Below are 72,089 nucleotides of genomic sequence, written 5' to 3'. Positions count from 1 at the left end.
CCTGACTTATGCCTGAAGGAACATTTAAATATGTGTGCTACATGTCTATGACTTTTGCAAAAGTAAATTAAAATGCCTATACATTGAAGTAACACTCCTACATTTTTCCTCCCTCTTCTATTTTTTAGATCAGAGGCCATGCTTTCACTTTTAGACGCATAATGTATCACTGAAGATGACACGTTTCATGAGCCACAAAACACTCCAACAGTTCAAAAAATGTGAATTGCTGAGGATATGATTTGATGATTAACTTGAAGATGCCTTTATAAAATTTCTCACAAGCAAAATGTAGACCTGCTTTGGTATTGATTTTTGCACTGCTCCAAATCATCCCCTCATAACCCCTATGATACAGTCTCCTCACAGAAGTAGAAAAAGACATGCATCTTAGTATTCCTAACTGACAGAACAGTGGGATGCAGTTAAACTGTAAAAGATGAAATAGCATCAAAGACATATTGATAGACTGGTCAGTTTATGTTTAACCCCACAATGTGAATTTATGGCTTTAGTATCTTGACAACAATCATCAAACTCATGGAAAACATCATATGTTTTGTTAAATGCAGTAAGGCAGCCGTACAGACTTTTTGAATAAATCTAGTATCTAGTCCAAACTATCAAACCGAATGATACTCAGTCTTCACTGTGCTTTATTAACACAATGTTGTCTGGTGATTAAAAGCCCTTTTGAGATCTTGGGATATCCATTTTGGGGACATTATGAAACCAGAGAATTAAATCCCAAGTATGTTCAGGTTGAGCAAGGGGATTAAGAAACAGTAATTATAATGCTTGGCAGATTGGATGATATATGACTCCTTTTCTATGTTAACAGGATAGCTCTTGGCTGTAAGCCCCCCATCTCTTTTTTATAACCATGCCACCTGAATTCCTGATAATGGAATACAACTGCTACAGTATTGGTTATCGATAAATTCTAAAAGAATAAAGAAAAGCCTTACCCTCATCTACATGAAAATGCTATTTACAATGCATCCATAGACAAACAGATGCCCAAGTGCAAAGCAGAATGAGATGGGGAAGATTTTGTATGGGGAAGATTATATTTGTAGGCATGTGGAGTTACAGCTCCAGTTCCTGACAAAGATGTACGAGGGATTCCCATGATGTTGGGATACTTTTGCAGGGATCAGTCAAGGATTACCCACATGAGTATATTGGGGTTGCACAGGTGCACAGGTCTTAGAAGAGTTTGGAAGCAAATTAGTGCCTAACCATGCTGAAAAACCCATTACACGGTTACACGGTGTACCCTACTGAAAGAAATGAAAAGACATTTTTTGGGAATATGTGATTCATATGGGAAGACAAAATAGCTGCATGGAACAACCCCAAAAAGACTATCTGAAACAAGAAAAAAAAGGACCAAAATAACTGACTATGACTATTTCAGTGTTTCTACTACCCATGTGTATAGTTATTCCCCTGCTTTCCTAGACTGGAGTGCAGAATAATGAAGTATATATCAAGCAGCCAAGTAACTTGATTATGCATTAGCTACACAAAACAGACAGCAAAAACGATAGCATGAGTCTGTATCTTATATTTTGATTACCTAAACAGCTACAGTAGCTGTATATGTGATGTCTAATGTGATGGTACATCCAATGTATAAAAAACAGTTAATGAATAGATAGAGATCTAAACAGGAACCGGTGAGGGGAATATAGAATTATATTATACTGAAGTTTACAAGACATTCTTAGAAAAACATTTCTGTCCACAAGGCTTCAAAGATTGCTTGGAGAAGTGAAAGGTTGTTCAATGCTGATTGGAGAATAAATAGCTTTTGTCAACGCAGTCACTCTGCCTTTCTAATGATTATTAAAATAGTGCAACAGAGTAGAAGAACTGCAGTCCAGATAAGAATCAGACACGATTTACACACCAAACCTATACTATGGGCCCTGAGATTATGTGGATAAGCCATTCAGCTTGGACCTACGAGTCATTACCCTGCATTGTGGTTTGTCTTTCAGGAGTGACATCAACTAGCTATGGCACGTTATATCACAGAAATCATTTGATGAAGGGGAAAAAAAATTAATATGACAATGAAAAAGAAAAGTTCAATGTGTATGAAAAAAATAGCTTCAAAAACAGTAAGTGAAAAATACTTATCATTTTGACCTTAGTGTCAACCATTTTTCTGATTCAGCTGCACAAAACACCGTTTATGATTAAAGTAGTAGTAGTAGTAGTAGTAAACCTAGTCAAATTATTATTGTTATTATTAATAATAATAATTAATATGATGCATAGAAGATGTTGAATAGCATAATTTTAATTTCAAATAATAATAATAATAATAATAAGAAGAAGAAGAAGAAGAAGAAGAAGAAGAAGAAGAAGAAGAAGAAGAAGAAGAAGAAGGCTACAGAAGAGATAAGTTATGCATCAGTTATGTATTCCATTCAAATTAATATTTTTGACTCCATCAGTGTAACAAAACTACATATGGAAAATACCAGATCTGCAAAGGCCCTGGATAATCTGATATAGATATTTGGTGAATGTCAGACAACAGATGTGTGGGATGCAATGGCGAAACATTCCTCTGTTAAGTACTAACCACAGACATTTCCTACTAGCTTCCTCTCTTCCTTCCTCTAATGGCCCATCTGTCAAAGGAGGGGATTTTGGATGGTTTCTCGCCACACTCTATCAGTGTGTTTTGTTTGTGGTCGATTACATGATTAGAAAGACTATATTTTTCAAGATAATGACCTGTAACCCAACTCTTCAGATGTTTCATTGTTTAGAATGGCACACCAGTAGATAGAAGAATTATATTTACAGTGGAATTGAATGACATGGCGTGTACAGTTGTTCACATGATACATTTTCACAATTTTAAAGTCACTGGTAAAAGGTAGGTTTCTGTCGAACTGAACCATTTTTTTCATTTTTCAGACGTTAGAGTCCCAGTTTTTTTAATGAAATGCAGGAATCTGTGACATTTCGGAAAAGATCGGCAAAGTTGTCTAAAACAAGACATTCACATTATCCAGAAGCTGGGCCTCACTTTGTGAAGCAAATTTTGTCACTGAAGAAGCAAGGAATCATGTTGCGTGTAAGAGATCTGAAGCAAGACTGGGAAGAGAGCTCTGTAATGGACACCTGTGTCTTTATTGCAGCTGTGATCGTTTTATAGTATTGCTTTTGTTGTATGATTGAAAGCGAGGCAGCACATTCAGACACTTTCAGAACAAATATTGAAATCCCAGCCGATGAGAAGGGTTGAGGGGAGCACAGGTCTGGCTGGGGTCAGGGTCTCACTTCCAGGGCATCTCAGTTCAGATTTCCCACTGCTTGAACTAAATTGGGGTTTGGGTGTCAAATGGCAAAGGTTGCTATTAAATCCTGGGATTACTCTGTTTACCCTGGCATTCATTGTGACAGCAAGGGCCTGGATACCCTCACATTAACGTTTTATTGTACATGCCCTTTCAGATTGGCGTGGCACTCTGTCTTTTGAACCGTGCATTACTTTCCCAGCCCCGTTCTTCAGCTTCCATCAGTCTGAGATTCCTCTCACTCGAGGAGTAATACACTAAGTGTTCTTTGATATTCCAGAATCTGAATTTAAGTCGATTTTAATCTAGATTCTAATGCGCAAATAATGTTTCATCTTCTGAAACTTTGTATGGTTTTATTTGACTGGAGAAATTGTAGATTATGCTAATCTTTAACATTTGTAAGACTTAAAGAACAGGTCCAAAATACTGCAGTCCTCATGGATAACCCATCATAATTCTGTGTTTGATGAAAGGTTTGTTTTTTTTAAATATTAGTTTCATGAAACTGCACATATGCTCTGGTGACACATATATACATATATTTACTTGTTTTCAAAAGCACTTTCCCATAGCCAACAAAGAGAGATGTACTGTAACTGTGTAGAAATTACACAATATAGAAATCTATATTCCTGAAATAAAATGGGAGCTTATGATCTTTCCTTCACTTGCCACTGCCTTTTTTAGACTTTTTTTTTTGTCCTTGGTGGAAACGACTACAAATCAGTGAGAGCACTGCATGACATCTTAATGAACCTCCGCTGACCTAAGCCACGATAGACTCGGTGGATGCTGACATGAAGCCTCAAAGACATGAAACAGCAGGGACTTAAGTTACGGCTTCTTAAAGATAATGAAAGCACGGTGGATTTGCATTTTCTTATGCAAGACTTACAAGCCACACCTTCTTTTTTCCCACGTTAATCCACCTACACATTCATGTCATTCATGTCAGGGGGGATATTACACTGAACTCAATATTAAAGAATGAGAAAGGGAATAATTTAAACGCATCTATTGAAATCCAACCACATTCGATGTCATGCATGTGAATACTGAGAATGTGCAAGGTTTTTGTTGGATATAGCCTTGACTTAATGAGTGCCAATTTAAAGAGTGTAGGCCCTGATCACATTAGAGCTGAAGATTATACTCTTTTATGCCGCTGACACTGAGAAACATGTGGACTGTATACATTACAATGGCAGGGCTCAGAAATCACACCTCCGTTACTTTCCACCCACGGACATGTGATACCAGACTGAGGAATACAACTTGGGAGGTTTTTTAAACATTTCTTACAGCTTCAAACTGTCTCCCAACAGCATGTGTATCAATGGAAAACAAAATACTTCAAAATACTTCACATGCTGAAACTGTGTTTTTTTTCTCACAAACAGGAATAAGCTGTATAGTGGGTCACTCTCTGTGATATAAAATGTAAAATCAGAATTTGATGCTTGGGAGTGATTTCCAGCTCAGAGGTGAAAATTGACTTTCAGTAGGACATGCACAGTGCTGTACAACTAACAGACAAAAAGCATGATCATTATTTATTCTAGCTCAGACACACAGTCTGTTTTTCACACCTGGATATTACGTATGCTGGTAAATAACTTTCACATGATTTTGAATGAGCAAAATTACAGAACAGGTGTTGTCCCCCTCTGTGCCAGAAAGTCTTGCATAGCTCATCCCTGATAAAGAAAAAGAAGTACCAATGATGGCTAATGATGCCATCATTGGCATCACTGGGTCTGGGTCCTGTGTACAGCTGTTGTTTGCTTTACACACCGGATGACTGTACCAGTTAAGAAGAAAACTTGTAATGACCTTAAAATAACCACACCTGCTTCAGGGATGGGTGGCAGGCTGCTGAAGGGGGAAATAAATTCCTGACCTATATATGAGGGTTAGAGGCAAGGAGCTGGCACTATGCCCAGCCACTACGAGTCAGCCATTGTCTGGCACTGTTAAATGACTCTCAACATATTTGTGTGTGTTTGTTTTCAGTTCTCTTGCATACTCCAGTCATAAAAATGCCTTTGTGCCATAGTTCACTCCCTTTAGATACTGATCGGGAAAGTTGTTAAAATGTTTCAATGCATTCAAAATGTGCTTGTGTAATCATTAATAACATGTATTAAATGAGGCGTGTATGTAGAAGAATCTCTTTTTCAGATTCTTACTATGTCATGTGAAGTCATGCTAAAAATAATTGAGTTAATTAATGAATTAATTAAATGTTTTTGCACATCAGAAGCTTAATTGCAGTGTCAATAATACAATATATCCAAGTGGGTACAATTACAGATGAACTAACATGATAATAATAATAATAATAATAATAATAATAATAATAATTAAATATAGTATAATTGTTGGTTCAGACTGTCTAATTACCTGGAATCATTATGGTTTATGTTATAAATTGTTAACTTCATGATGTTTCTCAGTGTTAAAAGATGGAAACACAGCAGTTTGTTCTTCACCTGCACCTATTACATTCTGTTGTTGTCCTTATCTGTCATGTTTTCTTTATTCTGATGCCAAGTATTTCAACTGTAGAAAAACATCACATAATTGGTTAGAACAGCTTTGTACGAAATGTGAAGTAATCAGTTTTGACAAGACCTTGGTCTTGCCGGAATGTGGAAATCGGAATGGACAGAATATATTCAGCATTCAGCAAATACCAATTCCAGACATACTTACGAAAGTTTTTTACTGGTCTGTTGAAAACAATAAATATATATATATCTTAAATCTTGACGGGTGCTGGACACCGCATAATAAATCAGAAGTTTCCAATCAAATAGTTGTACACAAATTACTTAAATTAACATGGACTTCATAAATATTTTTCAATTCAAGTTTTCTTATAATTTAAAATAAATGTGTTAACGACTCTCCAAACATATTTAGCTTATGAAACAGTACATAGTGAGGCAACTTGAAAAAGTGCTGCCATAGTATTCAATCTAGTTTATTGCATCATATATTGCAATAAAATGTAGTGACTTCAGTAGCTGAAAACTTGCAAGCTCTGATTTAAACCAATAAGATCATCCACAACCATGAAAACATAATCATACTTTGACTAAATCAAAACTTTGACCCACCCGAGAATTGCAAATTATGAAGTTGTACCCTATCATATATTGATTTATAAATAATATAAAAAAGCTTCTAACAATGAATTAAACCACAAAAGGATACAGATCTGTACTTTGCTATTCATGGCTAGATCAGAGTTTTGATTTGGTCTAGACCTATGGTATCTAAACATGCGTGCAAGTATATAATATACTGTGACAAAGATAGAACTTTATATATAAGTATATAAGTATACATAAATAATGATTTATGCCCAAATTAATGCTGCCTATCATTAGAGATTTTTTGACTTGCATTAAACAAAATACAATAAAGCTTTGTGAAGAAAGCTAAGCTCTTCCCATGAGGACAGTAAGTGTTTGTGTTAATCTGTTGCCCACCCCCCTCTCTTGATTCCCTACAAGTGTTATTGCTTTGAAATAGCCTTTAACTCAGTATGTGGTTGTGTCACAAGTAATGTAAATCAATACACCAGCAAGGAACATAAATCAGTTCTCCAGCTGAGCAAACAAAATGATGAGTGCTGTGATTTTGTTCTTCTCTCTCCCTCTCAGTCTACTCCCGGTAGATGAACAAAAAACTAAAATCAGTCACATGGAAATAAAAGTGTCATCTTAAAATTAACACTTGTTGATTACAGTTTTGGTGTGAGGCATGTGTTTTTCTGGAATATTCAGAATTGAAATCACAAGAGTTAATTGTGAATGTGTGCCACGTACCTTGGAATTACTGAGATGCCAATCTTCCAAAGGTTATATTGTCTTATTTTGTAGATTTTTCTTGATTTTGCATTTCTTTTTTTTAGATATTCATCTTCTTTGTAAAACTCTAAGCTATCGTTAGACTAATGTTAGACCTCTGAAAGTTTCTGTGTCTGCCGTTTATACTGTTTATCAATACAGATGGGTACATAGATCATTTGGAATGACAGATTGTTCTACAGAGATTTATCTGCAAACATATGTCTGTAACTGGCTTCAGGGTGACTGTTATAAGGACTCGAATCACTTATACCAGGCTATAGAACCTACATTTATGTATGTTGTATTTTATAAAATGGGGTAATACAATCTAGTCATTTGCCTATGCTGTGGAAGTTATATTAGCTGCCTGTAGGGCAATGACTGTATATGACTCATTACCCAGTATCAAAAGTGACTTTTAACTGTAGACTCATCTTCATAGGTCTTTATGTATGTTTAAAAGATTGGCCCCATCATATTACTGTGAGTGTTTTATGTAACAAACATAAACATCTGGAAAAGAAGACCCTAATGAGTCAAACTGCCGGAAATGGTGCAGTCTCTTGTCCAGTTACTTAAGGCTGTCAGAGAAGGTTTTATTCCAGGTTTCTGAGTCGCCAGCTGTTTACTCCTCCAAGCCCAGGGAAAATCGCAGCCTGTAATTGATTCAGAGGCTCTTCATTTCCTTGAATTTACTTGACAAGCTATTAGTGTTTAATAGCAGTCTAAGCTGACGGCCTCAATTAGACACAGGTGACTGCCTCAATGTTCCTTTGCAACCTGGGCACATCGCAAATTGCCATAGAAAAGTCATGTCTCATCTGCAGAGCCAGACCATTTCAACGGCAGAGTGATGTGAGGTGTAAAGGATCGCAGGATCAGGGATGGAAAATGGTATGAAAAGTTGGACATTTTTTAAGAGTTTTGCCATTAACTGTTATCCGCACCAACATTTCTGAGGCAATGGTAACAGTAAAAAAAAGAAAAAGAAAAAAGGTCTTTGATAGTTGGTTCTTTGTCAGTGGAGATTGGCTTTAAACTACATTAGGTCTCAGTGACTGACTACTCCTGTCATCATTTCTCTTCTGAGATGGAATGAGTTATTAGTCACAGATGAGGATTCAAGTAGGTTACACATCAGAAATGAAAGAGATGGCGGGGGGGGGCAGGGAACTGGGGATTGAGATTAAAATAAAGATTTACACACACACACACACAAATCATATTGGTATTATAAAAGAAACATGTTTGAACTTAGGGGGTCCTTTAAATTCTAATAGATGTTATTGATATGTCTGTCTTTGTTCAGATATTTCACAGGATCTTACCTTACCTGCAAATTTTAACAACCTTGTCAAAAGGGAAAACAAATGTGCAGAAAAGACTGAACTGTTCCAGTGGGCATATCCAGACAAGTCTAGTGGTGTCTGTGTTAAGGCCGTCAGAAAGATGTTGTTTAAACATACAGGGATTGATTATAGAAAGTAAAACATAATGTAATACATTCCATGGCACTGACTCATACATAAGTTACCTATTTAAGTTAATCTATTTTTGAGAAAATATTTAACCAGGTAGTCTTTGACCTTCAGTGGTGAAATCTCCCCCTTTAATTGATTGATCTGCAACAATTTCATGTATTTTGATATTGAACTTAACTGCCCAATCTATTCAACTGAAAGACTGTTCAACTACAAAACTGTAAATTGAGATATTTGTACTTTCTCTCCCTACTTGGCCCTAGCAAGTTCACTTCAAGGGGTATTTTAATATACAATCCCAATTGTATATGAGTACATCTGCTAACAAATAAATATGAGTGGTTTTCAGCTTTGTTTGCGTAGTAGACCGCTCAGTGTTTGTGTTTTGTGGTTATGGTTCATGTTAAGGCTTATTCCAAGATGCATTTTTCATTGCGCCTTCTTCTATGTACATATGAAAGTGTAAAATGTTGATACTTATATTCTCAGTTCCATTGTGTTAGGACAAAAAAAAAATGGATCCTCTAAAATTTGACACAATTTAGGACCTTAGTATGTCATAATCCAGCCCTGACTACATAGTTAGATAGATATAGATAAATAGATGTGTACATAGAAGTAGAGATTCTTTTCATTATTGGCCTTTGTAAAGCTTTAGAAATACCTAGCTGTATGTTCCTATGAATTCTGCCTTTTGTGGAAGTCGACTTCATTGACCTTGTCCATTTTGTAGCAACGAGTACAATCCCCTGGGAGTATTGTCAAGCTTGGGTGAATCTAATTGGAATTCTTGCCTGTTAACCCTTTTTTGTATTAAAGAAGAAGATTAGTTAAAGACTGTCTAAGGTGGCCCAACAAATCATGTTCACAGAGTTGGCTTTTATTTATTTGTTTCCCTTTCAGAACCCTAGCTGTAGAAGGGCTTAGAACAAAAACAACTGTTGTGATTATGGCACTGTTCTACTAGTTTAAGAAGAAGACAAACGTCCAAGCCACTTTCCAATTAAATGAAATGCATTACCACTAAATATGAAATGGCGGAGTGTGTGTGTGTGTGTGTGTGTGTGTAAATGTCTGCCACACTGGGGGTCCCATCTCTGTCTGCAGGAGGTCTGTCATCAAAGGGCAGTGCCATGTCAACAGATCAGAATTAAATTTATTTTTTTGTAAGCTGGTATATAGGATCAGTCCCTCATGAGGTGACAGTCGGGTTCTGAATTCAGCTGTGAAATAATGTCACAGATCATTATCTCTCCTCACTCAGCCAGTGCTATTGTAATGAGTTTTCATTTACTGCCACTTTAAGGATTTGATTGTGGTGGAGATGAACAGTTTGGGTGATTGAATGCTTTCGGTGCTTCCTAATGTTCAAGGGTGATAATAGGTGGAAATGGGTCTCTTACAGGAGTGATTCAATATAATTTGGTTTCTCTCATAGTGCAGTGTAATCGATTACATAATGGCCTTATTTTGGTTATATCATGATAATTTGATGCACTGTGGAGAGATTAAGATACAGTATAGCAGGTTTTTAGGGCTAGGTGGAACACAGGAAAAATATGAAAAATGCTCTTTGGATTTGCATTTATTTGGATTGCTTGAAATCCTAGAAAAACAGCTAATTAAAATGCTTACTCTTACTTAAGTTTGGAGATTAGTTTGCATAATTACCCCAAAATATTATATAATTAGTCTACATTTGAGTAGTGTTTATGAGGGTGCAAAAACAAATGACCAGCCATAGTCTTGGAACATTTCCTTATGCAACATACAACGATATAGAAGGATTTAGTTACTATTTAGTTAGTTAATAAGTTGGTTGATTGTTTGGTTGGTCAGTTGGTAAGTTATTATGTAGGCAACTGGTTTTGAAACTCAGCCTGTAACACAGTGATTAAAAGAGAAATAAAAGTTATCACTGATACACTGTAACTTGTATGCGGTCTTGTTGGGGTCTAAGCTATTTTTGTTTTGTGTAATACTATACCAGCCAGGAATGTTTCCCAGGTGATATAATCCTGTGAAGAAAATTAGGTCATACAGCCACATCATTGTTTACCTGAATGAATGCGGTAATTGTCCTTTTTTGTGGTTTGAGATTTTTTTGAAATGTAATTAAAAAATTAAAAACTATACATAAACCATATCATAGAAATGTTAAAGCTACAAGAATGGCTTATTAATATTATAAAAGCAGCTTCACATTTTCATTGTGAATTGAATTAATCTGTACTTCAGTTCTTTGCATTCAGATTGCTTCAAGTAACAATTAAATAAGCCAAGCAGTAAAAAAACCTAGGTTAACTTTGGCAATTGAATAATTTTGTACCCCCCCCCCCCTTCTTCAGATTTTTCGCAGAATCCAAGGGTATTGTGTAAGGGATATTGGTAACACTTTACAATAAGGTACTGTGATCCTCATGAACATCATCTGAGTTGAGCACATTAACCCGCACTTACCCTAACCCTGTTATACATGTGATTAACATAATAACTCAGATGAAGTGCATGAGATATTAATGTGTTTATCCTGTGGTATTCATACATTAATTCATGAGGAATCACTGTACCTTATTGACCAGGATTTTGTATGCAAAACAAGGAGTTGGGTGCTTTCTGTGGACTACTGATTTTTACAACAACCTGGGGGAAATGTTTCCCAAGTTATTTGGCCCTGTGATGGTCTTTGTTTAATTCTTCTGACAGCTTAGCAATAATATCACCCAGCGACATGAAACTAATGCAAATATTTACAGAGCTTAGAAACAAATAACTTATTAAAGGTTTTGTTTAAACAGTTGCCGAATGATGAGAGCTCATTAAAAGCTTAGTGTTTGATTGCAAGGTGCCCACACTAAGGTAGGGCTGAGACAGTCCGGCATTCAGTTCCTGAAGTGAAGGCCAACAGCAACTAGAAACAAAATCGACTGCTGTTTTTTCACGGCTTATCCTGTGTTGAGGCTTGGTGATAATGTGCAAATGCTTTATTGATCACAGTAACTACTTCAAGAGTGCCAGGGATCCTGGAGGCATCAGCTATCTATTTGGATTAACTGGAAATTAACACCAACTCCAACAAATCCCATTCTAAATCTGTGCCACGTCAACCTCAAATCCTCCACCTACATGATACAAATTTACTACCCTCACTAACAAGGCACTGACACTGCAAGGTGAGTCATGAATATAATCTCCAGGCCAAATTTTGTTTCTACCTCTGACTAGCTATCATGAATGAGATATAACTCATTTCGGGGGGGTGTCTACAAAGTATGACTCTACAAAGTAGGTGTGTGAAGACAGGCCACTGAGTTGTGGAGCTCATGTGTAATACTACATGAGAAATAACAGGATGTTACGAAATCAAGGTGTACACACAGAAGTTATTTTCATCATTAATGTGAGCATTCCCAGCTTGCTGCGATGTCCTTAAGATTGAAACTCGGTAGAAAGTACTGACTAAGACTAAGAGACTGAGCTTCGGGTACATGGCACAGCTTTGTATGATCAAGGATGGAGGATGTTTCTATAAGCCAGTACAATAATGCCAGAGAATCTATACATTAACAATATTTCTATATTGAGATGATCATAAAGTCATGTGCTGTGTGTTTTAGACATGGCTTGCAGCTTCCGAAAGTAGTATACCGGTAAGACTTGGCAAATATGTGCCCCTATTGCTGTTTAAAATTCATTTAAAACCATTGCAGAGATTGCAGACTACATGTAATTTGCATTCTTATATATTGTGTATATTAATGTATGGAATGGTTAATACATAATTTAAAATCTGAATTCTGAAGGTAGTTTGTGTGCATGTGAGAGTACTTCTTGCATGATACAGTTTATTGTTATGGTTTTGTATAAAGGGTAATATTGATAGTATTTGAAGAAGTAGAAGTAGAATTAGGGTTACGAAGTAGTGTGTATCACTATAGTATAGTATGCAAAAGTAAGCATGTTAGTAGCTGATGTATAATAGCATGTATCCTAAGGTTACAAAGTTGTACCCTATCACATTTTGATTTGTAAAAATTATAAAATCACTTATAACAATCAATTAAACAGCAATAGGGATAGATTTGTACTTTGCGATTCCCATTGCTTGTGTGGCACTAATTATACCCATCAACAGTTATTGATACTGTAATTTGAGATCGCCAGGGCCCATGCCTTTCTATCTGCTCTTCCATCCTGCAGCCATTAACCCAGGTCCTGTCAGGCTAATTAACTGATACAGACAAATCTCCTTAACAAAAGAACCTGGAGCGATTCACTGCGGTGCTTCCAAGGTAATTATTCTTTGAAGTTTGGAGCGTTGCCTCTGATAGCAGCTCGGAGAGTTCAGCGACGGAAGGGTTCAGCGTATGATTACTCTACAGATTGTGCCTTCTCGTGGAGTTAAGGAACAATATCTCTTGTGTGGAAGTGCTGGCGGGGACACGAGGAATTCAGTCAGTTCCTGAAAAATAAAAACAATTTAAGTTAGGGTTCTTATTTCTTCCTGTTCACAGGAAGGACCACGGAGTAGATAAAGGAGGCTGCTGGCTAATCAATATATTACATTCCCTCTGTAGATTTACAACAGTGGAGATGAGTGTTCGGTAAACATTTGAAACATTGTATCATACCTTTAACAATAACAACAAGTGCACGCTTCTAAATAACTGTTTTTCATGTCTGTACCTTGGGCTTCCTACTCAAGCTGCTTGCTCCAACACATTACTTGAAACACCTACCCATTACCAGGAAGAAAATATAGACAACTCAGTGATGTGAGACCTGTAATGTCGGGTCTTGATTTATTTATTCAGAGATTTCTCGGTTAATTTCCCTGTTGCTGGTGTGATGCTTTTCGGGAGTGTCAGCTCAATGCTGTGCTTGTTCTAAAGATGAGCTCATCCCGTTGAACTCCTGTGAACCACTGCTTCCCTGAAAGACTACGTCTGAAGATCAAAGCTGTGGTCTAAGCACAGTGAGAGTTGGAGAAATAGGTAAATAAATATTAAAAATAATAGTAATAGTAATAACAACCTGGGAGGGCTGTTTGTCTCCTCCTACTGCCTAAATAACTTCTAAACAAGGGTACTAGTAATGCATTTAGTTTATTTGACTAGCCGACAAACATATACTGAAGAAAAGCCACAATACTACAGTGTCAGCTTGAGGTGAACTACTGAAAGAAACTCCCAGACTACATGAAAGGAAATTAATCACCGAACACCTTTCTCTAGGTTCTGTGTGACTCAGTCGTCTCGTCCCAGGCTCATTAAAGCAATTTTACTTTTTCAGTCTCCATCATTTACATCACAAACACTGTGTCAGTTCCTCATGGTTTACCTCTAAAATACTGTCTGTGCTATACTTTTAGACTCACATAAAACATAATGACATCAAAATATATTGCAATATAAGTTAATAGCTGGTACTCGACAGGTTTTGATTAGTAGTTTTTCCCAATATTCAATGCTTATCAATTAATGAATACCTACAGCCTAAATGCTGTACAAAAGAAGATGTCTTATGAATATAGATTACTGTCTATCATCCTGTCTTTCTGTTTCAAAACTGACGACACTGTGAAGATAACGACTGATGCAGTGCGGTTGTCTGATTAGATTCATTTGTAGGTTAATGTGAGAAAGCGGAAAAGTGTTTAGAAGACAGATGGATGCCACTCTGTTAGATATGTAATTCAATATGCATTCATTTTTAATCTGAAAAAATCAAATGCAAATTAAGTTTTAAATAGTGGCTTTTTCATTCCTTGATTAAGGCTGGATGGTTTTGAAGATCATGTTCCCGAGATAATGTACTGGAGTAAAGGCTTTGTGAAATAGAATTGAGATAAATAGGAATCCATGCCCACATAAATCTGAACCTCTAATTCTAATATTACTAGACTGATTACAAAGCCCTGCAGTCCTTGTATCCTGAAGTATGAGCCTTTAGTTGAAAAAAAAGTATGATTCTACCACATTTGTATATTTATTCAGCGTATGAGAAGAATTGAGAGGTTTGATCTTTACATAACACAATATTGGGTTGGGTTTAATATGGGAAATAGATTAATCAAGGCTTTGGAAATGTGCCTTGAGGGTAATTAATCCATTATATAGCACTGAATGTGTTAATCTTATTTCTACAATCCACACAAATGCATTACAATCCGTGCACATTGTTGTTTTCATTTCAAAGCCCAGCCCAGTAATATGTGTTAAACTAGACAGGTTAGTTTGCTTAGCGCAGGTAAAGTGGTGCTGAAAAAAGCATGAGTATATGCTTGTTATATAACATGACAAGTATTTAGGTTATTATACACCGATCAGCCATAACATTATGACCACTGACAGGTGAAGTGAATAACACTGATCATCTCGTTATCATGGCACCTGTCAGTGGGTGGGATATACACTCACCTAAAGGATTATTAGGAACACCATACTAATACTGTGTTTGACCCCCTTTCGCCTTCAGAACTGCCTTAATTCTACGTGGCATTGATTCAACAAGGTGCTGAAAGCATTCTTTAGAAATGTTGGCCCATATTGATAGGATAGCATCTTGCAGTTGATGGAGATTTGTGGGATGCACATCCAGGGCACGAAGCTCCCGTTCCACCACATCCCAAAGATGCTCTATTGGCTTGAGATCTGGTGACTGTGGGGGCCAGTTTAGTACAGTGAACTCATTGTCATGTTCAAGAAACCAATTTGAAATGATTCGACCTTTGTGACATGGTGCATTATCCTGCTGCAAGTAGCCATCAGAGGATGGGTACATGGTGGTCATAAAGGGATGGACATGGTCAGAAACAATGCTCAGGTAGGCCGTGGCATTTAAACCATGCCCAATTGGCACTAAGGGGCCTAAAGTGTGCCAAGAAAACATCCCCCACACCATTACACCACCACCACCAGCCTGCACAGTGGTAACAAGGCATGATGGATCCATGTTCTCATTCTGTTTACGCCAAATTCTGACTCTACCATCTGAATGTCTCAACAGAAATCGAGACTCATCAGACCAAGCAACATTTTTCCAGTCTTCAACTGTCCAATTTTGGTGAGCTTGTGCAAATTGTAGCCTCTTTTTCCTATTTGTAGTGGAGATGAGTGGTACCCGGTGGGGTCTTCTGCTGTTGTAGCCCATCTGCCTCAAGGTTGTACGTGTTGTGGCTTCACAAATGCTTTGCTGCATACCTCGGTTGTAACGAGTGGTTATTTCAGTCAAAGTTGCTCTTCTATCAGCTTGAATCAGTCGGCCCATTCTCCTCTGACCTCTAGCATCAACAAGGCATTTTCGCCCACAGGACTGCCGCATACTGGATGTTTTTCCCTTTTCACACCATTCTTTGTAAACCCTAGAAATGGTTGTGCGTGAAAATCCCAGTAACTGAGCAGATTGTGAAATACTCAGACCGGCCCGTCTGGCACCAACAACCATGCCACGCTCAAAATTGCTTAAATCACCTTTCTTTCCCATTCAGACATTCAGTTCGGAGTTCAGGAGATTATCTTGACCAGGACCACACCCCTAAATGCATTGAAGCAACTGTCATGTGATTGGTTGGTTAGATAATTGCATTAATGAGAAATTGAACAGGTGTTCCTAATAATCCTTTAGGTGAGTGTATTAGGCAACAAGTGAACATTTTGTCCTCAGAGTTGATGTGTTTGAAGCAGGAAAAATGGGCGTAAGGATCTGAGCAACTTTGACAAGGGCCAAATTGTGATGGCTAGACGACTGGGTCAGAGCATCTCCAAAACTGCAGCTCTTGTGGGGTGTTCCTGGTCTGCAGTGGTCAGTATCTATCAAAAGTGGTCCAAGGAAGGAAAAGTGGTGAACCGGCGACAGGGTCATGGGCGGCCAAGGCTCATTGATGCACGTGGGGAGCGAAGGCTGGCCCATGTGGTCCGATCCAACAGACGAGATACTGCAGCTCAAATTGCTGAAAAAGTGAATGCTGGTTCTGATAGAAAGGTGTCAGAGCACACAGTGCATCGCAGTTTGTTGCGTATGGGGCTGCGTAGCCACAGACCAGTCAGGGTGCCCATGCTGACCCCTGTCCACTGCCGAAAGCGCCTACAATGGGCACGTGTGCATCAGAACTGGACCACGGAGCAATGGAAGAAGGTGGCCTGGTCTGATTAATCACGAGTTCAAGGTGTTGACTTGGCCTCCAAATTCCCCAGATCTCAATCCAATCGAGCATCTGTGGGATGTGCTGGACAATCAAGTCCGAACCATGGAGGCCCCACCTCGCAGCTTACAGGACTGCTGCCAACGTCTTGGTGCCAGATACCACAGCACACCTTCAGAGGTCTAGTGGAGTCCATGCCTCGACGGGTCAGGGCTGTTTTGGTGGCAAAAGGGGGACCTACACAATATTAGGCAGGTGGTCATAATGTTATGGCTGATACCATGCTTGGTGAATGAAGTATGTATTCTTTAACTTTGACACCAGTACCTGTCCTGGTTCCTGCATTGCAACACCAGATATTATCTTGTTAGCAAACCACTCCTTTTGATTTACAAGATCATTTGAAAAGCACTTGTTTCTTATCTGAACAGAGCACATTTTGTTTGCTCTAAATTCATTCTTTTTTTTCTTTAGCCCCTGTTTCTGTTTCACACTTGAAGTGAAAATTTACTTAAAAGCTGACATTCACGTATCTGTAAGCAGTGAGAGAGAGAGAGAGAGAGAGAGAGAGAGAGAGAGAGAGAGAGAGAGATGTGAAAAGAGACATGTAAAGAGAGGTTTTGCATTTCCTTCTGCTTTAGGGACAATAAATACAAGGAAAATGCTCCCTTTTGGGATTTTTAGTTTATTTTTGTTTTGCAAGAAATACATTTTGAAATGTTAAATCATACTTCAAAGAAGAGAAGGTTTGATAGCCGTTGCTGCTGCCTGCATAAACCTCTAAACCCACATTAATGTAGCCAGTCTTTTTACTCCAGGAGTTTCAACTCCAATTTGTTAATGAATTTTCACAGTGTGGCAGTTAATCTAAAGCAATTGTGTCAAGGGAGTAAAATGAAATTCACCACTCTCTCTCTTCCTCTCTCACTCTCTTTCTTGCCCTATGTACATTTCTTTTTTCTACTTCACTTGGGCTGCAACCCAAGAACCTTGATAAGAAAAGGTTTGATTATAGACACAGAAGAACAAGTCCAAATGTATTCATTATTACCATCTGACAACCCAAGAGGAGATGCCCCAGGGAGCTGATCTACTCAAGGTAGAGGATGAGATGGGTCTTGGTGGGAAATTCAGATATTCTCATCATTGGGGAGCTTTTAAAATTAAACATGGACGTTGGCTATGGGATGCAACAAAACCAATACATTTACATTCAATAAAGAGAAGAAAGCGGGTTCAACAGAAAACATCCTGATCTCAGTTGGCCCTAGTAAATTAATATGATTATTCTATACGTTTTATTTGTTACTCAAACTAATCCAGCCTAGGTGGATGGATACATTACTTGCCAGTGTTTATAGTACATTAGGCATAATTCAGTGTTACATTAATTTGTTTTCACAATTTAAGTAAATAAAGACTACATCAAAATAAAATTAAAATAAAAGCCCTCTGCCAGTTGACAAGTATAACTGAAAACATGTACAATGGTACAATACCATTTTCACATGTCAGTGCATCAGTGCCATCTGATGAGAAACACTTGGTTTGCCTTGTAAATGTGGACTTACGTGCCCACTAGTATGATTTACCCTTAAACTCTTCTTTCTGGTCACTACAGTACTTCATGGCCAGTGAAGGTAACTACATCCTGCTTGCATATTTACTTCATATACACTTTTATACTGGGGTTGTCCATCTTGTAAGAAAGTCAAGCATATAGCACCCTGTAGCGAATTACACGTGGAAGGACAGAATGAGACCTTCCCCATGAAAGAAAGGTTATGGATAAAAATTGATGGCCCATTATACAAGTGCTTCTATATTGATGTCTGGGTGAATTATGTGTCCAGGGTGCTGTGAATTGGGATCATGCCACACTTCATTTTGTGCCCATGTCACGTTTATGTAGTGACAAAATGGCTTTTTTCTTTTCTCTTCTTTTCTTTTTTTAAAACACCCTTGACATGGACCTCATTGAGACCAGAAGAAAAAGCAAACCAAACCGATAAGGATAACCTGTGATCTAATCGTCTTAACATCATTCAAGCTGTAAGAATGATAAATTAATAATTTGGAAATGCAAAGTAGATGCTACATACAGCGGGTATAAATATTAGTTGATATTACTGCTCTGTGGGAGACTTGAAGTAAACGAGGGATATGTTCTACTTTACCACTTTACTTTAAAATCACTAGCAATACTTTGTCAATCACGTTGAAATTAATTATTTTCAAAGACATAATAAAAAAGGTGGAACCCAATCACAGGCAGTGCTTCACAGCTGGTGAACTGTCTCTGTTCTCCACACTAGAGTACATCGCACGGGCCCATTAAATATTTAAACCATCACATTTGTTTCCAAAATTAATCAGGAGCCAGTAAAAGAGATTAAATGTACAGGGAAATGCGAGCAATTCGTTTACTTAATATATTAGAAATGGTCTTGTAACATAGCTGTTATTAAGACAGGTGGCTGAAATGGATAGCACAGAATATTTAAGTACACAGAGCAGTTTAATCACAGGCAGAATTACAAGGTGACTCCTGACTCCATTAACCAGTGGACCCAGAGGCAGAACAGCTCAAATGCCAGACTTGTTTCCACTGAACGTCAGGGAGGGGGGATTATTAATAATAATAATAATAATAATAATAATAATAATAATAAATTATTATTATTATTATTATTATTATTATTAAGTCTGTAACTTAATAATTTAAATTGGTGAAATTACTATGACCCAGTTTCTCAGTTTCTTTATCATATTGTTTCAGAAAACCAGGTGCAGCCAGTCTATAAGGTGACAGTTATATAGAGTCCTGATTCACTTAACATTGTTATACTGTCTGCCGTGAAACCTTTCTAAAATAAATAATAAACTGTCACGAAATCTCATAAACAAGTTGGGCAGCTACTATGCATACTAAGTAAAAGCATTATTACCTGAATTGAACCAGAACAGTGTCAGATTATATCCAAACACATCAGTGTATTCCTATTTCACCTAGTCTTCTGATACAATATTTCTGTGCCCAGAATTTCAACAAGGTTAAAAAATAAATAACAAAAATTTAATTATTCCACTCAGAGGGATAGCATCAAGTCATAAATTGGCCATTCGGTACATCCATGATTTAGAAGAGTAAGCAGGCCTCTTGCAATTATGCGAGGGGTGGTAGTTCTCTGAACCACAAGCCTTTCAGTTTGGCTGCTTCATTTAGTGTTCCTCCAAAATATCTCTATTGTGAGATTAGGCAGCAGATTCACAGTTCCTGTCCGATGTCGTACAGTGTTGCTGAATTAAAATTGCATTATCTGAATGCTTCATTTAGGTTGCTTCCCCCAGACCTAAAATACTTTTTCCAGGTTTCGCTTTCAAAAAATTAAAATTTGAAATAAATGTAAATAAAAAAAGGGCTGCTGAAGGAGTTTGTGCTATAATAATGAAACACAGTCTTGATATTGTCATGAGTTTTTTTTTTATCAGAACATGAATTATGCATATCTTTACTCATAAAAACATGCTTTCTTATTACAAGAGAAGTTCACACTCATAGGCGATAGTACTGTTTGTTAAGATTTCAGAGCAGTATGAGATTGTAAAAGTTGAATCATAGTTTTTACAGAAGGGAAATATCACTCCAAGCACAAAGGTCCTTTTGGGGGGGAAGAGGGACAGAAATCAGAGGGGACCTAACACTTCTCTAGTGATGTTTTTAAAGGGTAAACCTAATTTTATTGTGAGTTCATCTTAAGACGAACAGACCTTTGATCGCATATAAAAGAAATGGGGGGCCGATGCCCTGTTGAAAGTGTATCAAAAGGTTTAACATGGCATGTGGAAAATGTATATCCCTCTAACATGATGTTGAACACAAAAGTAGGACATATAAAGTCAATTTTATCGACAGTAAGACAGATCCTGGGGGATGAATTCTGAGATGTGCTGGAAATGAAAATGTGGACAGCTTTACAGTATGTACTGTACTCTACTTCAAAACTCAACAAGGTCGTTGGGGGCGGAACCAAGGAGGCTATAATGCATGATTGGTTTAAAGAGGCTCCTGCTTCTTTGTAATTTGATTGGTTGGCTTCAACGTCTAACTGAAGGTGTTGTACAAGCTTCAGACTCTGGATGCTCAGACATGGAGCATATCGATCCACTGCTGGATGAAAGTCTCCCCAAGATGTTTCCACTTCCCTCGATCTATAGCATCCCTTTTCCATATCATACCTGCACATTTTATTTTGTAATCTTCCCATCTTTTATATATATATTCTTTCTCATTTTTAATCTAAGGACACTATAGACTCACTGCGGACAATCAGTGTCTTGAGCAAACTCCCATCTGAGCTTCATAAACCCACAACAGGTCTGTCTCTCAGCACTTTCAGAAGGACCTCTGTCTCTTCTAGTTTCTGTCTTGTTCTACTTCGGTTACTTAACCGACACCTTCATGTATAAACTCACACCCCTTTATTGTTGTTTAACGCTTAACATAATTTAAAATGTGTGGCTAAGCACATTATTTTGCAATTGTCTGGTTAATTGGATAATTAAGAGCTCAGCTGGAATGAAAACCAGGTGACACAGCAGTCCTCTAGGTCCACAGTTGAGTCCCCTGTGTTATATGCATTAAAACTGAATCTTGACAAGCACAAATAAGACCCAGATTATTTTATGTATTTTGTTATCTTTCTGAATTGTGACTTTAGATTTATTTGGAGGTAAAAGAATGTCGAATCAGCGACAACAGTGAGGCTTGGTGCCAGATTTGGGATATATTTCAACTCTCCCCTGAACCGCTCTGTTGTTATTCAGTACAGGGACTCTGACAGGGAACAAAGTGTTGACTGTTCTGACAAATGACACTGAACTGCCTAGACCAGGCCAACTGCTGTGGCGTTAGACTTTCTGTTTGCGGTGTCCCACTATTTGACTCGTTTAGCCGTACGAAAGCTACCTGTATGGAATAATTGAGTGCTTTCACTGTCAAAGATGGTAAAGCATCAGCCTCATTATTAAAGAGCTGTCCCTGAAAAAGCTCAGTAAAATGTCAGTTTGATATACCCTACCAAAGTACACTAATTACATTATAGAGCAACCTTCATGAAAAAACATTTAAGGGTAGCTCACAGAACTAAAAGGACTGAACATAAAAAGCTGACATATAAGCATTAATCATCAACCTGTTTTTAAAAAGACAGATTGTTTTGGCATGCTGCAAGGTATAAAGGGATTCAGTTCCCGGCTGAAGGATATGCAATCTGAAGGCCACACTGCATCACTGCAATGTAAAAAAATTATTAAAAAAGCAAGTGCTGGAGGTGCAGTTAATACGAATTTGCAGCCAGGATGCTTTAAGATTCAACAACTGAGATAGAAATTTAGAGAACGGAGAAAGTTACCTGACAAAATGAGTACCTTGTGTAAGGAGCTGTGGGTATATATATTCCATATTATCTATTAATACATCATTACGTCATTATTATGGAATCTTTTTTTGTGTGGAAAACTAGAGTGTTAAAGGGATCCCTAGATGATTATGTTAGGTTTTTATGGGCTGTCGGATTTCAAATTAGCTTTCATTATTAAAGCCAGGAGAATATTGTCGATATCCACCAAGGGTTTGTTTCAGGTTCGTGGGAGTTTTGATCGATGGTGACTGTGTGGTCATGCTGTTCCACTCTGCAGGTCAAACTAAGATATAGTGGAGTTGAATTTTCGACTCACAGGTGAAGGATAAGGTATTTAAATATTTACCTTCCAACAAGAAAGAGTTAGATTAGATCCCTGTCTTGAATATAAAATACGAGGGAATGTTCCAAAATTAATAAAGCTGTTCTGCTGAGTCAGAAGGTGAACACATGTCTTTGTATATGATAGTGTGCATTGAATAATAATTGCTTTGGCATCTCATGTAAATTACCTTGCAGAGTGAGGCTGAATTTTAGGACTTTGCTTGCATGCCAGTATGTTTTTTTTTTTGTGTATGTGGGTTTGTATTTTACATGTAAATATTTTAGTAAGGTAACTTATTTATTTTTAGAAAGATGACTTTTACTTTACTGACATAAACACTAGATTTATACATAGCATTCAGTGTATATTTTTCCTATATTTTATTTTAGATATGCATATTTTATTTTATTAGTTGTGCTGCACCTAATTGGCATGATTTTATGAAAGTCTGCATACTTCCTGCATAACACGAGTGGTTCTCTAATATATTTCATAATCTTGATATTCCACCATTACTTTCAGTTTTATACCATTTTATACCAGTTTTATACCATTATTCAGTATTTGTCTGGATAACTGGCAAACTGAAACTGTCCTCTTAAGTTGTATAAATCCAGATTTGAGGGGAGGAAAAAATAATGTCTGCTTTTGCTGCTTTGCACTAGTTCAGTATCCTATTTTTCACATACCAATTCAGACAAAATAAGACTTGACATATCTGTTTAACTTTGTTTGATATATTTCTATTTTTAAATGCATTTTCACAACAAAGGCATTCTACATAGCATACAAATATGTGTCACGCAAAAGAAGATGCATCAAATTGATTAACCAAGTGATGTAAAGACGTTTGAAACCCAGACAGCAGTAAATAATGATGCACAGCCTGCATGGCTCATCGAACTGACTGAGCAGTGATTCTGACTGTAAACAATGCATAGCTGTGTACTAACATGAACCCCTTTTAGCTGTGGTTTACAGATTCAAGTAAACAAGGCATTTCAAAAATCATATTACACTCAATGCAAACCTCAAGGGACAACAGTTTCATGTAGGAAATTGCATATATAGGTCGTATTGTCTACAATGTTTTATTTCCAAATCGTTCGTTTTCATGGATAACATCATTAAAATGTATTTTTACAGTAAAAGTTTAAATTGTATCTATTTGTCTTTCACTCTAGTTCACTTGTATACTGTTTTAAATGCACAAATACACATAAAATGAGAGAAAATATGAACAAATTAATTAATTTATGAGAGAGTAACCACACACTGGTTAAATGTCTTGTGTTTGAAGTTTGTTTTAGTACATTTCTGCTTTAACCTTACAGAATCTCCTAGTCATAAACAGTGATAGAAAGTCACTTTCTGGGTTTTCTGTTAAATTCTTGAATTAAAGGCAGGCTTTTCTATACTCTCCCTATTTAAAACTATTGTAGCATATATGGGGACAAGAGGTCAAGACACAGAAGACTGCCCTTCCATGAAGAAGAGTAGGCTGTTGTCAGCTCTGTCTTCCACAGAATAGAAATTGAGTGCAAATGAGTCATCGGCTGGACTGAGAAATTGTAGACTTTGTTTCCCATTTGCAGTAAAAAGAAATTCCAGAGTACAAGTCTCCACAGTGTAGGAGGTCATCACTGGGGTCTTTAAAGGAAATGAAGGGAGTCACAAAATTGGAAAAAGAAGTATTTTCCAGATGAAGCTGGACTCCGACAGTAAATTCACAAACTGGCGTCCTTTGTTCATTGGGATTACGGGAAGCATCATGTTTTTCTCAGAGCGTTCAACAAGCTCTTTGTCTGGGAAAGAACTTAGTGGTGAGGAAAATATCCTTCCACAATAACCCCTCTCCCCTTTGGAGCTTCACAGTGCAAGAACTGCAATAAAGAGGAGGTTGGTTGCCAATATCCGAGACACCAAGTGGAACACAATTAGCCTGCTCCAAACTTTCTGGAGGCTGAGCATTAATATATATATATATATAAAGATATAATATATACCTGCTGTATTACTATAATAGTCTAGGAACAACTGATTCAGTAGTTCAGTGTTTAAATACAATTCCAGTTGTTAAATTAAATTTCTCTTTCAGTTTTATTCTAGCTCATACATGGTGTTCAGCTTTCCACTTGTAGAATATTATTTCTAGTGTATCCGTCTTCTTTTTGTTCTAATAAAACTGATTTTTAAATATATTTTAAATAAAAAATGTGTTCTCTCACTTCCTATGCTATTGAAATGAGAATGAACACAAAGAGAATCAGCGCTACTGAAACCAGCTCTTACACTTCATTAAAATTACTTACAGCTATGCCAGATTTTGTAATTAGAAGGTGTTCATTTAGATTGTATGCCTTTTCACACCCCACTTATGACTATTAACATTTTTTAGGAGCAAAAACATTTTTCATAGTTCACATATTTTGGGAATTTTGATTTAGAAACAGCTGCCTCAAGAGATATCAATTTACACCTTACTAAGTGTGAAGCCACCAAAACAGATAACTCTTAATGAGGTTTATTTGGAAGAAAATGGTCTAGGACACTATGGGTGATCTCAGATTGCTGAATCACTGACAGAGAAAGAAACTTCACACTTAGAGCAAGGATGTCAAAAGTGTGGAAGACTGAAACAAATTTAATATTCATGGTTATTCAAAGGTATTTTAAGAAAAATGTGTGTAAATTCTTAAAGTGTTTGCATTTGTCATGCATTGTTATATTATTTTATTATGAGAGCATTTTTCTGACATGTTACAGATGTGTTTTTCTTGCTAGGTATTAATTCCTATTTGACCATTGGAACAACCCAAACACAATAATTGCCATAATTGTAACTTTCTAGAAGTGCTCTGGGTCTATTATGTTGCATTCTGGTTGTGCATAATCAGGGTGAAACATTTTGCCGCAACAGGCTGTGATGTGACAATTGCATTATACACCATCAAACTGGTGTGCCATCCCATGTAGAGCTGTAGATAGATATTGGTTATATAGTACAGCAAAGGTTCATTTTCAGTGCAAAACAAAAAAATCACTTTAGCTTATTTACCTAATACCTCAGGCCTGCACCCACTGCCTCTGATAACGAGAATGGGAAGCACAAAGCTAATCTTTGTTCTTAATTAAAACCTCACCTAATCTCCTAAGGTATTATTAGTATTATTGAAGCTTGAACACCACAGTGGCTGAAGACAAATCAGCAGAGATCCGCTGCTCCTCCAAAGTCTTCCACTGTCACTGTTTAATTGTTTGCTGTCTGTGCAGACTTGTTTTCAGAAGCAATCTGTGATATTTTAATGAAGCTGGTGAACCCTAATAAAATGCTGCAAATTGATATCCCTAACCATGCTTTCTGAATTTGAATTTGAATTTCTGCTTCAGTTTATGGAACTAAGAAAGAAACAAACACAGGTGCTTTATTTAAGTAATTATACTTTATACAAATATAAAAATGCCATCCTGTACAATCACCCAGTTTTATTTTCAAACTAGAGAATAGGCCTCCAAGCAATTGAGTACAGGTGTCTCTGGTGCAGGCATTTTAGCTTTGACTCCACATCTTAACAATAAATAAGAAAATAACTAATTATATTTGTATTTCTACATTAAAAATACAATAAACAAAAACAAAAAGTGGCATCACTGAAAGCATAAAATTGCAATGGCAAATCAATACTGTACTGAGCAGGTTTAATTACAAATCAGCTGTGAAATTCTATCATTAATCCCCCACATTTTGAATGAATGGAAAATCAATCTGCAGCTTATTGCACGCCAAATAGGAAAGGCGTAGAATAATACATTAATCAGCCCAGAAAAGGAGTTTTGACCCACCTTGTGACAGAGGAAGAATTTTGTGTTTCAGTCATCAATATTGTTAGAGTAGAATAACTTACGGTGAGATTTTCTTTTTCCAAATCACTGCTTCAGTGGCTGCTTTGTTTATTAGTGAATGCATCTCAAAAAGAGATGATTTAATATTTTCTTATACAAACAGATTAGTGAAATTGCAGATTAAGTACACGCATTCGTTTACAGAAATCAAATTAGTTTTAAATCGAAACATTGCAATCCTCTTTTTAATGTCATGAATTATTATATATTTTTGTGTGTGTTCTTAGGCAGGCAAAAACCACTAACCAGTCCACATGACCAAATCTTCTCTCAAGTCTCCAGATATAATTATATGTATAATTTTAAAATGTATTTGGACTCATTCAGCACTTTCAAGAGATCATATAACACATAAGGGTATAAAAAACTAAAAAAAAGACCACATGTGTCATTTGATAGAAGAATTTAAATTATTTAATACATACAGGTCAGGTGTGATTTGCAGATTGTGTTATTGTTCTCCTTCCAAGGTCTTTACTCTTTTTTTGTTGTAGTCCATCTGAGATTTCTTTGATCTTCATGTATTGACCTGCAATACTTAAGACTACAACATCTGAAGAACAAGTTTTTATGGATGGCATGAAATCCCATCACAGTTAGAAAGCTTGTTCCCTTCAAGTCCAGACAATGTAAATGTTGGTCTCAGTTGTAGTAGGGTTAATTATATTAATTAACTTTTGCCTTCACATATTGTGTTTTGTTCCAGCATAAAAGTCACATTAACATATTAAAAAGATCAATCACAGGGTTTGGGATAAAGGGATTATTTGTCTCCATTGTATTACAAACACTACTGCTTCCTATGATAAAGAATATATATATATATATATATATATATATATATATATATATATATATATATATATATATATATATATATATATATATATATGTTATTTCATGAAATAAAAATTAGAAAGCAGAACAGTTTATAGTAAGATTGTTATTGTATTGCATTACAAACACTACTGCTTCCTATGATGCAGACTATATCTATTTCATGAAATACAAATGAGAAAGCTGAACAGTTTACAGTTTTTGTATGCACTGCTTGGACACAATTTATCCACACATGTCTTTGGAAAACCTTAGTATTTGACTTCCCTACAGTCAGTTCACAAGCTCAAATCTTGTCATATAAATTAGAAGCTTAAATGTTCTGTGCTGCTGGCACCAGGCCCAGTTGTACTGAACCTCCTGACAATAATCAGTGCTGTCAGTTAATCGTTGCTATACTTCATTAAAATAATTTAATTAATTAATTTGTCACAGTGTGTGACTTTATGATGAGAACATCCCTTCAGTGTTCCGTGTTTTTAAGAGATTCGACACTGATTTCACAGAAGTCTGAAGATACAGTTATTTGCATTAATTTAGTGGTCAACAAGCTAAGCTGCTTTAAAAGTGGAAGTGTGACTGGAGATTGTGACCATTGGTGTCTTTGCTGTATAGTTGTAGTTATTACATTGTGTTTAGCCCTTATCCATTGCAATTTACAATTGTTGAAATATATCACATTATTTCTACACATAATTACCCATTTATAGAGCTGGGTTTTTAGTGGAGTAATCCAGGTATCTTGCTGAAGGGTACAACAGCAGTGTCCCCCACCTGGAATTGAACCCACAATCCTCTGGTGTACAGTGCAGAGCCCTGACCACTCCTCCATAATGCAGAGTAATACATAACTACATTTAAGTAGAACTGCTTTCCACATTCAGAATCTGTGTATCTTACAGACACAGTCCTGGGGGGTATTTTATGAGGAGAACCCTTTTATAATCTCATCTTTTCAGAAGATGATTTAGCAGAACATAGCAGCTGGTTGGAGAAAAGAGGAAATTCTGTCTTGGTATTTAAACAGTGAGCAATTGTGTAAAACTGAAATGAAAAGGGAAGCTTTGTAATTATTATTTTTAGCCATTGCTGAATTGTAAAGTTTTGAAATAGTTGGAGGATGGAAGACTGGCAATGTAGTCATGATGCTGCTGCTTTTAATCTATTCCTTTTGGGTATTAATGCTGTTGAATACTGGCATTATTATCCTGTATAATGTTACAATAACTAAAGAGGTTATGATTGACAGGAGCCTGTGTGGTTCATCCTGCTCGTCTGCTTGTGATCTCCAATGACTGCATGGCTGATTGTGAACAATAAAACCCCATTGTGCTTTCACTTATCCCTTCCCTCTGCTTAATTCTTGTCATTTTAAAGGATGCAGAAGGATGTTGCTTGTGCCGCTTACAGTAAAATAAAATAACACACCTTTCAAAAAAGACATGCATGATCAATGCAAATTTCCATTTTGTATGTTTGTCTACATCCTGTGGAGAAGGATGAGCTACATTTCAAACAGTACAGTCAGATGTGCCGAAGCCAAATTATGTGGATTCTAATTCTCCTCTACTGTCCAACGTTAATCTAGCACAAAAGCGGGAAAAGCTATTTAAAACAGTCCCTTTTTAAAAGCCTTTTAACTGTGAAACTTTACAAAGCATGTATTATTTAGGCTACATTTAATACTTATATTGAATCAACCTTATTGACATGTATCTAATTAAATGTGTATATTTCTTTGCCTGGCTGTCTCAGAGGAAAGAGCACCCCCTACTGAACAGAAACAAACACTGTTGGCACTGCTGTTCCAGCTGATTAGTAGTGCAACATGAAAAGAAAAACGTAGTTAAAAGTGAAGTGGGGGTGATTTGTTTAGATGAATAATTTACAAAATGCGCAAAATGTAACCATGTGTGTAATGAATAAACAACATTCACAGGAGGACCCGAATCAAGACATATCTATATTGTGTGTGTGTGTGTGTGTGTGTGTGTGTGTGTGTGTGTGTGCGCGCGTGTGTGTACATATGACACAGATTCTGACAGGTCTTTGAAAATCTGTTTGAGTCAGTCCAGCTAGACAAGCAGCTGCCCAGATACAGTCTTTTTCCATCAATGTAGCCCTGTTATTTTATTAACACTGGTGTCTGTGTATTTGTTGTTTTCACTAATATGACAATAATATAATGCATCTGGCAAATAATTATCTGAGCAGTTTGGTAGTTGTCCTAGTTTTAAAATGCTGTTGAGGGTCAGATTGCACACAAACCAGATTCCCTACAATTTTATAACAATAAACACACATAATAAATAATTGTTTAATATGGGCCATTCAGAAGATACGGGAATAGCAAGAGCAGTGTATTTATTTATTTATGTATACATTTATGTTAACCAGATGGAAAGTAATGATCAATTCAAACATCAGAAATTCAGACCGTGAAGATTATTGTGAGTAGTGATCCTGTCTAGCAGTTGAATGCAGTGTAACTGTCCAAAAGAAGATGAATGCTACAATCTAAACAGCCATCTCTTTACATCAAACAAAATCAGACAAGAACAAGAGTTGGAAGCCAGTGTATAAGAGTAGATTCACCTGATGAAGACAGAAAATCTGCTAAATTTAGAAAGGGTTCTGATGTAGCTCCAATATTGCACGATCAGACTTGCAATTCATAAATCCACATACTTGTATATAAAAAATATTACATGATATGACAGGATAACCATTGCTTGTTGTATGGAATGTAAAATGCAGATGTGCTGTATTGCTTGTGTTTATTTCCCCCCTTTGTTGTAAGCAGTGCAGCATGGTCACTCACAGATGTACCAGTACATTTTACTGTATGGTTTTAAAAACCCAGTTAATTATTAACCATAACCTTCCTGCTTGACAGTCTGTTCATGGAAACTGTCTTCATATCCAATCAGTGGTAGTGAGAAGCATAAAGTACTATGGAACCAAATAAATATAGAATAAATCTTCACCTGAAACCCTATGCAAGCAACAGGCATTTTACCTGTTATTCGGTCATCTGTAGCTTGTCCTTGTATTGAATAATTACACTGAATTATGTGTTGAATCAAATCCCACCAATAGTAAGCTGAGAAATAGTAATACATTACAGAAATAAAACGTTAACACACAAAACAGGTATGTGGCTGAGCGTTTGGCACTCATGAGTTCAGAGGCGCCAGTAATAATGAAAGTCCGGCCACAGTGGCGGTTTCAGGCACTCACATGCGGTCAGCTGTCTTTTGTTTCCTTTCCAAATGCCGTTTTCTCGGCCTGTCTTTTGCGGGGGGGTTTGCCTAGCAGCCATGTGCTGCTGTGAACGCCGGCTCCGACACGGAGAGCCGGGGATGAGCGCACACCCGTGAGGGAGTCTGGCCGTCCAGCGGTGCGGGTCTGTGCGGGGAGGCAGCGCTGCACCATGTTTAGACACTACCGATGTTTCTCACCCGCACCAGCTGTCTTTTGCTCGGGTTTTTTCCCCACTGAAGACAGGAGTGGTTTGTTTCCCAGCCCCCCCCGCAGTCCTACCCACAGCCACCGCTGCCGTGTGGTGGAGGTGTGCCTGCGCAGCGCAGAGGCTCCGCCGGGGACACGGGGCTGAGAGGCGCTGCACTCGGGCACGTTAGCGCCTTGTTCTGGGACGACAGCCTCCGTTTCATTGGATCCCTGTTTTACTGATTGGAGCAGCGCTGCTCTGAGAGCAGACAGTTGCATCTCCTTGTGGATGCTCCTGCCGAAAGTCTTGGCAAGGTCCGTTCAGTCAAGAGACACATTTGGGGATTTTTCTTTGAAAGAGTATCTTCTTGTCTGAAGGCATATGGGTGGATTATTTTCATTCTTCGCAAAAATACAAGGAGCTCGTTTAACAGGAAGCTGCAAAACAGGAACTATGTGTGTATAGAATTGGTAAGTAGAGCTATCCCTGTATGCCTTTAGATAGATAGATAGATAGATAGATAGATAGATAGATACACACACTGTCTCACACACGCATCTTACTGGGAAACTTGTTTTATCACAGGTTTGGAGCATGGAAATGTAATTAAGCAGTCGATGAATTATTTCACTGTAGTGTGTGTATGCGTGCATGTTGGGATTATAATGCTCAGTTGTTGGTTTGATTTTGTGTCATTTCCCCATTTATTTATTTATCTCCGAGCTCATTCAATAAATGATTGGTCTACTAAATGGCTGTACTATTATTCCCCTCATAATTGTTGATGGCATGCCAACTAATCCGCTTCTGTGTGAAGCACCTCTATCGACAAATACGCTTTTGAAATAGACCATAAGATCAGCCAATGACTGAAGAAATAACCTCTCCTATGGCTTTATAACACAGTGTCCTATCAGCAGTGTTTTGCATGGCCACATCCAGAGTAACTGGAAATAAATACCAGTTTTTTTACACATGGGTTCAACTGCATGATTTACAGTATTGTCAACAATCGCATATTATAATGCTCAATGCAAAAGGGCTGTGGTGGGGATCTGGACCTCAAAGTTAGGCGTAAGCAATGCGAATTCAATAGGAGCTTAGTAGGTCTATCAAATGCAATGACTGGATCACAACGGATATGAAATGGATGCTATTATTATAGAGCTGATCCCCCCCCCCCATTAAACAACAAAAAAAAGCTTTCACCATGAGTCATCTTACAATTGTTTGTTGACAGCCTTTAGCAAAGAAACCTGGGGAGGGGTGATCTTGGGAAAAACCTCCGCTCGATGACTAACTTGGTTCATGTATTACTTACAGTTGTCTTTCTAATTAGGAAGTGCATTTCAGCCTAGGAAGAGGATAATACAGACCACCTGATACACACGCACTTTACACCATTGGTTTAAGGTCTTTTCCAGTCTTTGCAGTGGTTGGAACTGAGTGGCAATAGGATTAAAGCTGCCCGCAGAGAAATGCTATTGCTAAGCTTCAAGTGTGTTGGTGTTACTAACTCATTCGTTGATGGTAGCTTTTTCATGTCTTCAGTATAGACTAAATCAAATGTGAACCACGCTGTTTACTGTATGTTTTAACCTTCTCATGTCATTTAGGAGTACATGAAGCATAATTTTTGCTTAGTAGTTGAGAGTTGTTATACAGAGTAATTTGACCAGATGGAAAAAATATAACAAATACAGCACATTGTTATTTACATGTAACACATTATTATTATTATTATTATTATTATTATTATTATTATTATTATTATTATTATTAATGGTAGTAATAGTAGTAGTAGTAGTAGTAGTACCCTGTAGGAGTAATGTTTCAGGGATGAGTTTATTAGTATGGAGCCAACAGTACCTTAACTGACCAGACATTTGTAAGATGAAACGAAACCCTGGAAGGAGATGGGGGGGTGGAGATGGGGGGTGGAAAAGACATTCAATGGGTCACCATGGCAATTCAGGTCAAAGGCTACCAGGATTTACGGGAGGATTTTTCCAGTCGGTTGTGACCCTGTTGACAAGCCGCTAGTGTGTTTTTCCCGGCCTGCACAGTGACACTTAATCCATTGCTGCCATAGTTAAGTGACATTCCAGGGCACCAAGGTCACAAGAAAATGGCATGATGTTCTTTTGTCATTAATTAGGATGAGGGCCCTGGTATCCCCCAGGGGAGATGGGGGTGGGGGGCTGCTGTTAGCTGCACCAATGACACTGTTAACAGTATAGTGAAAATGTATTCTAAGCATGTTTCTTGGCTCTATACATGCATATTTCCACCGCATAAGCAGCCACCGCCACTACATTGCTGAACTCTTTAAAAGCTTCCGCCCAAAAAAGCCCTCTAGCCATATAGCTAATTAGTCTTTTAGATTGTTTATTAGTCGGATGGCATCAGTTGAATCAGTCCTTCGTTTGAGGAGAACTCTGTGAAGAGAGTAATTAGATAATGTTAGGGCTCTCTTAATATAATTGAAACGATTACATTTCTATTGGAAAGAGCTCTCTTGGTTGGTATTTTATATAGAGGGCTCTTATATATATGAAAGGGTGATTTGTATATCATATACATATCAATAGGATTTGAAAGCCTTGGGATGTCATTTATATTTCACTTATCAGCTGATATCAATGATTCTTTGAACATGCATTGCAGTGTTCTGGAGCAGATACTTGAATTCTGTTTTCTCTAAAGATTTTGCTGCAGTGGAAAGATTTACTGCACTATGAAATGTAAAAGGCATCAGCTAAATCCTGTTCAAAGAAACTTGGTTGTAATGGCTAATAATGCATTGATACAGTGTTTAACAGTTAACCAATCTCACCAAAGTTTCCAGATGGTGTCATGTTTTATTGTGGAGAAATAAATTGGACTAATCAGCCTGTGGTGTGAAAAACTAGGAGACCTATTTTTGCAGCATTCCAAAATAAGCATTTTGTGATATATATGAAACCGCAACAGAATCAGCACTACACTTGTAATTGCAGTACGCAATGGGTGTAAGATTTAATATGCTCGTATATACAGTGTTTTTTTCATTCTTTTAAATCAGTATGATGTTTGCAATACTTGATAGCCTCTGAGTGTACAGTGTAGTTCTAAGAGCCTCGGTTTCTTTCTCAACGGGGTTAGACTGAGGTGGGGGTTGGCTCTCCATTCCCCTGACAAAGAATTCCCAGATACAAGCTTGGAAGAGGAAGTGTCCTGAGATAAAGTCCCGTCCTCTCAATTTGCCAAACTTAACTACTGAGATGCAAAAGTGCCTCTTAAGAATGACTGAATAAACGTCACAGCATCATTGTTCCAGAACTGACTGGCATTCAGCAACCTGTCACAGTGAGGAATAGGAAACACAGCTTCACTTCCCACTCCTGGCTCCTGAGGCACATGTAGAAGCCACCGCTTATAGATTTAGATTTTTACCTTCATCAATAATTGTGTGGTTTACTTGTCCTTTACCCTGTGTATGTATTGTTGGAGTTTTTTTGTCTGACTTTCCAACCTTTATCTTACAGCCTTGTCCTTACTCAAGGGTTCAAAGTCTTTTCTTTGAGTTTACTTTATTACAGTTAAGTCACATATGCAATGATTAACAGATAATTGGTTAATTTGTATTTAATGGATAATGGTAATTTTAATAAACAATTAATAAATTCAGGCCTTTGGTGTATCCCCTTTATTTAATAACTTTGATATGAAATATATTCCAAAGATTGTTATGATTGGGAAATATATTTAATAAAATACTGGTAACTCACTGACCTCCATACAACTATACTAGACTAGTCTGCATACCTGTGTCCTGAGGTAATCAAAATTGTCTAGATCTTATCTTTTGATAATGTAACATGAAACATTTATAATTTTCTTTGTGGTAAAATAGTATTTTTGTTTTCTGTACAATCCACCAGCAAAAAACCTTGTGTGATTTTGAAAGTAGAGGTGTGAGAGGTTAAATATAGACTCATGTTAACTAAACTAAATGTGAAAGTTGATAAAGTTTTGCTTTGATATCAGCAGTAAGATAACACAACAAGCTGCAGTAAAGCCATTCTGATACAGTTCACAACAACAGTAACCAAAATACACCTGGGCAAACAGAGGCTGGGTGCAGTTTTGTTCTTGTCCCAGATGCCAACATTAAGTGAAGGCCTTCATAATGGTAAAGAAATGAGCACTTTCCTTTACATATTCATTTCTGTTTGAACAATTAAATTCCATATACTATATATTTAATTAGTGGTATACACTTGGAAACTCATATATCCTCTCTCACCACTTGGTGAAAATGTGAATTAGTTCTAAATTTGTAGCTTAATCAAATCAGATAATGGTCCACCTTGACAACATCACATTCACAACATGGACAACTCCTTATTTATAACCAAGAAAAGACAAATGTCATTCAAATTCTGCTCCAGGGTGCTGATCATACTGTTCAGTGGTGCGGTTGATGGGTAGAGGAGTTTGTATTCAGTGCTGACTATCCATCACCTTCTGCAGGCTATGAAAGGAAGGTTTCTAGTCTTTGTTTAAAATATTTTTTATGAGGTTTATGTTTTTTTTCATAACCTTTCTAAAAGGGTCCATACATTTCAGTCCACTCATTTATTTATTTTTCCTCTTAGGGGTCAAGTCATTCTTTTTGAAAATGGTGTTGAGGGCATTCGTGGAGTAGAGAGACGCACTGTTTTTAATAGCAGTTTTATTGCCTGGCAGTTGTTGTCTGAGATGTTGGAAATAAAAAGGCAGTGGAGCCCTGTGTTCCTGTGCTCACAGTTGTAAAAATGTTAGGTTTCATTGTCACAGTAGCTGACTCACTGCATGTGTGCTCATTTCTGTTATTCAGATTAAACCGTGAAGAGAACATTATTAGCTTGCCTGTAATGAAGCTTATGTATAACAGACTCAGGTACAACAAGCTCTGTTTCAGACAATGTCTTCAGAATTACAAACTATGCATTCACACTCCTTTATGTGCGATTTTTCCCTTTTGGCAAGTATCTTTATAATATATGTGTATATTTGGGATTGTGATACACTTGCTACACTTCAGTATCAAACATATTTCTTGAAAGAATTCTGCATTTCTCTAGGTATAGTTTTTGTGATGCCCACTCCAAAATGTGTCTAACACGTACCCAGTATTGTAGATAGTATGGCTGGTGCTGAGCCAACTAGAAGCTTGCCTGTTGCATGCTGATGTGTTTCTGTGAGTTACAGTTTCCTGGCAATGTTGAAACATGCTCAGGTGACGTGTGAATTGATCCTCATCACAATGGAGGTGATGCTGACTTCTTGCTGCTTTTGCTCAGACCCCCAGTGTATTTCAGATACCAGTTGTGTACACTGTGTATTCATTATTATACCATTCGTGTGTTTACTTATTCATGATGCATTTTGTTTTATTGCCCTTTGTTAGGATTTATATATATATATACACTCACCTAAAGGTTTATTAGGAACACCATACTAATACTGTGTTTGACCCCCTTTCGCCTTCAGAAATGCCTTAATTCTACGTGGCATTGATTCAACAAGGTGCTGAAAGCATTCTTTAGAAATGTTGGCCCATATTGATAGGATAGCATCTTGCAGTTGATGGAGATTTGTGGGATGCACATCCAGGGCACGAAGCTCCCGTTCCACCACATCCCAAAGATGCTCTATTGGGTTGAGATCTGGTGACTGTGGCGGCCAGTTTAGTACAGTGAACTCATTGTCATGTTCAAGAAACCAATTTGAAATGATTCGACCTTTGTGACATGGTGCATTATCCTGCTGGAAGTAGCCATCAGAGGATGGGTAAATGGTGGTCATAAAGGGATGGACATGGTCAGAAACAATGCTCAGGTAGGCCGTGGCATTTAAATGATGCCCAATTGGCACTAAGGGGCCTAAAGTGTGCCAAGAAAACATCCCCCACACCATTACACCACCACCACCAGCCTGCACAGTGGTAACAAGGCATGATGGATCCATGTTCTCATTCTGTTTACGCCAAATTCTGACTCTACCATCTGAATGTCTCAACAGAAATCGAGACTCATCAGACCAGGCAATATTTTTCCAGTCTTCAACTGTCCAATTTTGGTGAGCTTGTGCAAATTGTAGCCTCTTTTTCCTATTTGTAGTGGAGATGAGTGGTACCCGGTGGGGTCTTCTGCTGTTGTAGCCCATCCGCCTCAAGGTTGTACGTGTTGTGGCTTCACAAATGCTTTGCTGCATACCTCGGTTGTAACGAGTGCTTATTTCAGTCAAAGTTGCTCTTCTATCAGCTTGAATCAGTCGGCCCATTCTCCTCTGACCTCTAGCATCAACAAGGCATTTTCGCCCACAGGACTGCCGCATACTGGATGTTTTTCCCTTTTCACACCATTCTTTGTAAACCCTAGAAATGGTTGTGCATGAAAATCCCAGTAACTGAGCAGATTGTGAAATACTCAGACCGGCCCGTCTGGCACCAACAACCATGCCACGCTCAAAATTCCTTAAATCACCTTTCTTTCCCATTCAGACATTCAGTTTGGAGTTCAGGAGATTGTCTTGACCAGGACCACACCCCTAAATGCATTGAAGCAACTGCCATGTGATTAGTTGATTAGATAATTGCATTAATGAGAAATTGAACAGGTGTTCCTAATAATCCTTTAGGTGAGTGTATATATATATATATATATATATATATATATATATATATATATATATATATAATTATAATTATATTTTTGTTTTGTCATTGAAAAGATTAACACAATCCATGATTTTGATCTGTAATGGCCAAAAAGGGCTTTGAGGTTTTAGCTGAATTCAGATGAATTGAAAGTGCTTTAGAATGTGCACTACTTTTAAAGAAGGTACTTAAACCCTTTACTCTATGGTTGTTTATTTGGAAGTCTTAGAGCTTTTAAGCCATTTCAGAAAAGGTGGAGTTCACTGTGCTTGGAATGCTTTCAATGTAAGCTGAGCCTATCTGGATGTGTGAAACAATACCCTGACGTGTTCACAGATACCACTGTTGCACACATTTGGAAGGATGAAAAAGGAAAGTAATGACTTTGAAAAATGTGAAACACACAAGTTCTTTGTTGATCACTTGGATTTAAGGTTGTGAGCTGGTTTGGCTGGCCTGGGTTATGTTCAGGTCACAGGAAGGTAGAAACTGGAAAATTGAACTGTTTCAAAACAACAACAAAAACAGTGAATAAACGGGCCTTTTAAAACAAATACATATCATCACAATCATCACCATCAGCCTATATTGATCCACAGCTAGATGAAGGCCTCCCCAAGACATTTCCATTTCTACGTCTTTTTTTCTTATCTCTTGGTATCCATTAGATAGTTTCCTTTGTCCATCTTTGATCTGTCCGGCCCATTGCCTTCTTAACATTTTCAGCCTTTCAATGATGTTACATATTTTTGTTTGTTTTCAGATCCATTCATTTCCTTTTTTGTTTTTTTCTTGTCATTAAAGCATACATCTTTCCATGCTTCTTTGTGTCACCCACAGTTTCTGTAATATTTTTGTTAGTGAGCGACCAAGTTTCACAGCCATAAGTGAGCACTGGTAGTATGCATTGACCACATACTTTTCTCTTCTGGCAAATGGGTAGATTTCCTTTTAACAGGGTGCTGTTTCTTCCAAATGCACTACATCCCATTTTCACTCTTTTTTTGATCTCTTCCATAATATCGTCTTCTGCGCTGATATGTTGTCCAAGGTAGACAACCCGTCTGACCAATATGGCTAAGATACCCTCATGATATTTACACAAAACGAATTACCCTCAGTCCTCAGGCATGGCTTGATCGCCACTGACCAAGGCAGTGATCAGGAGAGCATGCACACTGTGAAGAGTCTCTGTGGTATCAATCATTTCACTGGATTACAGTCACCAGTGATGTCATTGTATTCGCAAATCAATATCACTTCTTATTTTCAAACCAGAAATTCCTGAAAGCTGCATCTAAGCTATGTGGGCACATTGTATTTAATGTTCAATTAAATGTGGTAAACCTACACAGATTTTGTATCATATCCTTTTTTAGTACCAGATTTTATTAGCTTCAGAAAATAAAAAAAAAAGAAAAGAAAATGTCTATATTTTTGTATTACAGTATTCCACTGTGATGCTCATACATTTAAAACGAACAGTGGTAATTACTAACATTGTGATTGCTATACTCAAGACTTGCCGAAACCTAAATCTGTCTGACTTCATAATTTTTCTGAGGTCTGCATATATATACTTATTTTTTTAATCAGCCCAATTAGCCTGGCAGTATGAGTAACCCTCAAGCTACATGTTATGTTGAGTCTACATGTCATGTTTTGCAGGGACAGGGTGATACTGTAAACTGTAAATCAGTATTTAGAACACATTATAAAAGAGTGTATAAATTGCAGGTTACAAATTTGACATTTTATCGGCATTGTACTGAAAATCCCAGCACCTTAAGCATTACACCCACATGAGCATTAATGTAAGAGAGATTGCCGTTTAGGTTTACCTAACACCAGGGGAGTTAGACAGACTTAACTGGAAATAACTCCAGCTAATGAGGATTCCACAGGGCCTGCTAATTGATAAGTCAGTTTACTTGCAGATAGACTCTTTAGTTTTTAAAGGACTTGTGTTGAAGCTTTAACCATTCCAATCCTGTTATGCAATCCAAGAGGGGATCAATCTCCCAGATTGAAGAACTATTACTGAAAACACAAGTGGAAGGCAAGCACCTAGGTTGTCTTCACAGGAGCTCATTTTTATAATTGGGCCCCACTGGGGACTCGGACCAGACTCATTCCCACATATTGTTGATTTCCATTAATAGAAGATTGTATTCAAGAGAAAGTTGTGGATCTCTACTTAATACAACTCTTCCTGTCCTTTCCCTGCCCATGTTAAAAGGTTTACCAAAGTAGGACAAGTGACTTCAGTCTCTGATGATCTTGAAGAAATATTTGTTCTCTAACGCTTATGCTAAAGTCCTTTTTTTTTTTAGCTTTTAATTGCATTAGCTCGATGTGTAGAGTTTGCCAAGGTAATACAATTTTGGATGTGTGTTCTTGAATATCAAAGCCAAAAGAAACTTGATTTAATAAATTCTCAATTCAATTAAACACAACTGATTTTGTGACCATATGCAGTGTGCTCAGCTTTTTACATATTATGCCATTTTAGTTAATTGCAGTTTATTCAGGTTTTAATTGGAGAACTAAGTGGTAACTTCTAGGGATTCTTTAATCTCTTAAAGCGAAAAGAAGCAAAGAGCAGCAAAATAAAATGATGACATTTCTTTTTGTAGTTGGTGCAGTGATATCCTGTTGTGTACAGGCACTCATGGTGTTCTGCGGCTAAGGCTGAATGGATCAGTATTGCCTTATAACTTGAGAAGTAGTCTAAACTGCAATAAAGCAGCTTTCAGGGGGTCAGTCCTGATTCACAGGTCTCTTACTGGAAACAGCAAGTAGGATTACTTGTATGAACATCTGGTGCTACCCTTTCTTGGCATGCTAACAGCACGGAAATAGTGGAAGTGGTCAATCACCTTATGTAGCCTTAGACCCTCTTTCGGTTTTGAAATGTTAAAGATGAAAATGAAAAGCTTAATTATTCAAAGGCAAAAATAATATCTTATTTTATCTACAAAACAGATGTTTGCTGTTATTGTAGCATTCTTTGTATGGCTTACGGCTTTTTTTCCCCCTCAAATGTTACAGATTTGTGTTTTAATCTGTTGAAACGTGAGTATAGCCAAAACTGTCCTGGTCACCCACCCAGAAGCCCATTTAAAAGAATGTGCATTATTTTTGTGAGTTATGCTTTGCAGTTTGACTGTTGTTGAAGCAGAATATATATCAAGAGGAAGATTAAATGGTGTATGGCATGAATTGAGACTGACAGCGAGCAATACTAGAGTAACTAATTAGAGAGGGAAGATACTACTGAGGCATAATGTCATAATCACAGAATGAGTGATTGTGTAGAAAGCAAGAAAAAAGCTTCATGTTGCTTTAAGGTTTTCGTGTTCTGTCTAAACTTAATTTGTATTCTTATGAGAAAGCGGTCCAATCTTTGAATATAGGATTGACGACAACAACAGAAACCACCACCACCAATAATACATTGCACAGAACAGCAAACAAATGAGTGAATGTATTTTAAAATGTGTTCCATAAAGCAAAGAAAGACATTTGTAAATGAACTTTATTTAATATAAGTGAACTATATTATAACTTATCTTAAAGAATAAATAAACTACAGTAGGTTCAGAATGGTTAAATGTGGCTGGTGTTTGAAGCACAGACCGCTATTATAGACTTTGCTTAGAACCTGTTTTAGCACACAGTTTATGGAGTTGGGAATAGCCTTTTTAATTTCAGAAACTAATCAACAATTCACATAAGAACATTTTACATGTTTTTGGTGATGGTTCATAATGTGTCCAGGATGTTGCTGATGTTAACCGGGGTGATGATTTCAGCTAGGAACATGAGTCCCATCGGTTATCAAAGTAGAGACTTTTTTTGTTTGTTTGTTTTCTAACCTCCCCCCACAGCCTCTGGTAAACACATTGCTGGCGAAGCTCAGCTGATTGCTGGAGATGAGAATCCTAGACTCGATACCTGGAAAGGATGAATTTCCTAGGTTCAAATATCATGTCTTCTGGAGAAACAATGACATCAAAATAGACTTTGATCTTCCCTCTTGGTTTGCAGTCATGAATTTCAATTGTAGGAAGAAAAAAAAAAGAACTGCAACAAAAAAGAAACTAGATATATGCTTTATAAGAGAAAAATGATGAGGACCAGATGTAGTTTTTTTTTAAGTATTCTTCACCTTAATTTATAACTTTGTTTTTCCCTTTCATTCTCTTCCAAATTGATTTGATTGGTCTTATTTGCATTTATTTGGAGTGTAGTTCAAGCTGTATAGAGTGTCATTAAGCATGAAGTGAAGTTAGACTAAATTTTGTATAATTAAAGATGAATATAAAAACAATTTCTCTACTCATACCTTTCAGGGTTTTAGTATTTGTAGTAATAGGCTTAATATAACTCCCACGTTTTCCACATAAACAATTCTTTGTGTCCCCTAAAGCAAAGTGGCACATTTCCTTGGAATAAAATTAGAAAAAATAATATTTGTTTTCATTCCCTTTGGAATGCACAAGATTACTGAACACCTGTTTTTATTGCACTCATTAAGATTTAGAGTGTATAACATGCCATGCTATTTAACCGTACAGTTAAATGGTAAAGAAAAATGGGTTTAATGGGCCTGGGCTCCTCGAGGGGACTGTAGCGCAGTCAAAACAGTGATTGCAGTTGTTTTAATTGTCACTGAAATATGAGTGTATCTGCTTATGAACCTGGTTTGCATTTGCAGGACTGTTCTTCCTCTGGTGTATTATTGTAATATGTTGGGTTTTTCCCTCCTTGGCTTTTCAATCAGTGCTGTCTACAGGCAAACCCACACCGCCCATCTGTGTCGAAGGTGACCTTGTGGAGAGTTGAGGAGCAGTGTGGGCTACTGGGGTCACCTGTTCCACTTGCTCCAGCCAGCAGGCATTGCTTTTCCTCATGGGTGATGTCTGCAAATAATAGAAATGTCCCCAGAGGCCACTTACACATTTGCCCCACTGGTTAAATCACATGCCTGTGCTTTAGAGGCTGCTAACCAGGATTTCAAAGCCTGAATTCTCATCAGGATTGAAGGACTTGGCAATTTGTTTGTTTTATAATGTTGAAGTCAATCCCCCCAGTGGAAAGAACTGGATGAAATGGATTTTAATGGTATGACACATTTTATTATTTTATCAGTTGTGAGCACTACAATCTATGCGAGACTTTTTTGAAATGTGGATTCTTTTTAGATAATCCAGAAACATATTTGTTTTCCATTACTGGCAAAATAACAAGAAAAAAATTCAATACTTTGGAAAATGTTAAAAAAAAAGCAATCAAACAAGCATTGAAATTCAAAGTCTGTCTTTTAGGTATGTTGGAAGAGCTTTATTTTCACGGTCACCACGTCTGCCTTTTGAGATCAATTTGAGGTATAAATAACAGCACGTCTGTTGATGGGTATGTTTGCAGTGTTGTGGTAGTTCTTGCATGCATTGTTAGCATCTGGTGACATGGTACAATTGTGTGACGCATTTGAGAAGGTGGCCTGAAACATCTAAAGGAATAGCAGTGCAAAACTCCCATATATCATCAGGTACTGATTTCTTTGATTCCTTTGTCATGAACAGTATTGTCTGAAATAAATGGATTCCCGCTTTTCTGAATCGACTCATCAACATATGACCCTTGGTTCAAAATCTCACAAAGAGATACTGAAATAAATTACCGTGGCTCTATATCAGCCCCAGAAACTACAATGTGGTCTTTGAGCTGGCATCATCATCAAGAGTAGCATTGCAGAAATAGATGAGATCAAGCCAGTAAGTGTCTTTTGCTTCTCGCTGCGTGAGACGGGAGCACGTGCAGCTCTATGCTGGAAACCCATCCCACTTTATGGGGGTATGCTTTCATGTGTTCAGGGTATCCAGTGAAGATGGTTCCACAGATTACTGGTGACTCGATTTGAAATAAAAATCAGATTCTGGATAGTCTTTAATTGGCTGAACTTTTAATCTCTCACTGTTTGCAGCTTCTCCTCCCCTGCACCGGATGACAGACACAATCCTGGCGAATGTTTTTAATGTGTGATTAGGCTTGGGGAAATGCAGTGAAACTAGTTATTCAGGGTGTGAAATGCTCACAGCCATATTTGTGTCGCTCAGAGCTGGTGGGACTCGGGAGACATGTTCTGAGCTGTAGCTTGCCAAACATTTTGAGAGTGTTTTTTTTGTCTTTGTGCAATTGTCTACATAACACATCTCCAGAATGTTCTTTAAGCTAACACGTCAAAAGGCCAAGAATGCACACTGCCTGCTCTGCACATTTACCTACATCATCGTGTTGTGCAATCAGTGTTTTTAACAGCTTTACTCCATGAAGGCATTGCTGACCTTTCCAGGCTCTGTTTTGAATGCTCAAAGGTTAAAGTTACTGTGGCATGATAGTTCTTTTGGGGACTTTTAGGCAGGTGCATTTGTCCCAATGTTACCCTTTCCATGAACGGCAACGAGATTACTACTGTCATGCAATTTTAATTAGGGAAACCATTACTAGGTTACATTTTTTTTCTTCAATTATAGGTTGTATGTGAGCGTTGGAGACAAATGTCCTTGTACAATAATTATTCATGCATGCTGTATCCCAGATGCAGCACATCTGATAGACACCACTGATTAAAATGGTTTCTTACATTAAATCACAGTTACAGTCTGCTGTAAATTACTGAAGCCCACTGTTTCTTATCTAATGACTCACATGGCCAGTTCTCAATTCACTACCCTACCTGGAGGTCAATGGTGCTCAATATTTGAACGCAGTCAAATGCCTAGTTTATTAGTTTACAAAATAGGCACTAAGCAGCATTAGTTGTTGATAAATATCAGCAGTTGTCAAAATATAAAAATACTCATAAGTGTAAACTGTGAGTCATAATTTAGTGGCCTGTAAAGCAGCATTGTATTACCCACATGTTTTCAGTTTTTCTGTGTCACTGAAAAAAAAAAAAAGTGCATTCAAATTACTGCAGAAAATAGCCCAAGGAACCTGTGACATCATAACTGCAGAACTTGCTACATTGCCAAATTACACGGATGTTTTGTGCATAAATAATCACAGTGTATACCTCTTAAACTGAAATGCCATTCTTAGCCAGAGGTGGGGTGAAATTGGATTCATTGAATTGAATAATTGGTTCACAACTTAAAAAAATTCAAAACCCACTTATAAAAATGGCAGTAAATGGCCTGTGACAACTTAAGTCCACACCTCCAAATGCCCCTTTCCAACACACACACAATGCTGCGAATTAGTAATATACCCCGTTGCTTATATTTAGTACATTAATTTGACAAAGTACAAAAATAAAACATGTATATAGATGTAAATATAAGTTTTAAGTAGATTTAGGTCTTTACCACTTCCCTTTATCACTATCCACTGTTCAAAATTAATTTTGCAAAATGAGGGCAAAGAAAATTGAGGAATTCGGGGGGGGGGGGTTCTGGGGGTCCTCCCCCATAAGATTTTGAAAATTGGAGACCTGAAATGCATGATTCTGAGTCATTTCGAAGTAAAAAAACTAAGCTCAAAATCTCCATGAAATCCATGAAATCAGGCAGATTTGGATTCAAACATTTGGCCCGCCTATTGACTACCCCTGGTGTAGGGGTTAGGGTTCGGGTTCGGGTTCGGGTTCATGTGTTCAACTCCAGAACTCAGATGATGTTCATGAGGTATTGTTGTTTTAATCCTATGGAATTAATATATGAATTTATGAGAAATCGCAGCACCTTTTTATAAAGTGTTACTGTTTTTAAATTTTCTTTAAAAGGTATGTATGTGTAATGGTAATGAGGAGATCTGGCAGATACAGAGAAGTACAATATTGCAATGCAGTTTTTTATGTGCCTGAGCAAGGTGTTTTTGTTTGATCATTTTTTATGTTTGTTTACTTTAGCTCCCTGTAAGCCCTCGCTCAGTTTACTTAAGCTGAGTATTTATAAATGGAAACCGTAGCAATTGGGGTGAAAAGTTTCAGCATTTCTTTCCAAACTAACACATACTGTATACACCATACACCTAGCCTCTCATTGTTAGTTTTGTTTTCTGCTTTTATTGTGCCTTTTGCTGTTCATATTTGAGTAAAGTTTATGTTTGCAGTGTCTCTGCTGCAGTGGTATGTCATATAATGTGCTGTGTAATTTCTGTGATCATAGCTGTTCACGGAGCTGTTTGGCTGTTTGAGATTGTATGGGAGGCAGAAGAACCTACTTTTTGACATGAAAAGTTCATGAAAACTGTTCTGTTAGAGAACCGGGCATTTTTGTGAAGCCTCAATCACTAATAAGATTTTGTGTTTTGTTTTATTTATTCATCTTTATAACTGACCTGCTGACTTCAGAAGCTCAGCTCTGTGGAGAAAATGTCTGTCCTTCTATGTCACTTGGAATTCACTAGGAATTGTGTCCAGTCTGTAGCGTGGGAAGTGCTTAGATGATGGTTTCCTCGTTAACCCTTGGTCGGCAGCTGTCACCTTTTTTAGTGCTACTTTCCCCAGATAGTTCTCATCTGTTCTCACCTGCTTTGTCAATCTCAAATGGAAACTTGAGATCTCAGTTCTCTGCATCACAGGTACTTTTCTCGAGTTCATTTCCCCTTCGTCAGCTCTGTGAAATAATTTAAGAAGCTGAATATTTTTTCCAACACTTAATTTGCTTTGCAAGAACAGCCTACTCGTTGAGTCAAAATAGAATACATATCATTATGAATAACAGGAAAAGACAGGTATAAACCACCTCGTTAATGGCAAGAGATCAATTGTCTACACCTCTGCACAGCATGCAGGTAGATTTGAAGCATAAATTGTCCTAGAATGGACACATGTACATATGATTACCTGCTACTGGCTACCAAGAATACAGTGCTGACAAGTTGATTACCCATGTATTATGGATTAGTGAAGCACTCTTGCTTTCAAACAACAGTGTCATAGGACAGAGATAATCAATTCCAGCAGTAGCTTTCCTGATGTGTGAACACAGGAGAACTGCACTGAATTTTAGGTTTGTTGGGCAAAGTGTACACTTTAAGTTGGTCATAATTGGGGCTGCCTACTTTTGACATTTATTTCTGCTGTCACAACCTGCCTGGAGGTCTAAAGAGTCATGCATTTATAATGAAATCATAAGTAATTCCATTTTGAAGGGAATGGTTTTATGATTACTTGATATTTATCTATGAGTGTGAAATTTACACCGAAAGTTGCTCATGTCGATCACATCAATGTCTTATATGTAATATTATGTCTCTGAAACAATACTTATGCAATGGATAAATACTCTGTTTTGCTAAGAAGCCTGACGTCTGGGTTCTCTAAACCTGGAGGAAATCTGTGCTCAGAATACAATCTCTCACAGGGAATTGTTTTTGTAAAGGATTACTGAGGTAATTTACAGACTGCAATTTATTCCCCTACTGGATTAAATTCAAAAGTAGATGAGTCAGGGAGTTGATGGGAAGTCTTAAGGTTGCAAATGATTGTTTCCTAGAATGAATGTGCAGAACGTACAGCCACATCATGTAATATTAGTCTGTAGGTTTTCTGTATATGTATTTTCCAGTAAATCTGCACTTTGTTCCTAATTTTGTAACATTCTTCTTCAGGAATTACATGCTGTGTTGGTTCTTCTCAAGAGAGGTGTGAGAGACGAATGATTTTGCAGTGTCTGTTATTAATAGTAACGACCAATGCGAACCATTCTTTTGGGATGAACATATCGTTTGATGAGTGTCACACAAGTGTTTTTTTAATATAATTCCCTCTTTGAAAAAGGTTAATATGTGAAATAAAGGACTATCTCTCTGACGGACATGGCTCTCAAAATAAATCACAATGTAGTCTTTTTATTTCTCCAAGGGCCAAGCTGAGACGCACATTTGTGGTACAGCCAACTTGAAAATCATGGGAGCCAGCTCTAGGCCTGAAATATAATCCAGTACAAAAATGAAAATTATATATACCTCTTTTGTACTCTGTTCTATGGGGAAATGTTTTTTCACCGTAATTAAATAAACCTGTGACATACAGATACATTTTTTGTACATATTTTCTTTTCTGTGTAGCGTTCTAAGGAACAAAGAACTGTTCAAGATTTTCTAAAAGTAGCAAAATGTGACAAAACTTTCACTGGCATCACCAGCAAAAAGCTTCTGTTTGAAATCTGATTTGCAGAACAATAGGTAACCGAAAGTGCAGTGCCACAGGAAAGAGCCGAAAAGAGTTTCTATACTGAGCTCACAGTGACATATGCTACAAAACAACACAGGCTTCTCACTACAAAGGTAATGTTCAGGTTGCACTGAAGATTGATGTACTTGGCCAGAAAATTGATGGAAAATGGATATGGCTGTACATAAAGTAAGAACAGATTTGTGTCAGAAAGGAGACTTCACTACAGTTGGGAGTGACCTGCACTTCTTTAAATTGTAATTATGGATTGTTGATGGTATTAATCTATTTTTAAGGGGACTATGACCTTCCCTTTTTATGGTCTGATGATTTTGCGTTTAGCAAACACCTCTATCCACGAGAGTGGAGTGACTTGTTTTTTCAAACTCTAACACCCAACCCTGTATACAACAGAAAAGAGTAACAGCATCACTCTTAGAAAATGCACACATTACAGTCAATAACATTAAGGTAGAATAAAAGATCAGAGTGGGCTATAGGGGTGACTGTAACCTTGACAGAATCAGAGAAGTAAGGGTAGGTACAACTGGTGAAAAGGAGAAAATGAGGTAAAAACTGGCCTTACAACAGAGTGGCTTCAGCAAGAAAACTCTGTGCAGGATTGTGATGACTCAGAATGCAAGATGAGTCCTTTAGCCTAGAGGCCACTGTCTAATCTAGGCTGCATTATTCACTGACGGCTGCCAGAGGTTACAATGTTGGCAGTGTGCAATTGGCTGAACACAGCTAGGATCGGATGGGCTGGAGTAAGCTGGGGTATCCTCAGTTTAGCAAGCACCAATGACCCTTATCTTTGGCTTGGTGTATGTTGCACCAATACATATTTCTGAGAGCAGGCTCCATCCGTGGTGTGTAGAAAAAAGGCAGGTGGCTTAGCAATACATTGCTGCAGTGGCAACAGGGGCTGTTAACATCTAGTCTTCCAAATGGCACAATTCCTGATTAGTATTTATTTATTATCATTACAGGAAAAATCTGTTAATTGTTTTTATGGGGTCAGCCAACAGATGGCAGAAATTGCTTGCTCATTGAGTTATATGCAAAACAATCACCACCATTTCAAAATAGAAAATGTTTTGTACACACCTATTTGGCAACTGAACCGTTTTTGTTTGTCAGTACACGCTAAATATGATTGCATCTTAACAGGAGAGTTGGCTCCTGATTCACTCCAAAGATGCCTTTGCGGACCTCTGCTGTGCTGTGCAAAATGCATGTTTTTCCTCTCACTTTTTCGATGAATGTGTCTGACTCATATTTTTAACCCTTTCCAGGGAGGCATGCCCCAGACTTTGAGCTCTACAAGTATGTTTACTCCCACTGGCTTCAGCCCACATCAGCTACCAGCTAAAGAGCCTGAGCAAGAAGCCCAGAGTCTTCAGGGCGGCGCCCTCACCTCTGCCTCTTTGGACGCTCTCATACAGCACCTGGTGCCCACCACTGAGTACTACCCTGAGGTGAGCCCGGCAACTTCCAGACAAAGAATAGGACAAAAACACTTTGTAGTTGGGGAAAATAAGGAATACAGGGCAAGTGGATCAAGCACTGATTATCTGAGGCGTTGACTTCATAGCCATTCTCCGCCAATGTATTGATCAAGGTTTAAGCGTATCTGACACAGAGAAAATGATCTTGTGTAGGCTGGGAACTTACAGTGAGACTGGAAGTGTATGATTAAATATTTTTTAAAGGGTATTGTACGACAAACACACTAAATCCTCTTTGGGTAACTTCAGGCTTTAGTGTCACATTTGAGAAATTCCTTGATGGCATGCTGTGTGTTAATTTCAAACACCACGGTACATGGTTTTGTCTCCCAGGTTGTTTGTGTCCTTATCGGGGATTAAGTAATTATCATGTCAGATATACAAAGGTACATAATCAAAACATACATGACTCAAGAGGCGAGTTATTTTGATGATTCTGTGTTTTGTCTCGTTTAAAACTAACTGTAAACACTATTTATACCAACCTTGAAATCCGACACCCTCTGACATTAGAAGATAGTATGCTTATAAAAAAGGCTATTCTACCATTATTGCCACTTCTTATATAATTATAAAACCAAAAACACATTTTAGAAGGTTTTATCCCATGCTTATGTGGAGTGATTGTTGAAGACTAACTAAATGTACAATAACAATATGGATTCTTGTGTGTGTCACTGTATAAATGTGAGGTGGGCTTGACTGTCCTTTGTTCTTTTGGTACTTTTAGAAAGCCTACATCTTCACCTTCTTGCTGAGTTCTCGCCTCTTCATCGAACCCCACGACCTCCTCTCCAGAGTGTGCCACATGTGCATCGAACAGCAACATCTGGACGATCCTGTGCTTGACAAAGTAGGTGATATTTTTATTTGTTCTGTTTTTAGTCATTAAATAATTAATTGACCCAGAGCTATACTGCTGTTTATCACGTTGCAACTCCGAGTTGTTGCGGCAAAATCTGCTGTACACAAAGCTCAAATTTAAACTGTTCATCTCCTGAAAAGTGCATAGTGCTGATGCTGCTTCCAAATACAAAGGTATGAGAAGATTATTGTTGCAGGAAAATGTATTATCATAAAAGTTACTTGCTCAGCAAACATAATAAGTTCACAAGAGGGTGAATTATGTAACGCAGTTTTTTTACTTAAAGTATGGTCACGGCATAGGTTTAAAATTCTGTTTTGCGGAGGCTATTATGTTCTAAATAAGATGCAAATAGGAATTTCAAACTATGTAGTAAATCCCTATGTGGTTTGCTGCCATACCAGTGTTTTTAAATTCCAACTAACTTGCTTTTAATGAGGGGGGGGGGGGGAAATAGGACAGCCTTTTTCTTTGTGAACATAAAAAGGCCATTCAATTGATTTTATATGTGTTATTCATATGCTCCTATCAAAGCAGTTTTCAACAATAGTGATTCACACATGGATGATGGGCTGTGATAAAATAATCAAGGCTTAATACTCATGCTAGGCTGCTTATGTTTTACAGTTCATGAATGTTGCGCCAGCCTCAGAAATTCAAGATTTCCCTGTATTTTAGGCAAAAGTCCGCAAATTCGGGCCAAAGATCTTGCAGCTGCTAACGGAGTGGACAGAGACATTTCCCTCCGACTTCAGAGATGAACAGATGGTCGGGCACCTGAAAGACATGGTCCGCAGGATAGCTCCCTGTGATGAGGTGGGTAACAACAGAACTGGAGATAACTTTCAAAAGCACAAAGAGTTGTTTTACTGACACTCCAAGGAACATGTTTATAACAATCGCTTTGAATTCAGTTTGCTTTACTCTGTCAGTGATGGTTCTTTTTTCCCTTTACATTTATTCAGGTGAATTTTTTGTTGTGTTTATTTGCTTTATTTTGTCACAATCCTCCTAGGTTACTTCCATTCACCGGAGACCCTCTGCTCCATCCAGCATGTGAAATGTGCTAGAGGTTGCCTGGAAGAATATACCAGAGAACCTCATAGGACTGCTGTATAGTTTCATGCCCATGGTGGACAAATATCTCAGGCAGTCTGCTGTATCTGAGAAGCAACATGCATTTGTAAACTAAATTAAGTGCCCTACAAAATCAAATGTGTGAAATACATGCTGCACCTCATACTTTTGCACTTTCTCTGACAGGTTTTCCTGATGTTTTAGTGCAATACTGTAAATTTCATACATTAAAGAGCAAATGCTGTCTGCAGTCAATTAAATGTGTTCTGGGCAATGTGAAGCTTCGTGAGCAAGAATTATACATACACTCAGCATGACTGGGTTTTCAGCTTCCAGCTCTCATATAGCATGCTAATGCGTGAGGCGAGTCTTCTGATTGTTATGCAATGTGAATAATCCACACACATCACACCAACAAATACCAAAGAGTACGGAACTAACGGACAACCCTCATTTCCAGCTTTGTTTCTGGCTGTGCTCTTTTGACCTTGCTGTTAAAGATAAATCTGGATCTATAAGCATTCAGGAGCCCTTCCTTAGTGTACAGGTTTGGCTGAGAAATTAAAGAAAAGGCCATGGATTTTACATTAAAGAACAACAGACACTACAGCTCATGAGGGTGACATTGATGAATGTGTTGCTATTTGAAGGTTTTCTGTGTGTGAGACGCAAACATTGTAATTTATGGCATGCACAGGATTATTTTCAGGGGAACTTTCACCGTTCGCAGTGTTGCACCACGTGCCTGGGAATTAATTTGAAAGACTGATAAACTACGCTAGCATGAGTTTTTGTATATGGGAGTGAAAGCTCTGGGTATTTCTTTCACCGTTGCTGAATATCTTGTCTGGAAGAGTATGACACGCAGTTCCCTTCAGGGTATTGTTGAGTATGATATGAACATTATTTGTCTGTGTTTGTTTGTGTGTTCTTTTTTCCTCTTAAAACATCTTATTTCACAATGGTAATAATCCCCCAATGACGGTAGCAGTGAGTTTTGGCAGAGGAAGACTAATGGGGATAAAAGTGGGGGGTTCAGAGAAGGCAGCTTTCAGATTCCTTAAGCCTGTTTCATTCTTCCTTTGCAGGCGTACTGGAAGAAGTTGAATCAGCTCCTGCAGAACCTGAATCAAAAGCTGGCCACACTGAACCAGGGGGAGGAGAGCATCGTAAAGGTCAACGCTTCGGTCTCGGACAAGCTGGTGGCTTTCAAAACCAAACCTCCTCCCATTCAGAGGGACATTCTGAGCATCTGTAATGACCCGTACACCCTGGCACAGCAGCTCACACATGTGGAGTTGGTGAGTCCTCCTTAAAGATAGTGATGTGCTGATTTATTATTGACATATAAAACTACATTCTAAAAAAAACACAATTGTGTATGCTAGACACTCGCACCCAATGCTGTAGTTTTATACCTTGTCTTGTAATTGTTCTGTCCAATGTGAATACATTAGTTAGGATCCCTAGTAAAAAGAAATATATATTAATGAGGAACATAAACCACAGAATCGAATAATGGAATGGAATAGATTACTGTACCCTTTCACAACAAGAAATCGTGTTCTACAATTTATTATGACTGTAATTTATTGTAACGCAATTATGCCGGGTCTTTGAAATGGGGAGATGAATCCTAGTATAACTATTAATACAATCTCGCCGACGTCTTCTGATTCAAGCTTTCACAACTGATTAACCGTGAGCATCCGCACAGATCCACACGGAGGGGTTTGATCTGCAGTCGTGAGTTCAGAATGTGACCCGCTTTGTTTTTTCTTTTTACATCTTTTTTTTCCACGGTCTTTGTGGTAAAAACAGGAGGATGGTTGAGAAGTTCAAGGTTTCACTTACTTTCCCGGTATTTCACAGAAAGCAATAAATAAGAAATGAATGTAAATCTCTAATAAAGGCGATGAGTTTAACAGAAGGGGTCCTGTTGAAAATTGTACAAATCCACCCATTTATTGTGACTTTCACCACATACTATGAGCCTGTATTTGCTTTAACCTAATATTAGGTTTCACTCTTGCTGACCTCCAAGAGCACTAGTGAAGTACTTGTATACAGTAAAATACATGGACAGCTTTAAATTGTGGCATATTTAATCCTATATCCCAAGTTCTGGGTGTATTATATTGTTTTATGTTTTGCTCTGAGATGGATGGCTTTCACTGCCTGGGGTAATTTAGTATGCCTGAGTAAGCATGTATTTAAATGCATGTCTTGATGGTGTTGCTACTAAAGAAGTGCCAGAGGCTTCAACATATGTAACGCACTATGAATATATGTGACCTGACAGTTTTACATAGGTATATTAAGCACATTTTCTTTTAGTAAAGAAATGTACTACTCAATTTCTTCCTTTTTCCATGGCTGCTGGTACTCATGTAGATATCGTATTGCTATGCTCTGTTGTGCACAATATATCTGTGTTAATTTGACCTAAAGACCAAATTGTTTTAAATAAAAGCACAGACACCTGCAAAGTGATGTTTAGTTGTAGACAATCCATCACGTATGGGAGTAAAACTACTGTATTTTTATATTTTTTAGGAACGACTCAGTCACATAGGTCCAGAGGAATTTGTTCAGGCGTTTGTACACAAAGACCCTTTGGACACCACAAAGGTAAGCAAAGAGAACTAGAAAACATCTGACTCCACAATGAAATGTTGTTTATTTTAATCACAGAGCTTATGCGATTATCTATGGCATCAAGACTAGAGAGCAGTATGAAAAACAAGTTATTTATTTGTAATTTGAACTGAAGTACTGGTAACCCAAGCTATTGATGCATGGATTAAAGGATTTGCTGTGAAACTGGTGCCATTTCTTGCCATTATGGAAGACTGAGCCAGCTACAGTTATTTAGACCTTAACTTGTATCTTGATCTGTGACCTGTATCTAATGGGCCTTTTGTGCCTGCTGCAGAATTGTGTTGGGTTTAGCTTCTATTTGAGACATTGAATGTTTGTATCTTAATTTGGTATATTCAGCTCTTATTCCAAGTCTCATCCAGTAGATTGCATGATTTCAGTTTTAGTACAGCCAAATTCTTGAATGTGGATTTGGATTTCTGACACCCATTCCCAAAGCCATGTTCACCTTTTCATCTTTTTGGTACTACCAGGAAATGCTTTATTTAAATAGAAAATTATTCTAAAACAAAACTCTTAACATATTCTAACCTATACACTTTGTTATCAATAGTTTAATATTGTTTATTTAAAATTTACGTTGATTTATATGTATAAACATAACACATTTCTCTGGTCCCTTCAGTGTTTTTAGTCTTCAATAACAGCTCTGTTTGTTGGAAGAAAGGCATAAGGAATTACAAAAGAATGAGTGCAAATGTACCATCTGCAGCCACCAGAGTGGTGGATCAGAGAAAGGGATTAGTCAGATGAGACAAGAGCCTTATTAAGACTGAGATCATGAAGGTGGGCGGTGTGTTGCAAAACATAAATATAAAAGTTGCTCACCGCAAGCTATGCAATTATACTGTGTAGCTATGCAGGCAGCCAATAATAAAACCTGACCTTGTCTACAAATTCAGCAGTACCTTTTAGCAAAAACAACAAATCAGACATGAGAGGTGCTCTCCAGTGACACCATAGGCAGTTTACACCAAAATACATATATGGGAAACTAAATTCATGATTTTTTTTTAGTTTTTTTTTTTTTTGCAGTTTTTTTTTTAATGTAACTTTCGAAGTGTGACTAACAAAATACACAAAACTTATTTTAAGGCGATGTGTTTTTTTTCACTTTTTTAAGATGGAAAGAACGAGAATGCAAAATAAGTAGAAATATTAATGTATAGATTGATTGATAATCTGTTCATATAGATTAAAAAAAAATACAAACCAAAATATTATTTTCTTCTGCAGCCCTGTTTTACTGAACAAATGAAAACCAGCAACCTGGAAGCCTATGTGAAATGGTTCAATAGGCTCTGCTATCTTGTAGCCACTGAAATCTGCATGGTAAGTTACCTAAACTGTTTAGCGAAATATCTGTAAGATGTTGTAACCCTTATCTCTAGTGCTGCTGATGATGTGCAAAAGAAAATAAACTTTATTAGTTCTTACATGTATATGGGTTTTTGTCTGTATTTAGATAGAGAGAATAATGTCTGTTTTGATGTGGGTGAATATTTGCTCTGCGTCATATTTATATGGGATTTAGGTTTTTTTTTAATTTGCTTTCAAATAGTGTCTTGCTTTACATTATATTTTGGCACATAAACATTGCTAAGTATGCATCTGCTTGAAACATAGTTTATTCATTTATTCATTATAAATAGCATTATTGATTGATGATTATACTTTGCGGTTCTGATAAATGTATGCACTTAACGAACAGGTTCAAATAATGCTGTTGGCGCCCTCTGGTGTTTCAAAATACTTCAAGTCCAGAAACCGATTTAAGAATTCTGTCCCGTGGAACTGATTACTGGTTGTAACCTGTAAACTGATGCATATTTGTATGACTTCTGGTTAATATAATTAAGTAATTTGAACCTTGTCTCCTTATTCTGTTGTTTCTCGCAGCCAGCAAAGAAAAAGCAGCGAGCTCAGGTGATTGAGTTCTTTATCGACGTGGCTCGAGAGTGCTTTAACATCGGCAACTTCAACTCTCTCATGGCCATCATCTGTAAGTCCTGTGCCCCACTGGTCTTATGACAACTGCTTATTATGTAAGACCTGTTGGACTGGCTGCTGTGCACATTTTTCCTGATTCACATTTACTCTCTGAGGTTTCACAGAACAGGGAATGAAATCAATTCTCTGCCGCATTGCTTTTCACATGACTTCATGTGTCAAAGTGTGTCTCCTTGGTTTGGGGGCTACAGGAGAGTGGTTGCTGTGGTTAAGGGGTTTAGCTGTTTCAACCAGATTGTCCAAACCAGTTGAAAATATGGCCTGAAGGCAGTTCCAAAATTGAATTTTTACATTACCGTAGGGTTTCAGTGCATCATTTTAAAATCTTGATATGGCTTTCATCTTCTCTTCATCTATTTATGCTATTAGTGTAGAAGTAAATATGAATTCTATATTCCTTTGCTTTCCCCATTCAATTTCAGTATATCACTGGTCAGGATGCTCAAATATTTCTGCTTTTTTCCTCCATTAATTTGGTCAACTCTAAAGAGCAAGAGGTTGAGGGTTGTTAAGCTTTAATTCAAATATAATGAAAATTTAACATATGTAACTAGCAGAATTTGCAGATTTCTCATTAGTAAGCTAAAGAGCTATCTAACTTAAAATAATATATATTATTATTTGAGCTCTTTATCATGGTTTCTATAATATTTAGTTCTAATGGATGTATGCCAGCGTATTAATTTACAAACATAAAGGCAGAATTGCTTAAAGTGCTTACAGACCTCTCTGAACTTTTCTAATTGTTCTTATAGTTAAACATGAAAATATTGCTTTGTTTTTTCCAGCTGGTATGAATATGAGTCCGGTGTCACGGCTGAAGAAAACCTGGGGCAAAGTTAAAACTGCGAAATTCTTCATTCTCGAGGTAAAATCAGATCGTCTCCCATATTCACTTGAGATTCACTTGCAAGTTCAATTTTCACAGACTTCTGCTGTGAATTAACAATCTCAATAAACAAGTGTAGCCACCCTATGGTGCTTACATTGTGAGAGATGTCAACATGGTAGTTCAATGAAGATATATAGCAACGAGTCCAATGACTTTCTGTTTGCTTAGCTACCTTTTAAGAAAGGATTATTGGAAGTCTTGTTTGAAAATCACCTGCAATCCTTACAAATACCCTGGGATGTCTTAAGTACTGGTATCAGAATTAATCCTAAGGGTGTTTGGACTTTTGCTTCATTATGTTTAACGATCTACAATTAACTGGGTTTCAGCTACAGCTGTTTGGATTACAAATGTATACCTTTTTACAAGTAAACAAATAGGATGTGTTCTCACTCATTAGGAGACATGAGCCCTTCACCATTGTTCTTTAACTCAAAGTGGTCTAATACCTTGCAGCATCAAATGGACCCTACAGGTAACTTCTACAACTACAGGACTGCCCTACGAGGAGCAGCTCACAGGTCACAGACGGCAAATAGCAACAGAGAGAAGGTAAGGTTTCTCAACATCAGTCCACACCTTAAATGATTACAAGCTTGCAGCTTATAAGGTTCTGTGTGTGTAATGTACTGTTTCCCAGTATGATGAAAACCGTTTCAATCACAGCATTGTTTGTATCGAAGCCAATATGCTTGATTGCCCATACATTGGGGTGCAACATGCAGAGGAATGTTCTTTCTGAAACATAGATTTCTTTCTGCTTTCTGTCAGCTCGGCTCTTCTTGTTCATAAAAGAGTGACCTAGATTTTAATGAAGTGAGGTGCTCCCCCAGTTTTGGAGACTCTGCTTTAGCTTAATAGTGGAATTCATTATGCTAGTGCACTTTGCTGTTGACCTGCGCTGCTCGCAGAATACAAATCGGTTCTCCAGCGATACTAGGTAAGATGAAGGATTGAAAAATAGATGAGTCGATTTACCAAAAGACAGAGAGGACATTGTATTTATTTTTGCTCAGTATTATATGTGTATGGATATGAATAAGTAAAACAAAAATGCTGAGTTTGTTTTATATTTGCATTAATAACACCTTCATTTATAATCATTGTAACAGGTTCTCTTAATTAAAAAGCCAATGTTGCAGAAGAAGTCATTTCAATCCTGTGTCTCAGTGGAGAATGATTTCTGTTGTGTTGGCACAGTGTTTTTTCATCTTCGCCCTGTAATGATCACTGTCAGCATTGCTAGCAAAAAAAGGCGAACAAACAAGCAAAAAAATAAATAAAGCATAAATGAAAATCATCTTGTTTTCTTGTGTCCCTCTCCCATTTCAGATTGTTATCCCGTTTTTCAGTTTGCTAATCAAAGACATCTACTTTCTCAACGAGGGTTGTGCAAACCGCTTACCTAATGGACATGTTAATTTTGAGGTAAGGTTTGGGATGTTAGATATTTGATTGAAAGGTTCAAAGTTCCTGACACAATAAGAGTTCAGATTGTGGATGTTGTTGTGGTTTTATTTTTGTCCAGAGATTAATGAGGCCCTGTAATCCAATATCATCTCATCAATATATTCACTGTGCTTATCTCCATGATGAAAACTGTATCGGTAATTAATGTGATCTTAATTAATTGACATTAAAATATGGGATTGCGGTGACAAATTGTCTCTTCTCTTAGACATCGAAATGTATTTCTTAAAAACAAAATTGATTTCCAGAAAAGAAAAAGGAATAAAAAGATTTAGATTCTAACTGGTAGATACTTTAATTATTACATCAAGCATTTTTGGCAATACTTTGTGGAGTATATCAAAGAGGCCTATAAATGAGAGCTTGGACAGTCATCGTTCTTAATTAGACTTTTGCCCCTTATTTTGCCAAACACTCGTTATCTGAACAGCTCTATTTCATAAATGTGTCTTCAGCTGTTGGCACAATTCAGATGTCTAGACAGAGCAAGCTGCATTCCTCGCTATTTTAACAAAGCAGATATTCACTAAAAGATTGAGATGGGCCATATTAAAATTGTAGCTTGTCTTGAAAACACCAAGAATTCTACCAACAGACTCATTAATTCATGTTTCTAGAAATAATGACTGCCAAATTCCATAGATCATTTTACTTCTAAAATCAAGCCAAATAAATTAAAGGCATCCTGTGTTTATGGTTATGATGGCATATTGAATTTCAGAAGCTTTTGAAATGCCTGGTTAATTTAATAAGTGAAAGAAAGTAATACTCCTGGCACGCAGCCTAACAAAACAGTCTGAATAAAGCATTATAATGCTTATATTTGCAACCATGAGTAACCTTTTCCCTCATATTTTAGTTCATTCAATAAAAAGGGAAGGAGGAGGTAGTTTCTTTATGTTTAGTTGGGAGAGTTTTGAGATTAATCAGAAGCTTAACATATGATCATGTTCTGTGCTATTGCTGAAATTGATAAATATCTTTATATTCATTCATGTTCTTTCTTTTCTTCTGTTTATTATATACTCATGTGGTATCTTACTTCTAGTTTTCATGTGCACAGATTCACTGTATTGTATTAAATAAGACCTCAAAATCCACTACAATGAATAGGCTCATTAGACAGTCCGCAGTCTGGATTCTTCAGGGTTTAGCTTATATTGTTATGGTTATTTTGCATGCCAATTATTTAAAATATAACTAAAGGTGGTGCTCAGTAAATTGCCCACAGCAGATGGTTGCTTTCATTTTTATATGTTGAATTCAGATTGATAAGCAAGTAGCTTGTTTTGAATTATTTGTGGTGTTATTTTTATTCTGTTTTGGGCACGATGTTAAAACAGACTTGAATGCAAGCTGTTAAACTTTGACACACAATACCATGAAATAACACAGAATAAAACAAACAGAAAATGAATCTATAAAAACAATTCTATTAGTGTACTCCTTATGTGAAGTTATGATTGCAGACACATTCCCTATTACACTGTCCTCTAGGAATTATAATATAATGTATATTCTGTTATGTTACAGTAGAATCTGCAAGAAACAAATATCCATTATAAACCTAGACGTCTTGTAGACTTAGTACTTAAAAACATGATAATTCAACTGTGAACTACTATTAATAACTTAACTTCAGAATAAAGTTTCAAATATTGTTTCCTATTAATCTGGTATAAGCATTTCACACATTGTGCAGAGTATTTACGGATTACATTTTGATCATGCCGTACCGGTAATAATGAGTCCTGTGACAAAGTAGCTTTTACTGGAAAATATCGTAACTAATTTTCTTGTTTTCCTTTTAGAAATTCTTGGAACTGGCCAAACAGGTGGGAGAATTCATGACGTGGAAACAGGTGGAGTGTCCCTTCGAGCAGGACCGCAACATCCTGCACTACCTGCACACGGCTCCCATCTTCAACGAGGACGGTGAGACTGGCAGAATGAAACACTCTACTGCATCATTCAGCACTTAACTGCAGTATCTTCACTATTACTCTTCTGGTAATTTAATTAGGGTAACTGATTTTTTTTTCCTTTGTGGTAGGGCTGTACCTGGCATCCTATGAAAGTGAAAGCCCAGAAAACCAGGTAGAAAAAGACAGGTGGAAATCTCTCAGGTACGATGTCAAATCCTTAATCGAAAAGTTTTAAGAAGCATTTTGAGTATCCAGAGCTGTATCCATTTCAAATGATAACGGCTCTTCACGCTTTATTTGTGTGTGTTTTTACTGAACATAAACCACTGCCTGATATTTAAATTAATTTGATTATGATCGCAGGTGTAATACCTTAATGTAGTAAGTTATTTTGGGGGGAAATGACCTTGGTGGGAAGACTAACCTACTGCCTTTATTTAATTATTTTTTGTTTTGCTTTATTTTAGATCCACAATCCTGGGGAAAACATGAGTTCAGATTACTGTAATCTTCCAGGAAACTAAAATGTTCTTTGCACTAAAGAGACTGTGAAGGAACCTAGCAGGTACTTTTATAAGGATGGTGAACAGGATTCATCAGCTGAAAAAATGTATGAAATAAACCGTACAGAGCTGTACAGCACTAAGACAATACTGAGGACTCGGGCAAACCGCCCTTACAAAGTGTTAGACCTTTTGTTGGAACTGGAACTGGGACCAGAAGTATCATAAATTATATAGAGAATCTTCTCATTGTTGTTGATGTTGTTGTTGCTGTTGTTTAGGTTCACCACTACTGAAGAGTGAAAAATTACATTTGAAAAAGCAGTCCTTTGCTTTTTCTTTTTCTTTCATAAGTGGTGTGAGCTTTTGGTAATGTTCTGTAAGTGTATATAGCAGACAAACTTTGATATTATACTGGGCACTGGTTGCCCTTTGCTTGGAGCCCTGGTGTGAAACTGGTCTTCTGACACAGAACTACTGAGTATTGAAGTTTAACTGAAAAACAGAGGGAACTTCCAATCCCACTGGAGCATTTGTAAATAACCAAATAATTGTTATCCTTTTTAAGAGTCAATTCCATTACATCTGGCTTAATATATATATACATATATTTGACTGTACTGAAAAAATGAAAGGAGTACATTATAGCATCTGCATTTTCCTGTTATCTCATGTTATGTGTTGTGTTTCTGATTGTTTTCTGCATTGCAAATGCTAATGTATTATTCCAAAGTACAGTGTCTGACAAAGGAAGTATATCGCTGTAACACACCTGAATACATTAAGCCTCACCAAGTGCTTGTGTAACAGCACTATCCAAGAACCTGTGCAATTCCTACTGAAGTGCTTTAATGAGCCTTTTCAGAAAATTCTTTTTTACTTGCATAACATAGTGAATAATACAAGAACATAATACAATGAAAGAAAAGAAAACAGCAAACAACAGAACCCCCACACCAGGTACAATAGGACAGTTAGGTGACTGCAGATGATATAATTTACTTTAAGAGACCTATGGGTTGCTGATAGAGTAAAGGTGCATTTTGCTTTAATTTAAGAAACCCCTAAATCAAATTATTATTCTTCAGTTTCAATTCTGGCTCATGTCCTTCCATTAAACCAATTAATTAAACAAACCTGAAGTATTTCATGTTCTGCATCTGAGATGTTTACGTTGTGGTTCTGAAGAGGCACTGGTTGAGTAGCTACCATGAGTAGTTTCAGGTCATCTGATATCTGTTCCCACTTCTCTTCAGATGACCTGATCCACTCCTAAAAGCAGATCATTTCTCAAATTCTCCAGTGGGAAAGGGAGAGACGTCTCTACTGGAACAAGAACACTTCCAGCCATGGGGAGACTCTTATAGACTGATATTCAGTTGTGTGCTATTTCTTCGAGAATTCTGTAATACACAGATGTACTTAAAAAAAAGTTTTAGCTCTCTTGATGCACGCTAAGACACATGGGCATTATGCTTTTGTAGCATAACAATGAAGGTGAACAGTTTCTCCCAGGTACCTTTATTTTATTAATGTTATGGATTTTAACATTTAGGTTAATGTGAATAGCTCTCCTTTGAAAAGAGTCACAGAGACAGTTGGCTATAGTCAACAGCATCCTTTGCACTTGAGCTATATTGTTACTATTGTGTGGATGGTTACAGAGCTGTTTAATATTTATTTTATTGTATCTGAAATCATTGGGGAGTGGCATTAAATGCTTTAAAAAAAAAAATCCTGCTATGCTGGCTGTAAGAATGCTAGAGTACTAGAGTGGCATGTGACCCTGATATACATAAATTGAAGAGCCTATTATACTTCTTTAATTTTGATGATTTTATCACAGATTTAGCTATTGACTGTGCACTTAATTGGCAACTTAAGTGGGTAAAATGTGGGTAAAACCTGTGCAGCTTGAGTCAAAGGTTTGAACTAAAAATATATATTTTAGAGACATTTGTCTCCATAGGATTATACACTCACCTAAAGGATTATTAGGAACACCTGTTCAATTTCTCATTAATGCAATTATCTAACCAACCAATCACATGGCAGTTGCTTCAATGCATTTAGGGGTGTGGTCCTGGTCAAGACAATCTCCTGAACTCCAAACTGAATGTCTGAATGGGAAAGAAAGGTGACTTAAGCAATTTTGAGCGTGGCATGGTTGTTGGTGCCAGACAGGCCGGTCTGAGTATTTCACAATCTGCTCAGTTACTGGGATTTTCACGCACAACCATTTCTAGGGTTTACAAAGAATGGTGTGAAAAGGGAAAAACATCCAGTATGCGGCAGTCCTGTGGGCGAAAATGCCTTGTTGATGCTAGAGGTCAGAGGAGAATGGGCCGACTGATTCAAGCTGATAGAAGAGCAACTTTGACTGAAATAACCACTCGTTACAACCGAGGTATGCAGCAAAGCATTTGTGAAGCCACAACACGTACAACCTTGAGGCGGATGGGCTACAACAGCAGAAGACCCCACCGGGTACCACTCATCTCCACTACAAATAGGAAAAAGAGGCTACAATTTGCACAAGCTCACCAAAATTGGACAGTTGAAGACTGGAAAAATGTTGCCTGGTCTGATGAGTCTCGATTTCTGTTGAGACATTCAGATGGTAGAGTCAGAATTTGGCGTAAACAGAATGAGAACATGGATCCATCATGCCTTGTTACCACTGTGCAGGCTGGTGGTGGTGGTGTAATGGTGTGGGGGATGTTTTCTTGGCACACTTTAGGCCCCTTAGTGCCAGTTGGGCATGGTTTAAATGCCACGGCCTACCTGAGCATTGTTTCTGACCATGTCCATCCCTTTATGACCACCATGTACCCATCCTCTGATGGCTACTTCCAGCAGGATAATGCACCATGTCACAAAGGTCGAATCATTTCAAATTGGTTTCTTGAACATGACAATGAGTTCACTGTACTAAACTGGCCCCCACAGTCACCAGATCTCAAGCCAATAGAGCATCTTTGGGATGTGGTGGAACGGGAGCTTCGTGCCCTGGATGTGCATCCCACAAATCTCCATCAACTGCAAGAAGCTATCCTATCAATATGGGCCAACATTTCTAAAGAATGCTTTCAGCACCTTGTTGAATCAATGCCACGTAGAATTAAGGCAGTTCTGAAGGCGAAAGGGGGTCAAACACAGTATTAGTATGGTGTTCCTAATAATCCTTTAGGTGAGTGTACATTTGTCAGCAGAAATGGTTATGTGACAATATGTAAAGGGTACTTATTTGAAATGTTAGATTCAGCTCTATGTTATTAAAGATTGATGCATAATCAGTGTTACAAGTTGGGGGTGCATGTCTTGGAAAATCAAGGATCACATATCTTTATTCAGCAGGACCTTAAAAAAAACTTTCTAGAGTTGTATTTTGTATGTGGTGCTAGCCTATTTTTTATTATAATTTGTTTAGGTTTACAGTATGGATTACATCAATATTATTTTTTTATATATGTGTGCTTTCGAACTGCAGAAACAATCTGTTGTTTGCAAAACTGTTTCTTGCAAAATCTGAAGTGGCAGTTAAGGTCAAAGTACTAGCTATGTGTCACGCATTAAAATTTTGCAAACAAATGCTCTTTTATATTGTTGTAATCCTTCCTCAATTACAGAGCTGAAGGTCAGTGTGTTAATTGGATATTGGTGCAAGCAAGGTGCAAGCTGCACAATGAGCATATCTACATGGTAACCAACATAACCATATGTGTGCAAGAAGTTTATTACACTAACCAGCTCAGAATGTTTATATTAAATAAATGAATTACTGAATTATAATTCATATTAATAACATTATATATACTGAGTTATTGGCTGGGCAGCTTTGTCCCCTATGACTTAAAATAACAAAACAAGGGAAAACATTGACATTATCACCACCTAGGGGCTTTTAATGATATACCATGGAACTTTAAAGGACTCATACAAGGTTTCAAGAGAAGGAGGAAATTTGCACTTGCATGGGAATGATGGTAGAAGTGTCCTGTAGGTATGCTGGGGCAGCTCGCATCTTGCTGCAATGCTCTTTTGGTATGAACTGCTTGTGTCTGGTCCTTTCTGAAGCGTCTCGCTTCTTGCACCCCTAGAACAACCCTCACTTGTCCAAAAATGGAATAATCTCTCGCTTCCTTTGGGGATCAGTCCATGATGTCTGTGACATGTACATTTTAATTTTTTTAACCCCTAGTGGATGCCAATCACAGACCACAGAACATTTCTGGCTGTTCTGAGTTCAGGAATAAACATCTGTCGTAAGCACCCCAAATTCAATTTCTGTGAGCTCCTCAAAGTGTCACTACTCAACAGGTTTATTAACTCTTGGCATATATAACAAACTGTCAGACTTGATAAATGTTGATGCTACCATGCTACATACTTTTCCTCCTGGTTATGTTGTCCTCCCTTTTCTAGACCCGTATTGCACATTTTACCCATAAAGCTCTACAATACGCATGGCTAACCCTTTCTGCTTCCATAGCTGTTGATGAAATGGATGATGAATTGCATAACTTGATGTCACTGTAAAAAAAAAAAAAAAAAAAAAAAAAAAAAAAAACCTTTTTTTTTAATATTTATAAATTTGTTGTTGAACTCCAGGTGTTTGTATGTATTTTTCTGGATAAGTGTGAGTCAGGAAAAATAAATAGAAAACTAGAAACATGTAGATTTTTTTTTAGGAATATTGTGAAAATATTGAATGACCTGCAAAATTATTAAAGATACTGAACCTTCGGTGACAACTGGCTAAGAACTACAGACATCTGAAGTATATGAAATCTGGATTTTTCTATAGTCAGTCCTTTATGTTTAAGGGAAAGCAGGTAATTATTCATAGAGTCAAATCCCATGTTGACTTACCTTCACAAACTTAATGTATTTTATATTTTTTCAGCTAAAATGTTAATACAGAAATATTCAATTCATATTAACAAATATTAACAAATTATAAATTCACAAATGTTGAAAGTTTGTTCTGTTTATTTTGTCTAGAAGCTTTGTTTAATATCATTTGTTCAATTAAATAAATTACAACTCATGATGCTAACTTGCACATAGGTGCCCTGGCGGTGCTATGTTGTTGTAATTCACTGTTGTACCCTTGAACAAAAACAAACAAAAAACATATATATATATATATATATATATATATATATATATATATATATATATAGAGAGAGAGAGAGAGAGAGAGAGAGAGGTTTTTTTTTTAACTAATAAATAGTTGGTTTTTTTGTTTTTGTTTTTAATGTGAAAGCGATTTGTGAATAGGTACTGCTAATCTGTTGTTTGCCTGTACTGGGTTCTGTTTTAATCCCTTGCCAAATCAACCCCCCCAAACCACCCCAGCAATTCCTATACCTCTTTAGCTCTTTCACTACTGCTTAAGCTGATGTATCTGTGTTTAGAATGTATATATTGAATGTGTAATTTATACTGTGTTTTAACAGTTTGCCTGAAATGTCACTAATTTCTAGATTTTTGTTCTTTTTTGTAAAGTGAGTGCTTGAAATTGTCTATGAAATAAAGTATAAAACCAGCCATTACTAATTTATGTTTTGTGTTGTTTGTATGGGTGGCAGTTTGTCAGCTATGTAGCGGACACCTTTATCTCAGCCAACTTACATGGTTTAACAATCACTTGCAATTTATAAAAGTGAGTAACAGAAAAGGTTCTACAACTTTTGAAAGGTAGTGTACATAAAACATAAAACATAGTGCAAGCACGACACTGGAGTAGAGGTTAGGGCTCTGGACTCTGGAGTGGGAGGTTCAATCCCCAGGTCGGGGGCACTGCTGTCTGTACCCTTGAGCAAGGTACTTTACCTAGATTGCTCCAGTAAATGCCCAGCTGTATAAATGGGTAAATGTGAAAATAATGTGATATGTTGTATCAATTGTAAGTCACCCTGGATAAGAAATCGGGTAATAATAATAAGAACAATAGACCTAAAATCACTCAAGGGAACCAGATACTGTAATGCTGTGGAGTTTTGCAAACGTTCCAAACCTGAAGAGAACAAAAACATTAAACATTAAACAAAAATATCAGAAATGCATACTCTGAATATTGTTTGATATTGTTAGGCAACATTTAAATCTTTTTACATAATAGGACTTAGGTTTAGGTTTAGGCCTGCTGACTGTATATTACATTATCTGGGAAATTTGGAAAGGACCCTATCGAATATTGCACTCTATGACACGAATATCACAATTTTATTGGCAATTATTTCCTTTTTTTTGGCAGTGGAGGAACAAAGGGCCGGATTTTGAAACTACACATCCCATCGACCTGTGCTGTAAAAATGGGTGGGGTTTATCCGCATGACGTTACGAATAGGTGACGTTTCAAGTGGAATTGTTTTTCGAGGAAAGTTCGAGACTGGTCGCCATTTTGAGGCAGGATTTCTGTCGAGCGCAGGGAATCGGTTCGGTGAAAGAGTCTACAGCAAACGCATAGAAAGACACAACGACATTTCTTCCCACTTTGAATCATAATTACTGGTAAGTGAACTGTAGCACAGATTGCATGTGAAGACATTGTATTAAGTGAACATTGAATTAGATTCTGAAGTAACGGAGACAAATAGCCGCAGTTGAAGAAGGCCGTCGAGGTTTTAGGTCGGATTAAATTCAGATCGCTGCTGCAGAGTAAAGTGAATCTGACGGGGTTTGTCTGCCTGTGTCGTCCATCGTGTAAAGTATTGCTTTTATTGATCGTACAGTTGATGCAGTATTAGTTTATATCTTCGGGATTAAAACAAAGGCATCGTAAATAATTCCAGTGCTTGCCCCTCCCCCACCAGCGTTTAAACACTAACAAAGCGAACATGGCTGGCGTGTGGCGACGGGATACTGGGGCAGAGACGTGCTAAATCCGTTCACATTAACATTGTGGGATTAATTTGCTGTAGTTGTGCGGTGTTTTAAGTGGTTTACTGAACATTAGATGCTGTTTTTGACGATTGAATATAACCATAACTTATACAACAATGACCTATTTGAAACGGGCTTTATTTCTTATTTGTGCAGGAAACTCGGGCGTGTATTTTTGTCAGATCATGGAAAATCAAGTCACGGGTTTGAGCGAACAGTTGTGTATGTTTTAGTGTTGATGGCGTCATGATACGTGGCTGTATTGTACATGGCGGCGGCACAAGCACAGCTCTGTTGCCGGTTGTAGTTGTCTTTACCGGATTGCGCATGCGCTGCAGCGGGTGTAGGCAGACGTGACCGTTTTTTTAATTTCTTAATTTTTTATCCCTCGTCTTTTGGAAAGCATCGTGTGTTTTAGGGTTTTAATTTCGCCGTCTGATCTTTGCAGCTTTTGAGATGCGTCAGTCCAAGCGCAGTCGCTCTCCCATTGGCTGGATCCGAGAGGACAGCTGGGCGGAGAAGTACGGCGGGCGGAAGCGGAGGAAGCGGTCGCACAGCAGCGAGAGAGAAAATAGACCCCGGAAGACCTACCACCCACACAAGATCTCGGATGGGTGAGTCGCTGCAGTGGATATTAAACTGAAGTTATTAGTGTTTGTAATAAGAGGTCATGCAGAATAGACTTCAGTCTAGAGCAGTGGTTCTAAATCCTGGTCCTGGAGCACCACCCACACTGCTGTTTTTGTTGTTCCAACTCAATTACTTAATTGAACCCTTCATTGAAGTAATTTGATTACATTTGACTCTTTAAATTGTGTAACTGAAAAAAGTTGGCTCCTTAATAATACAATTTTATATTTCACTTAATGCCTACTCTTAAAAATAATGAAAATTCCCTGATTTAGGAAATTAGTTCAATTAAGGGTTCAATTAAGTAATTGGGAACTTGGTTGGAACAGAAACCAGCAGGGTAAGTGGGACTCCAGGACTGGTTTGAGAACCACTGATCTGGATTTAAATGAAGTATGTGAATCTGTAGTGAAGGTCTTTTATATTTAATCATTCTTTATTTTTAATAGCCATTACCTGGAGACCAAGACCTTGAACGAGAAGTTGGACTGTAAGGACCGGACGGCCCACGAGCACAGTGACGAGTACTCCTCGGGCTTTGAGAGTGTGCGTTGCAGGGACAGAGACTGGCACCATTACAGCAAGTCCTCAGGAGTGAGTGGGAGAAGCCGGAGGAGCAGCCGCCCCAGGCACAGACAAAGGAGACGAGAGAGTCACTCGGCATATCGCTCCTACTCGGTATGCAACTGTCCAGCTTACCTCTAGTGCTTAATGTCACTGGTACCTTTTGTTTCTTTCCTATATTGTGTATTTAAATGGACACCTTTTAAAATATCATTCTTAGAAGCATATGAAATCCAAGAAACAGTGCATGTTTGCTGTATTGTCAGTTTTGATTTTGAAAATGGACACTGTAATTGTTATACAGGCCTGGATTTTTTCATCTCTGCAGTTAGTGCATATAGTTGGTGAAACAGCAACTACTATAAAACAGCTTTCTTTTGTCCCTTTACTGACAAGAAGATTTTAAAAATATGAATGTTTATAGTGCAATTATGTTTTTGTGTTTTTTAAACAATTGGGATTTAGCAGTTAGTTTCCGACAAGGACATGCAAAATGAAGACCACTTGTTCTTAATTTTTTTTTAAAACGAACTTTGGATGTCTCCCAATTAATCGCTTAGAATGAGGTAATACAAGGAAGAACTCCACCTCAGAAGAAACATAACTGTTAGTGTAAAATGAAAAAAAATATCAAATTGTATTGCATATGTGACAATGCTATTTTGAAAGTTATCTGAAAATTTGTTGCCATGTTTTTCTTCTGTAACACAAACTATGTGGCCCTGTGCATTTCTGGGGGATGAATTTGAAATTGCTCCTGCCAACCACCCGTGGCCTGGCGCGTTATCTGAATGCCTGAATATCTCCCCGCTGAATGAATGAATGGCGCGTTCTGCCCTGAATTCACTCTGGTTTATGATGATGTTGCGGCCTGCTTGACCTATCCAGAGGAGTCATCGCAGAAAAAGATCCAGGAGTTTTGAGGATGATGAGGAGGGTCACCTGATCTATCACAGTGGAGACGTGCTAAGAGCAAGATGTATAGAATATTTTTGTAACAATTTTTTAACTTTTCGGAAAAAGAATGTCTAGGATAAAGTGGGGGGGCTTGACAGGGATTTGTTTTTAAAACTTTTCTTTTAATAAATGCTTTTCTAGTATTAAATATAAATCTACCTTGCTAGTGTTATTGTAAGTAGTACAGAATCCCCGTTTTTGTTAGGCTTTAAAGAAAAAAAAAAGTGTAATGCTAAATCTAAAAGGTCATTTTGAAAGGAATGCTAGCTTAAAATACTTTGTCCTGTTGATGCTGTTAAATGTAAACTGCCGTTTCAGTCACAGATTCTAACTGCTTGTTTATTTCTGTAGATGAAATTGTGTGCACTTTAGGAGAAGGGGCCTTTGGGAAGGTTGTTGAATGCATTGATCATGAGAAGTAAGTATTGGCTGGTCCAGATTTGTTTCAGATTATCTGCACTAATTTGGAGTAATTAGATATTTAAAGTGAGAGAGAGGTCTTGAATGGAGCTGAATGTCTCAAGCCTAAGTTTTTCTTCGTCTGGTTTTGCTTTCTGTATTTCAAATTGGGGTATTTGTGTGTTCTTGTTCTAGATCCGGTGCTCGTGTAGCACTGAAGATCATAAAAAATATTGATCGATACCGAGAAGCCGCTGTATCTGAGGTTGAAGTGCTTGAACAGATGAATTCCCTTGACTGTGATAGAAAACAGTAAGTTAAACATTTTCTGTAGTCTTTTTTTTTTTTTTTCTGCCATAAAATACTATCCATATTTTCAGAAACCATAATTTTGTTAAATTCAGTGTTTTTCTGTTTTCCAGGGCTTGTGTGCGGATGTTAGATTGGTTTGATCATCATGGACATATTTGCATTGTGTTTGAATTGCTGGGACTGAGCACCTATGACTTCTTGAAGGAAAATGGCTTCATGCCTTTCCCACTGGACCAGATCAGGAAAATGGCATATCAGATCTTTAAAGCTCTGCACTGTGAGTATCCTAAACTTATATGAATGCTAAAATGTTATGACTCCCTGATGTTAGGTTGTTAACATTTGCTTGGTGTGTGTAAGTTTCCCTTAGAATAATAACCACCATGTATGCCAAACTGTTTCATACGTCTTCAGTACATATTAGTGCATATTGCATTTGATTTGGGCAGGATTTTTTTTTTTTTTTTTTTTTCTCTTTCTCTCACCTCTCCCAATTTGAACTGAAAGTCTTCCTGGAGTCAGTGACATTTTGCACATTTGTTTTTGTAAAATAATGTTTTTTATTGCAATCAGTGTTTTTTTTTTTTTTAAACGGAAAAGACCTGAAGGTTTTATGAATAGTACAATTTTGCAAATTAGACAAGTTCAATTGTTTCCTCTCTTCTAGTTCTGCATCGGAACAAGCTGACCCACACTGATCTCAAACCTGAGAATATCCTTTTTGTGAATTCGGATTATTACATGGAATATAATCCCAAAATGGTGAGGATTTATTTAGGTTTATTGCTTGTTTTTGTTTTACTTTTGTATTTTATTGACAGCTAAAACAATTCTTTAAATCCAGAAACGTGATGAGAGAACACTGAAGAATCCCGATGTGAAGATTGTGGATTTCGGCAATGCAACCTATGACCATGAGCATCACACATCTGTTGTGTCGACCAGGCATTATAGAGCACCTGAAGTCATTCTTGGTAAGCCATCAGTGACCCTTAACTGTTCATAAAGAGCCTTTATGGCACCCGCCCATTCAGCTTCAACTTCAGTGGCCGTCCTTAGTAGCCTGATTTTCACTAATATTAAGATCTTCTCCCCCCCAATCCCCTCTTTCTTTCTTCAGAGCTCGGGTGGAACCAGGCCTGTGATGTTTGGAGCCTTGGTTGTATTTTAATCGAGTATTATCTTGGATTAACACTCTTCCAGGTTAGTATGCTAAACATGTAATTAAAATTTTAAACAGTTTATACAAATTCTAAATGTGTAATATTCTTACCTTTTTATATGGAAGATGATGCGCTTTCCAATGCTGACTTAAGTTTAAGGTACTGTTAAGACTGAATATATACTTAAAGAGTTTAATTGTTTATTAGACGCATGACAGCAAGGAACATCTTGCCATGATGGAGAGGGTCCTGGGCCCAATACCCACCTCCATGATGCAGAAAACAAGGTGAGTCTATTATTGTGCATCTACGTTCTGAGTTGGTTTTAAATGTTTAGGTTTAGTTTTGTATATTTTGACATTAATGTAGAACCAAATGCTTTTTTATCACTGAAACTAGTCTTCTCAGCTGTAATTTGATAACTTAATTTTCAGTGTATGATGTTTTCCCTTATTCTTATTGAAAATGAGTACAATGTAAAATCTTGTTCCCAGGAAGCGGAGGTATGTGCATCGCGATCATTTGGACTGGGATGAGCACAGTTCTGCAGGCAGATACGTGAGGAAGCACTGCAGACCGCTTAAGGTGAGGCTAATTCTTCATTTTGTGCTTCAATCCCAAGTACATTATCTCCAAGGAATT

At 37.4% G+C, this 72,089-nt stretch overlaps 2 protein-coding genes across 3 annotated transcripts in view; both read left to right on the top strand.

Annotated features, from left to right (window-relative positions):
- The first annotated feature begins 30,519 nt into the window (after window positions 1-30,519).
- LOC136763107 (ras-GEF domain-containing family member 1C) lies at window positions 30,520-62,762 on the top strand. The gene is made up of 14 exons (XM_066716839.1): window positions 30,520-31,219; window positions 48,916-49,098; window positions 49,859-49,981; window positions 50,672-50,809; window positions 52,159-52,371; window positions 53,627-53,701; window positions 54,968-55,063; window positions 55,631-55,733; window positions 56,530-56,609; window positions 57,090-57,185; window positions 57,966-58,061; window positions 59,915-60,038; window positions 60,157-60,229; window positions 60,496-62,762. The coding sequence occupies exons 2-14, from the start codon at window positions 48,922-48,924 to the stop codon at window positions 60,518-60,520; spliced, it is 1,419 nt and encodes a 472-aa protein (XP_066572936.1). The 5' UTR covers window positions 30,520-31,219; window positions 48,916-48,921; the 3' UTR covers window positions 60,521-62,762.
- A 4,140-nt stretch (window positions 62,763-66,902) lies between these two features.
- Window positions 66,903-72,089, top strand: part of clk4b (CDC-like kinase 4b) — a 5,615-nt gene continuing 428 nt past the window's right edge. The window contains exons 1-12 of one of the 2 annotated variants that reach the window (XM_066716836.1): window positions 66,903-67,050; window positions 67,871-68,036; window positions 68,502-68,730; window positions 69,505-69,595; window positions 69,925-69,991; window positions 70,168-70,284; window positions 70,395-70,561; window positions 70,952-71,046; window positions 71,129-71,258; window positions 71,405-71,487; window positions 71,655-71,734; window positions 71,942-72,032. In XM_066716836.1, the coding sequence (XP_066572933.1) occupies window positions 67,879-68,036; window positions 68,502-68,730; window positions 69,505-69,595; window positions 69,925-69,991; window positions 70,168-70,284; window positions 70,395-70,561; window positions 70,952-71,046; window positions 71,129-71,258; window positions 71,405-71,487; window positions 71,655-71,734; window positions 71,942-72,032 (1,308 nt within the window). In that variant the 5' untranslated portion in view covers window positions 66,903-67,050; window positions 67,871-67,878. Of the gene's footprint in view, window positions 67,051-67,870; window positions 68,037-68,501; window positions 68,731-69,504; window positions 69,596-69,924; window positions 69,992-70,167; window positions 70,285-70,394; window positions 70,562-70,951; window positions 71,047-71,128; window positions 71,259-71,404; window positions 71,488-71,654; window positions 71,735-71,941; window positions 72,033-72,089 lie in introns of those variants that run through there. The other variant, XM_066716838.1, reaches the window with a different exon arrangement.

Source organism: Amia ocellicauda, chromosome 11, assembly GCF_036373705.1.
Source record: "Amia ocellicauda isolate fAmiCal2 chromosome 11, fAmiCal2.hap1, whole genome shotgun sequence".
Classification (NCBI taxonomy): domain Eukaryota; kingdom Metazoa; phylum Chordata; class Actinopteri; order Amiiformes; family Amiidae; genus Amia; species Amia ocellicauda.
Note: the sequence above shows the minus strand (reverse complement) of the source record. Positions and strands in the feature narration are given on the sequence as shown.

Coding starts and splice junctions, on each gene's coding strand:
- LOC136763107 (XM_066716839.1), top strand. CDS start 48,922: ATGCCCCAGACTTTGAGCTCTACAAGTATGTTTACTCCCACTGGCTTC. Junction 52,372..53,626: donor AGCTCACACATGTGGAGTTG/GTGAGTCCTCCT, acceptor TATATTTTTTAG/GAACGACTCAGTCACATAGG. Junction 53,702..54,967: donor ACCCTTTGGACACCACAAAG/GTAAGCAAAGAG, acceptor TTTCTTCTGCAG/CCCTGTTTTACTGAACAAAT.